The 69332-nt window shown below is 35.4% G+C and overlaps 3 protein-coding genes and 2 long non-coding RNA genes across 22 annotated transcripts in view; 1 reads left to right on the top strand and 4 right to left on the bottom strand.

Moving 5' to 3' along the window:
* Positions 1-4290, bottom strand: part of LOC145165576 (uncharacterized) — a 5896-nt gene extending 1606 nt beyond the window's left edge. Inside the window, exons 1-11 of one of the 15 annotated variants that reach the window (XR_013740133.1) lie at positions 3692-4289; positions 3543-3613; positions 3334-3416; positions 2794-3033; positions 2558-2679; positions 2169-2487; positions 1697-1776; positions 720-1566; positions 570-625; positions 219-376; positions 27-119 (exon numbers count right to left, since the gene is read on the bottom strand). This is a non-coding gene — a long non-coding RNA (uncharacterized LOC145165576). Of the gene's footprint in view, positions 1-26; positions 120-218; positions 377-569; positions 1567-1696; positions 1777-2168; positions 2488-2557; positions 2680-2782; positions 3034-3333; positions 3417-3523; positions 3614-3691 lie in introns of all 15 variants that reach the window. The other 14 variants (XR_013740135.1, XR_013740132.1, XR_013740134.1 and 11 more) reach the window with 14 other exon arrangements.
* Positions 4291-15031: 10741 nt separating this feature from the next.
* LOC145165575 (MOB kinase activator-like 1A) lies at positions 15032-17155 on the top strand. The gene is made up of 7 exons (XM_079084320.1): positions 15032-15190; positions 15946-15994; positions 16079-16187; positions 16268-16361; positions 16445-16578; positions 16669-16832; positions 16920-17155. Exons 1-7 carry the CDS (start codon positions 15168-15170, stop codon positions 16989-16991), a joined length of 645 nt encoding a protein of 214 aa, XP_078940446.1. The 5' UTR covers positions 15032-15167; the 3' UTR covers positions 16992-17155.
* A 3188-nt stretch (positions 17156-20343) lies between these two features.
* Positions 20344-22781, bottom strand: LOC145165574 (plant viral-response family protein). Of its 4 annotated transcripts, none has more exons than XM_079084317.1 (3): positions 22543-22781; positions 21436-22029; positions 20344-21062 (listed from the first exon to the last, which is right to left on the bottom strand). In XM_079084317.1, exons 2-3 carry the CDS (start codon positions 21780-21782, stop codon positions 20567-20569), a joined length of 843 nt encoding a protein of 280 aa, XP_078940443.1. In that variant the 5' UTR covers positions 21783-22029; positions 22543-22781; the 3' UTR covers positions 20344-20566. The 4 variants fall into 4 exon arrangements, with proteins under 4 accessions (XP_078940443.1, XP_078940442.1, XP_078940445.1 ...); XM_079084316.1 differs by having other exon boundaries at positions 22610-22781; XM_079084319.1 differs by lacking the exon at positions 22543-22781 and adding an exon at positions 22349-22499.
* Positions 22782-27853: 5072 nt separating this feature from the next.
* Positions 27854-29820, bottom strand: LOC145165572 (UDP-glucosyltransferase 29-like). The gene has a single exon (XM_079084315.1). The coding sequence runs from the start codon at positions 29632-29634 to the stop codon at positions 27991-27993; it is 1644 nt and encodes a 547-aa protein (XP_078940441.1). The 5' UTR covers positions 29635-29820; the 3' UTR covers positions 27854-27990.
* A 1842-nt stretch (positions 29821-31662) lies between these two features.
* LOC145165573 (uncharacterized) lies at positions 31663-33474 on the bottom strand. The gene is made up of 3 exons (XR_013740122.1): positions 33279-33474; positions 32140-32465; positions 31663-31930 (listed from the first exon to the last, which is right to left on the bottom strand). It is a non-coding gene; the product is annotated as an uncharacterized LOC145165573 (long non-coding RNA).
* Positions 33475-69332: the final 35858 nt, after the last annotated feature.

Here is a 69332-nt window from a genome sequence, read left to right as displayed (position 1 = left end):
AGATGGAAAATGAAAAACACATCTACCATAGCTATCCTGTAGTAACTTATGTAGTTCATACCAATCATCAAATCCCTAAATTATGATTTCAGCAAACAGAAGCCAAATTGCATACAAACCTTCAGAAAATAAAAGGATCATAAGTCTTTTTTTTTTTAAAAAAAAAACAACTAATATAAGATTTTCCATATTATATTTTACAAAGTAATCTATAATACCTTTCAAAAATATAGTTTGTACAATCAAAATCTTTGTTGAAATCTACTGTAATCTGTGGAGATTGGATCATGTGCAATTCCAGATTGAAAGTACACCCACAAGCTTCCCTAATACTCATTACTCATTTATTTCTCTATTCCGTTTTCTTCTTTGTTGCCTATCAAACAAACGACACAAACACCCCTATGAATCGGTTAAGAAGCACAATCCCAAACATTTCAAATTCTGTCAACAACAACCCTATCAAATTCTGTCACAAACAAATCCAAACAATCCATTTTGTTCCATTTCTGTTTAAATAAATAAAAAAACAACAAAAAGAAAAAGAAGAAGAGGATCAGGGGAGCTACCGGAGCAGAACCCATTGACGCACCTGCCCAACCTCTCTCTTTTTCCTCCATCGTGCCTGTCGATTTGAACAACAATCGAAACACCTCTGTGAACTCAAAGAAACTTTTTGTTTGGAACCAACGAAGTGGAGAAGAAGAAGGACCGATGACCTAACCGATTGTGGCGAGCCTCCATCCGACCCTTACAGTTGCTGATTTTGTTTTCTTTTTCTTCGATTGAACATCACAGAACCACCACGGGACCACCAATTTTTCCCTCCTCCCCTTCGCGATCCGCTACCGGAGCAGCCCCTTTCATCCATCACAGTTGAGGCGGAGGCAGGGCAGTGGTGCTTTTCTGGAAGAAGCAAACGCGAAATAGTAACGATGGAGAACCGGGGGAGACGATGAAGAAAGAGAAGTGTATGATTTGGAGCAGAGACTGAACCACGTCCGGCTCCACTGCGCCGAAAGACGACATACAAAACGCAGGGCATCCATGGAGAAGTCGAGATAATGACGGAGAGAGAGAGAGAGAGAGAGAGAGAGAGAGAGAGAGAGAGCCGATACTGGATGTAGAAGGTCCTGGAAGGTAGAAAGAGGCGGTGGAATGTGGATCGATGGGAATGTGGGATATAAGGGTTACAGGGCAAATTGTATTTTAACAAAAGAAGTGGTCTAGATCTGCCTTTAATATATATAAATTAACAAAGTGACACACAAACAAAAATAGAGGGACCGGAAATGTAATTTAAGGGACCAAAAGTAGCCAAAATGTATCAGGTTAACTGTTCCTTTTCTTCGTAACTTTAATATATACTAGTAAGGTTGCCCATGGTTCGCATGGGTCGGAAGGGTTATTGTTAGAGATGCAAAATATTATAAGTTTCACAATCATTTTCATGAAACTTATTCAGCTTTATAGACCATTTTTTGACGACAAAAGTACATTGCTATCTCACAAATGTAGCATAAACTATGTCTATTTCTTGATGCATCCCATTATACCAAATTGCCCCTACAATAAAACAATACAATGTCGTAATAGAAAGTAATGAAAGTAGGGTGACATAGAACACAAATAAATATAAGTATGTTATTATTTTTTGCATTAATGTAATTTCAGAGCCAATATATATGTGTGTAACCTGTACTGATGCATGATTTCCCTTCGACTGTATGCTTCAATGGTTGTTCGTTTCGACAAACTCATAATAGTTAAGACCAACTGCTAACCCAAAAAGAAACAATACATTTAAACCATTTAACCAATTCTATGAATATGAAATTATTTAATGATAAGTGCATTCATTCCATATATGATCATCAACTCTTTCGACTTTAAAAAACATTTTCCTAATTATACCATTGTATTTTTAACTTTATACTTGGAGATTGATTGTAGAAATAACAGCTTACTTCCAGTTACATGTTCATTATAACAACTTACTTTCACGTCATTTCTTATCATGGCATTGTACTAAAAAAAAGTACCCAATTAGAACATTATACTCACATTTCTTTCTTATAAAGAGACTGTTAGTCAATGAATATACCTAATTATAGTAGTGATACCAACAACCATTACACAACTTTATATGTAAAAAAAGTAAGAAATACCGCTAGGCCATGTTTGATTCTTCATTCTTCACTGGTGTCAATATCTCTTCAACCTCAACTAATATTTCCTCATTTTTCTGACCCTTCACAACTTCCATAGCAGCTGCAACATTATCCTGCCCATTATCAAAAAAATAAAACAATCAGAAACCAATTATTACCTACAATTTTACCCCATAAATCCTAAAATCATATCAAGCCTGTTGAACAGATTTCATCCCCACAAAATATGTTCATTACACAAACTGTATTTCATGGATAATTTCGATATATCCTTTCCCTTCTTTTTACAAAAATCAGCAGCTTTACGACATGCATCCTGAAATCAAATCCAAAAAGATTCAAAAACAAATAGAACCCAATTTGATTCATATTAATATATGATATACCTTGAGTTCAGATGAAGCTGGAGGGCTGTTTTCGGTAATAAGTCCCATTGATAAAGGGGAAGCACTGATAACACCAACGATCATGGCTTTTAGATACGGAAGTAGATCGTCCAATGTTGTGTCTTTGATTCCATAATGACAATATGGAAGGATTATAAACAAATGAAAAAATTAGTAGAAAATATAAACAAACAAAAGAAATAATGGGAAAAAATGAAAACTTACATTAAACTCACCATATGTGAAGTTGCTGCATGAAACGCATACCCTTTCTCTCCTTTATATTTTATAGTGACCAAGCTAGAATTTCTTTAAGCTTCGACTCCATTTCTTTAAGTTTCCAGTTACGGTAACTGCTTGTAGCCTGTTCCTGTGATCCCCACGTGCCAGCATTTATGCCACCATTGTATGCTGATGGCTCCTCCATTAGTTTGTCCATTGTGTCCATTTGCTGAACTGTTGTTGTTGTGGGGAATCTGTCCCATAAAGAAATTAAAGCAATAAGTCTAATAAAAAGCAACTTATGCTGATTTTCAGTATGCAATTTTGATATATAATTGGAGCTAGCTTATACTTTTTGTAGTAGTATCTAAACACGCGTTGATGTATTTCTCATCATAGAACAAAATAGGTATGGTCACCGTATATTATATAACTTCAAACAGGAATATGTAAACAACTATACATTAGAAATAGAATCAGAAGTTGAAGAAAAAAGTTGGAAATTTTGATTCTTGATTTGTTCTTTCATCTCATATGTCAAGAATTGAACTTACCCATATCAGAAATGGAAGAAAAATGTTACAAAGATTGATTCTTGTTTTTTTCTTGATGTTACTTTTCAAATCTTCTGTTGGACCTGTAAGAGACATTTCAACAAACATATGATGGGCATACCATAAAGCTAATAAAAAAATCATGGATTTGTAAAGGTCGTTATCTCAAGTCATAATCTGAAACTCCAACCTGAAACCGGAGTTAGTACCTTTTTGAAACTTCATCTATTATGTCTTTGGAACCCGTTCACAAAGCCTTGTAATGAATACAAACCATGAGCTGATAAATATCAAAATCCTTTCAAATGACTTATAAACAAATGACACAAAATGAAGATGGTATTGTTAAATAGCTTACCTGCTTGAAACAAAGGTGGGAGGAAGTTTAGTTGGTTTAAAAACTAATCGGTGACTTTCTCGCCATGTATCCGTTGGAATCGAACCGTTGCAGTGGCTTCTGTGTGCGATGTTTTCTCTCCTGTTGTAGCGTGTTGTATCCCACTTTCATTTGTGACATTTGAAAAGACACAAAAGAGACGACGACGTCTCCACCGCTACCCCTTGTCTTAGTGAATGGGGCTCCGTAGCAGCATGCAGGCGAAACGGACTCTGTTTGGCCTGCTATTAGCAAAGCCATAAGAAGGAGAAAGAAACGACAACCATGGCGATGAGGTGGTTCCCCTCTGTCACTGTCGGCAGCCCAAGGGACGACCTTTGATAAATCGACTTCTAGTGAGAAGTGGAGATCGATCCTAATGGAAATCGGAGTAGAAGTAGAAGAAGCAGTCGATAGGTGGAATAGCGAGGAAATATAGAGTGAGCGGTGGTGGTGGTGAAAGCTTTTTCGGGTGTAACTGAGAAGAAGAATCTGGAGGCGGTGGAATAAAAGAGAAGAAGAAATAGAAAGAAAGAAACGAAGTGGCACATAAAGAAAAATACAGGGACCTAAAGAGAATCTAAGTTGAAGGACGAAAATAGACAAATGTTTGGTACATTTATTGTTCCTTTCATTCAGAACTTTAATATATATATATATATAATATAATAATAAAATACTAATATATATTTGAGTAGTAATAAGAGAGGTGGGGGTGGGCAAGGCCCGAGTTACAAGGCTAAAAAACAAAAAACCGCCGTTACCAAATGTGATGGTGGTAATGGAAAATAACGCGAAAGCCTTTAACATGTAATAACGGGAAGGTGGGGCGGTGTTCATTGGCGTTATCACGTATTATGAGGCACAATAACGGTTGCCCACTCCGAGTAGTCTAAGGCTCTTTTCCATATGTTCACCTCTATCGAAGACCTTTCACGACGATTGGTATATTGATAAGAATTAAGCCCAATTGAGCCTAATGCAAATAAAAGCCCAATTGAAACAAAAGCCTTCCTGATACGTTGATCCTTGTTATAAAAGAAAGTACGTGTTTTTGCGAGAGAAAGAAGATAAATCAATATCTTTAAGAATTAAGAGAGATATAATTATAGAGAGGAATCTATAAAGAATTTTTGGTCGGAGAAATTTTAATTGAAATTAGAGTTTATATGAAAAAGAAAATTTCCACGAAGTCTCAAATTTTTTATTCAATTTATGTTTTAGTTATAAGTTATTTTTTTTTTACGAAAAAGTCTTAAAAACCGGCAAAATTTTACGATTCGACTCTTTTTGACTGGTTAGATACGGTAATAAATTAATTTGAGACTATTTCGTAAACTGACCTAAAATATTGACACTTTTCTGCAAAAAAATTATTAGGACTTTTCTGCAAATAAAACCTTATTATTATTATTATTATCACTTTTAGGATGACAGAACTAAGGGCAACACCAACGTCAAACAATGTCTCCGTAAGGTTGCTGATGTGCATTTTACAGCAGCAGTGAAAGTGTTGTGTTCCTCGGGTGTTGCTTCACATTATCAAAACTTTAGAGGCTAAGCATCCATACAAGCCACCTCCATCCATGCCGAGCACCATTTATTTTGAGCCTCCCCTTATACTAGATATTGACAATGTCTTTGGTTGTATTAAATCGTTTCCTAAAGGAACTTCGTGTGAGAGAGACGGCTTGAGAGCTCAACACATTTTGGATGCTCTATGTGGAGAGGGGTCTGCTATAGCTACAGATCTCTTACATTTCCGCAGTGGTTAATTTGTGGCTAGGGGAAGATGTATGTCATGTCTGGCAGAATTTGTAGCGTCTGCACCTCTTACTCCGCTCCTAAAACCTGACAATGGAATCTATCCTATTGGTGTAGGCAATATATGGAGGCGTTTGGTCACAAAGGTTTCTATGAAAGGAGTTGGTAAAGAAATGGCACAATAACTTAATGACTTTCAATTTGGAGTAGGTGTGTCGGGTGGCGCTGAAGCTGTACTTCATAGTGTCAATAGGGTGTTGAGTGCACATCATGATGATGGATCTCTTGCAATGCTTACTGTGGATTTCTCGAATGCCTTCAATTTAGTGGTTAGATCTGCCTTACTTCACAAGGTCAGGATGAGGTGCCATTCCATTTCCTTATGGTTCGAATTCTTATATGGACATGCAACAAGGTTGTATTTGGGAGATAAACATATTTGGTCTACTACTTGGGTCCAACAAGGCGACCCTTTGGGACCACTTCTTTTTGCTCTTGTGTTGCACCCACTTATACATCAAATTAGAGACAATTGCAAGCTTCTTCTTCATGCTTAGTACCTCGATGATGGGACCGTCATTGGAGATTCAGAGGAGGTGGCCAGAGTATTAGACATCATTAGGGTGGCAGGCCCAGGATTGGGGCTTGAGCTGAATATCAAGAAAACTAAGCTATTTTGGTCTTCATGCGATGGTAGGAAGCTTCGTGCATGTTTATTCCCTGGTGACATTGGGCGACCGTCAGTGGGGGTAAAGCTTCTTGGGGGAGCTGCTAGTAAAGATGCGGGTTTTATTAGTGGGTTAGCCATGCAGAGGGTTGCCAAGGCTGTTGTTGATGCGCCTTCTACCACATTTACATGACCCCCAGAGTGAACTCATTTTGCTTCGATCTTGCATGGGCATCGCCAAACTTTTCTTTGGTCTGAGAACGTGCCAACCCGTTCACATGGAAGAGGCTGCTTTGTGTTTTGATAAAGGGTTACGTGGTTCGATTGAGGACATTGTGGTTTGCGGGGGTCCGTTCTTTGGGGACCTTCAATGGCGATTGGCTTCGTTACCAATTAGGCTCGGTGGTTTGGGGTTGTACTCAGCAGTAGAGGCTTCCTCTTATGCTTTTGTGGTCGTACGAGCTCAATCATGGGTGTTACAAGACCACATCTTACGAAATAGCGACATATGTGGTATGGATTCAGATTATGTTGGTGCTTTGGCCTGTCTTCGTGATACGATTCCAGGCTTTGATTTCAACAGTTTCACTAATAAGGACACCGCCCCTCCAAAAGCCCAACATTCATTGGCGAGTGCCATTTTTTGTAAAATTGTCCACGACATGGAAGTTCACTTCGACATGACGATTAGGAAGAAAGCAATTTTTGAGTGTCTAAGGGCCCAACATGCTCAGGATTTTCTTATGACTATTCCTATTGACGGTCTGGGCCAGCATATGTCGCCAGTGGAGTATCGTGTCATCCTCAAGTATCGCCTTATGATCCCTTTATTTCCGACTGACGAGACTTGCCCTGTTTGTCGCAAGGCATGCTTGGACTCCTTTGGGGAGCATGCAGTTCATTGTAAAGTGCTCCCGGGTTTCAAGTACCGACACGATCTGGTTAGGGATGTTCTTTTCGACATATTTAGACGCGTTGGGGTTTCTGCCAAGAAAGAGGCACCTGTGAATTTTCTGACTGACCCATAGGAAGGAAGATAAACACTTAGACCAGCTGATGTTTTAGTATTTGGATGGGCTGGAGGGAAACATGCATGCATGAATCTAATAGGGGTTTCCCCTCTTGTGGGCTTGGGGAGTGGGGTTTTCACTGTGGGCAAGCTGTTTTAAAAGCTGCATCAAGCAAAGTGGCAAAACATGAGAAAGCGTGCATGGAAAATCAACACATGTTTATACCCTTTGCATTTGATACTTTCGGTTTCCTTACGCCAGAAGTTGTGGAGCTACTCAATAGGGTCCAACGGTTCTTGCATAGTAATGTTATGACTCCAAGATCTATAGATGTTGTTTTTAAAATAATTAGTTTTGCCATCTAAAAAGGGGGTCGCGGCACAATTTTTTGCTCGTTTACCCGCTACGTCTATGTAAAAGTTTCTTCTTTATTTAATTTATCAATCCCCTAATAATACATATAAATACGTTTAAATGAAAAAATAATATTAAAGACATTTTTAAGGGTGAAGGTGGAAGGGATGGTGATGCTTTATTCTCACTTTGTATATGGTCATTTCATATTTGTTATTATTGTTTTTAATTCAGAATATTAACACTTAGTAATTTAAAAGAAGTTGCCTATTTTTAAAATTGTTTATAAATAGTGATTTTACGTCATGTACTATCAATATTATCATTAAATTCTTAGTTTTTTTGCTTATCATTCTCAACTTGTAAGCAAACATTTTTTATATATATTTTCTTGAATCGAGTTTGGGTTCGCAACTGGGATCAGATCAAGATTATGATTGGATCTGCTACCACATGTATTAGTGTATGAGCGTGTGATATGTGTGTAAGTATTTGAATTACAAAATGTGTGTTGCTCTTTTTCATTATCTTATTCTTGTGGATTTTTGGAAACATAACAGATGTACTGTGATAAAGCAAAACATGTCATATTATTTTTTATTAAACAAAATATTGTAATTAATACTTTTGAATTTTGATATGTGTTACCTATATAGATGTTTGTAGTGGATCTGTTGGATTTGAAAAAAAATTCTACCTTAAACAATTTTATATACAAAGTGAGAAATCATTCTACCTAAAACTATGTATAAACAATTTTACAAATATACTGATTCTTTTAAATTATTAAGTGTTAATATTCTGAATTGAAAATAATAATACATGTGAAATGACCATATACAAAGTGAGAATATATAAGCAATCATTCATGATTTTAATGCTTAAAGCATGACCATCCTCTCCACCTTCACACTTACAAAATGTTTTTAATATTTTTTTTTCATTTAAACGTGTGTGTATGTGTGTGTGTGTGTGTATATATATATATATATATATATATATATATATATTATCAACAATATTAATAATAAAGAATTTAAAAAATAGTATACTTATTTATATTTTTAATAAAATAATAATGATAAAAACAATAATAAGGTTTTTATTTGCAGAAAAGTCATAATATTTTTGTTTGCAGAAAAGTCCAAATATTTTAGTTCAGTTTACGAAATAATCCCAAATTAATTTATTACCGGCTCCAACCGTTCAAAAAAGGGTCAACATGCAAACTTTTGTCGGATTTTATGACTTTTCGTTAAAAAAATAATAATAATTTAGGAGTAAAACGTAAACTGAGCCAAAATTTTCAGATTTTATTGAAGATTTCCCTAAAAGAAAGTACATGTTTTTGCGAGAGAAAGAAGATAAATCAATATCTTTAAGAATTAAGAGATATATAAGAGAAATCTATAAAGAATTTTGGGTCTTAGAAATTTTAATTGAACTTAGATTTTACATGAAAAATAAAATTTCCATCACATTAAATTGTTAGAAGTAACCACTATAAAGATGGCATAGTGGTGATCTCCATTATTAATAAAAACCTCTCCTACATGCCACGCGTCTCACTTATAGACCTCATTGTTTCCACGTGTCACTTTTACAGGTATCGTATCACTTTTTTCCCGCCTATTCTTTCACCGAGATCCATCCCTCAAATTTGAAATTGATTCTACCTATCTGTGATTGTAGCATGATTATGTGACTTCTTCCCCTCTTTCCTTACTAATCTCCTGAATTTTGGGATTCAATATTTTCAGTTCAAATTCTCCTTCGCCTTTTTTGAAATCTCGCTGAATGATTTATCTCTCATATTGATTCTCATATACCTATACCTATATGCAAGGGTTCCATGTGTTTGGCCTCTCGATGGTCTGCCTCCAATGATGGTGCATATTTATCTCCATTGCTTGGGTGCCCTTCTACGAGGTTTGATAAAGCCCAAACGATGCATCATTGTTCATCAATTTGGCCAACGCTTGAATTTTAATTTCCCAGGTTTGATTTTTAGGTCCATGTTCATCATTTTTTCCATGGTTTTTTGTATTTTAATCTTCCATATCTAAACGGAGATGTTGAAGCTGAAGCGTGAACCGATGATCCCGTCACCTACATAAGGGTTCTTTATGGTGGAACTATGCTCAGACGTTATTTTTGATTTTACTTATTGTTGGAAGACATCGATAACACACAATAAGGACATCCCCATTATATTCAAATTTTTTTTATCTTGATTTTGTTTTCTTTGATTATAAGGCATGTTATAATTATGACTAGAAATCTACAAGTAGCCAAGGTAAGATGCATTTTTGCAACGGTTAAGAGATGAAAAATGTATCAATACAAGTTATTTCGCTTATACATTCTCTTGTCATCTCAGTTTAATCGTTTTCGTTGATTTCTTATTCTAGGGTTTTTATTTTTAAATTGTATGTTCTTTATTTATAAAATTGCGAAAAGCCTAAATGTTTAATTGTTTCGTTGTTAAGACTCTCAATTCTCAGAAATTCTAAATCATTTGGATTTAAAGAACATCCAAACACTGGTTTAATATATTTCTTTATCAAGATTTCGAATTCTTTTTTGTGCAAAAAATGAGATATCCAGCAAAATATAAAGAATTTTTGTTGTTTGTTTGTGTTTCTGTTTTGGTGTTTTTTTTTAAACTTTTGCTTACTTTTTAAATTTTCAATTGAATAGATTATGAGAAAACATAACTTTTGCATCATGAAATACAAGAGATGAAGTATAGTGGAGGTCTTGAACACAGACAAAATTACTTCCCATTCATGGCGTTATGCAAGTTTAATGGAGGTTGAATAAGGTTGTCACTATGCCCACCAGGTGCTCGATTAAATGCCAAGGTGAGTTTTATTTTAATATTTTTTTTATTGTTTATACAATAATCTCAAAATTATATTCATACTATTTAGGTTTGGATTTTCTTGGTTTATTCACCTGATGAGATGAGATGTTTTAAATATTTACAACCACGACCTTACATTGTTTCAAAGAATGGTCTAATTCCATTTACAACATGTTAATCAAGAAACTTTAATGACTTAATTCATATATCTTAACATTTTACTCTAATTGACCATATGTATAAGCACATTTCCAGATTAAGTGTATTTTTAAATTATAAAATTCATATAGATTGGAGTTGGCAGATATTGAGGTCGTAATCAAGGAGAAACATATATGAGGCAATAGAGAAACAAAGATGAACATGGGGTGCAAGACGTTTTTATTTTTTATGGCTTTTAGTTTTTTTTATTTCTTTTTTATGACTTTTAGTTTTTTTTAATCTAAAAAGTAAAATCAGTGAAAAATGAAGGATGGAAGTGGAAATTCATCCCATGTAATACACAAAAAAAATGCCCTAGAATAAACGAAATAACTTTCAAAAAAGAAAAAAAAGAGCAAAAACGATAATAGTCTTTTTGCAATCAACATTGTATTTGAAAATAATACCATTATCACAATATGATAATCAATATATGGGTAATTTTTTTAAAGTACATTGTCTTAATAAGAAAAAAAAATTGAAAGTATGATGTATTTAATGAGTAAAAATAATAGCAAATTATCATGGCATGAATTCGACCAAAAAGGCTAAGATGGTCATTTTCACTAAAAAACTTCAAAATTTTGTTTTGACTTTTATATTAAATGGTGCTATGTTTCTTATATGAGATACATCAAACTTCTGTTATGCTTTAATATATTGCAATTTTCCATTTACTAATTTAACTTTTTGAAGGTTTTGACGGGGCAAGAAAGGTGTCTGGATTAAACTGTCAATCTATCTTTCTAAATATTATTAAAACTACAATAAAGGTAGCCTTCTCATACATATATTATGAATATGCTTCGCTGGGCTTTTTTTTGCTTCTATACATATGTTTTTAATTGGTTATTGGAAAGATCAGGTAGATCAAGAATGTTAAATTCACTCTGCAGTGGATTAAAAAGTGTAGAACGACATCAGGGAAATATTATCATAGCCTCTATTAAACGGTGAAAAATCAATTTATTTCATTTAACCATTGCCCATAATTTTTTTTGATAGTTTTTTTGGTTTAAGTTGGCAATTTTATAAGGCATTCATGGGTGTGATTTTTAGACTTTGGAGCTTTGATGGTGGTTGTAGCTTTGAATCTCGATGGGGTTTTATTTCACAGTCAATCAAGGAACGAGGTAAGATGTCCCTTTTAATTTTAGGTTGCTTATGATATGTAGTTCAAATCTGAAGTTGATTGGGTTTCAAATTGGTTTTTGTGGTTAGTTAATTGTTAACCTAAAGTTGTTAACGATTGGATGAAACATATTTCCTTTGAAGGTTATAACTGCTTCTATACAAGGAAGATACAAAAACTATTCAAAATGGATGTTGTCTATAGTTAATTTTAGTAACTTAATTGTTATTCGTTATATATGTAATTTTCACTAAAATGTTATAATAAGGATGTTGTTTCTTGAATTTTACACTTTTTATATGGACCTATTTGAGGTCAAGGTGGATATCATCCGGGAGATGGTGGGCCTGCATCCAAGTGGTTTACAAGGTGTGTATGTGTGTGTAGTAGATCCGGAAACAAATTTTACCTTGGTCATCTTCAGATAATCTGTTTTGGTAAATTTTTGTTATTTATTTGAGATAATCTGTTTCTAATGTTTGGTTTTCAATTATCATATTTCTTTTTTCTCCTTTTTTTTCTTAAAATTTTCTAAAAATTAATGTAAGCCTCATCCATATTAAGGTAAATTGAACACTTCTGGCAAAAATTGTGTTTTAAGTGATTTGTTGAGTTCTAATGGCTTTTAATTATGTTTGTTTGACAAGATTTGATTTACCCTATTGATTTATGAAATTTGTATATATGTCTCAGTTATATCTCCATCATAAGATTTTAGGTACGCATTAGTTTTTATCTTTAATACTGATGAACAATCTTGTGAAATTTGAATCTAAAACTCCCGTTTTCCACACTCAAAGGGTTAATCTTGAAAATCTCTCGAGGGGTGCATTTAATATTAGGTAAGTTATCTTTATCTCCTTCCACTAATCATCATTTGGGTATTTGGTTTAGTGTTAGATGCAATAAAAACCAATGTACTATCATTGATTTGTTTATTATAGCATCCTACTATTATTTTTTTCTATTATATCATTGTACTTTGCAATGTCATCCAAATATATCACAATTTTCGCTTCTATAAGTGAGAAATTTTTAATTACAGTGATATACGTTAGTAGATTTTTCGAAGTACAACTGTTATTTTAGGGTTATGACCCTAAATATGACATTTTTATGAGCTTTACAAACTATTTTTTTTTTCAAAAAATGGTAACAATAACTATTTATTAACTACCTGTCAATTATAGATATGTAATTTCGATGTATACTTTGTTATTTTAGTGTTATGTTATACTTTGTTATTTTAGGATTATGTTCTGAAATATATCATTAATTAAGTTCATCAACCTATAAAAAAATAGTAACAGGAACCACTCCTATCATTTATACCAACATACTTTAAAGTACATTTTTATTTTTTTTATTTTATGTTATCAACCCGTGTATTATATGAGTTTTAACCTATAGATCTTAAATTTATATTATTATGTTCCATAAATCATACTTATAATAAATGTCTTCACATACATAACGTATATCAGATATTCAAATAAAAAAATATATATTAATTTTACATAATCAATATAAAAGTATGTTTATACTTATATCTTATTAGTTTAATAAAATTTTATAAGTCTTTTACCCGTGGTTTCCACGGGTTATAACCTAGTTACTTGATATTAAACTACTTCAAAATAAAGTGATTTTAGCTTTGAATCTCACAAAGTTTCAATCTTGGATATGGTTTGCGGTTCAACTTTTTTAAATAGAAATTGTTAAGTTTGTTCATATTTTCAGTAAAGTGATTCTTACATTTTGAAGCGTAAATATCATTCCCTCTACCACCTTTCGAAACAATGAAAGTGATTTTATACTTAAACCTAACGACCTCACTTATTAATTCTCATCTTCTTATATACCAATTCTCCCGCTAGAGAAAGTGTGATATAAATTTATACTTAATTGGATGTGTTGGTATCTAGTATCGAATATATATGGTCAATGTATTAGAGTTAATAAGCAATTACAAAAAAAAAAGATTCCACGATGATTTTCTTCATTTAGCGGGAGTGTTTATTTGCATTACTCGTTTGATTTTCTTCATTTAGTGGGAGTGTTTATTTGCATTACTCGTTTGTTGTTAGTTATGAACCCATTTATTTATGTCAGATTTGTGTGGATATGTGGAGATCATTTAAAATAAATAAGGAGTCAATGTTAAGGGGTGTTTGTAGGTCTGGTAAGAGAGACTGAGTCTGACTTTTGGTTAAATTCAGATTGTTTGATATTATATTTTTTGCCTGTGATTCGGTTTTATATCCTCTTACTTGGTTTGGGACATAACGAATGTTGACTCATTCAGATATGATTTGGTCAAGATTATCAAATAGCCCATATATTGTATTTTGGAACTATGAATTCATAATTAGAAATCTTAAGGTGAGTTGCATATGCATTCTTAGAAACAAACACCAACCAATGCTCGTCCAAACCCTAATCCAAACAAGTTTTATGATATTATTATAGACCCTAATCATATAAAAAAATATGACATTATTATTTTTTCTTAATCCAATATGTGCTTTGATTGAACGTTAGTTTTAGTTCAACTGAAGTAAATTTTATATTGGACCCTTACTTTCGTTTTAGCAGTCTACCATAAACCTTTATGTACATATAAACTAGATAAATTTGCTAGAATGAATATGTTCAATGTCATACAAAACCCACTAATCATTCCAAATTCCCCATCTCTTTTTGCAAATAACAAATTTAGGTTTTGTTAGTTCTTGATATATATTAAAATGAGTGTTGAATCAACCGTGGATGCCTAATAAGCTCACAATACAAACATACAAACAATAATAATAATACAAACTAGTTGGGGAATTTTGCATGGTAATTTTCTTGTATAGAGATTTTAATGACATTAAGAGCATCAATATTTAATGGTTTAATGAATATGTTGATGTTCAACTATATCCATAGAAGATACAAAATTGACATGTTTAATGATCATTTAACACTTAAAAAAAAAAAAAAAAAAAAAAAACTCTTTGGATTTTCTTTAAACATGTTCTATTCATGATCCATGCCCCTTTAGGTTCTATAAATTTTGTGGGTGGGGTAGCTACCAAAATCAAAACTTTGTAAATTTCGTTGCATCATAGAAAATAGCAAAGTTGTCTACAAAATAAAATGTTGACTGTTATAATTCATTAAATTTTATAGACCTGAATAATAAAAATCATATGAACATTTAATTGTTATAATTATTTTTAAATACGTAATAAGATTATATGGTTTAATTAATTAAATTAGGGGAATAATTTCCTGAGATCGATGATTATTAGATCTGAAAAATAATATTGAAACACTTGTCAATTCATGAAGCTGGCAGAGAAGTGGGTATTGGGTGCGATCAGAGTGCGTGACAACCCTTCTCAACGTTTCCACTAAACTCCCCCATTTTCTGCCCTCAAAATCCATCAAAGATTCTTCTCTGTGCGCTCTCCCTAGTCATGAGCCTTTTCGGTCTCGGCAGGCAAGACAAATTTCTTCAATTCTCAATCTTGTTTTTCAATCAGATTCCTTTTTATCTGTTTTGTATGTGTCGAGATTTAGGATGCATTGTTTTGACATTAATTGATCTGGGTATCTCTAAATCATCGTGATTATGGTTAATTTTTCGTGTTTAGATTGAATTGATTCTCAGTTAGCTTCTTTTACCTTCCCTTTGTTCTAAACAAGAATGAAATCAGCTTGACTTTTATTGTACTCTGATCTCATTTCAACTTGCGAAATTACTTATGAATACTAAATCTTCGATTAATTAATGACTACATTAAACTTTATATCATCGACTAAAGTAAACGACTGGTATTAATTGGGAAGTCAGTCACAGGTCATGCTTTGATTCTTTTCGAAATTGGGGAGTTTGTTTTTGGTAAATATTAGTATTAGGGATCACAGAGTGCTGAAGCTCATTGAGATATCTTGATTTGGGTATTTGTTAATTCGTGGACAATGATTTGGCTTGATCAAAGTTGGGGGCAAATCCATGGTAAAAAAAAAATGTCCATAAATGGATTATGCAATTGATTGTCTGAAAAATGTTTTCTATTATTGGGGCTTTTTATAGAAGTGAAATGTTTCTTTAGGGCAATATGTTACTGATTATATCATAATATAAGCTACTGGGTTTAGCATCAAATGCTACAATTTTTGTAAAAAAGATTATTCCATCAAGTACCTGTGTTATTATGTCTCTTGAACATAGTGTAAAATGCCTAATTTCAGGAACCAGAGGACATTTCGTCCAAAGAAGAGTGCACCTTCTGGGAGTAAGGTTAATCATTTTATTTACATTTCATTTTCAATTTCCTAAAACTCAAGGAAAAAACTTTAAAAATAAAATTCTTTTTATTTACAGGGTGCACAACTAAGGCAACACATTGATGCTACTTTGGGTAGTGGAAACCTGAGGGAAGCTGTGAGACTTCCTCCTGGGGAGGATATCAATGAATGGCTTGCTGTCAACAGTTAATAAATATCCTTCAATTCATACTTTGAATCTAATTTTGACTTTTGAGTTTTGACTTGTGATATTCTTGATTTTCAGCTGTGGATTTCTTCAACCAGGTGAATCTTCTCTATGGCACCCTAACTGAGTTCTGTACACCAGAGATTTGTCCAACTATGACTGCGGGTCCCAAGTATGTATTAAATATTGATTTTTTTATTGTTTACACAACCGACATTATCTTTATTTAAACAAAAAATAAAATAAAAAAATCAGGTATGAATATCGATGGGCAGATGGTGTGCAGATCAAGAAGCCTATTGAAGTCTCGGCTCCAAAATATGTCGAGTTCTTGATGGATTGGATTGAATCACAGTTAGATGATGAATCCATATTTCCTCAAAGGCTTGGTATCCCATTCACCACAATTTGCCTCATTTTGATTGGATTTTGTTTATAAATTTTATTTTAAATGATAATTTATGAATTATATTTTTCAGGAGCACCATTCCCAGCCAATTTCAGGGATGTTGTGAAAACAATATTTAAACGGTTGTTTCGTGTATATGCTCATATCTACCATACACATTTTCAGAAGATTGTGAGTCTTAAAGAGGAAGCCCATCTAAACACATGTTTCAAGCATTTTATACTATTTACATGTGTAAGTTTTCTCCAAACTCATTCTGTTCCATAAGTGGGTTCTTGGGTTTTGTGGGAAAATGAAAATCTTTTGACTTTTGATGTGCAGGAGTTTTCATTGATTGACAAGAAGGAGCTAGCTCCACTTCATGAGCTTATAGAATCCATTGTTACTTATTGAAAGAAGTTGGTGTTTTCATTTCATATACTTACTTGACTTTGATTTTATTCGGGAGCTAAATAAGTTGCTGTGGTTACAAAAGTTGTGCTAACTAAGATTGTTGTTTACTGGCTTGTGTTGTATGCTTTTATTTTATAATGCATAAGGTTCACTTGATAATTGTATGGAATGTGTCACGTGTTCTGTTTCATTCTTGCTGATGATTGAAATCTAAATCAATATCTTCACAATTCACATGAAGAAACCTAATAACCTATTGATGGCATATATCAGACAACACCCAATGAATAAGGTACAATTAATTTAACTAGTACCATTTATGACAACGTACAAACACAACAAGTAGAAGACTGAACAAAAAGGCACACACAATGTTCATATATCAAAGCTGAATATATGAATGCCTTTTATTATCTATTTATTATTTTCAAAGCTGAATATATGAAATAATAAAAATTACACAATTGCTCTTTTTTTGTTTAATTTTACTTTATTTTATAACTTATACGTAAAGATATATTATATAGATTATAAAAATAGTAAATGATAATGGTGATGGGTGGTAGTAGAGGTGGTGGTGGCGGAGGCGGTAGATTATTATATATTAATAAAATTTGTTTTTAAGATATAATATTTATATATAGATCAAATGTATTTTATCGGATTATTAATTTCTTTTAATTTTTGTTAATTTTTTAATTGTTTTCTTATTATTTTAAATAAAAAAGCCAAAAAAAATATCTCACCCACCATTCCTAATTTATTTTAACTATTTGGAAGATAACACATTTTGGACAACAGTCATAACACCACCACCATCACTCGGTCACCATCACCACCGTCAGACCGCCTCCCTCTTATAATGTTTAAATGTAAGAACACCACGACCAATCAACATTCCTTGTATCTTTCCCTGTTCTTTGTTTTGTCGGAGCTCAAAAACCACCACATGTGTCCTCCGTTCCAAGCCTCTACATAACCTTATATCATCGAAGCTTCAAACATGCACCATTAGAAAAGATATGGCGACGTCTATGAGGTTTGAAAACCCTAAATCTAACATTGTCGTCATCGATGTCATGTGTTGGTAACAAATGGACGGTTGGACGCTATTTCTTTTCATGGATTTGTTGCACATTGTGTGGGTAGTCGACATGTGTAGTTTTCGTCAAGAATGACCGACTATAGGCGGCGATAGACGATTTCTGACGAGATGTGTGACAAGGCAAGGTGATAGAAGACAATAAATGGAGGAACTGATCAAGAGTGCTTGGACCGGACCTTTTGGTGGTGGTTGTAGAGGAAAAAACGAAAAACAATTAGCTTAGTGGCGAATATAGAGAATTACGAAGGACTATAAAGAGACTGACGCAGGTTGTTACCAGCAACGTTGGGTGGAACAGGTTGGTGATGTTTCTGTTGGACCTTTAATGAAGGTGATTAGCGGTGGTCCCGACGATTTTCGATGGTGGGAAGCAGCGTTTTTGCATATTCCCTAGACTTTCTGATGGAACTAATAAAATTAAAAAATAAATTAATATTATATATCATAAATAAATTAATCAAAACAATAAAAAATATTTATTAATATAAAGAAATTAATAAAATAATATTTATTAGAAGGGGTGGGGTCGGTGGGATATATTTGGGTTTTTTTAGACAAAATTGCAAGAATGGTCCCTGTGGTATGTCAAAACTAGCAACTTTGGTCCAAAATGGGTTTGGCTCGCAAGGATGGTCAAATAGTTTCGTTTTGTTGCGAATTTAGTCCAATTTCCTATGAACTTTTTTATAATGACGGATTTGCCCCTTATTATTTTATTTTCCATTTTTCTTTTATTACAACAATTAAAAAACAATTAAAAATAAAACAAAAATAAAATCTCTCTCTCTCTCTCTCTCTCTCTCTCTCTCTCTCTCTCTCTCTCTCTCTCTTCATTGCCGCCCCCACATCTTCATTGTCTTCCTCCTCTTAATGATATGTTGAAAAAAGAAACCTTAATTGTAATCTCCATTGCCGCCCCCATTAATCTGTATCTAAGTGTGAGAGGGGAGAACCCTAATTGTTGCTCCAGCTATGAAACGAGGGTTTGAAAAAGGGGGTTTCGGATCCGCCGCCTCCTGAGAATCGACGAGCTTCGTCTTTACAGACCAAAACACAACGATGACGACCAAACCACCGGAAACCCCTGTCATCGCCTTGGTCTGTTACTGCCTCTCGACGCCATTACAGACCATAACGAGGCCACTGCAGCAGAGGAAAGGCCATTGGAAATACCGACTGCCACCCCTCTTCACCACCGTTTGTAACTGTCCACACCGTCTCTCGAACCTCCTGGCTCCGTCAAATGACCCTCAGGTGAGCTTCAATCGAGTTTGAAGAATTACCCTATGGTTTTCACAGGTTACCGCCATTCTCGTTTCCTGAAATCTTAGGGTTTTCAGAGGCCGCCGCCGCTAGAAACCTTAGTTCGATCTATACGCCGCTGAAACTTTTAGGGCTAGGGTTTCACTGCCAAAGCTTCGATCTGGTGTCGTTTATCTTTTTTCGACGATGGTGTTTAGGATTCCCATTAGGGGTGAAGGTTGGGGGAGGGAGTGAGGGTGGTGACGTTCTCTAAACTGGAGGGGGAGAGAGAGAGAGAGAGAGAGAGAGAGAGAGAGAGAGAGAGAGAGAGAGAGAGATATTTTCTTTTTATCTTTTTCTTTTTTTGATTTCTGTAATAAAAAAATTAAAAAAGGGAAAAACTAAGGGCAAATCCGTCATTATAAAAAGTTTTAAAGTTTTTGGACTAAACTCGCAACAAAACGAAACTATTGGACCATCCTTGCGAGCCAAACCCATTTTGGACCAAAGTTGCTAGTTTTGACATACCACAGGGACCATTCTTGCAATTTTATCTTTTTTTTATTTAAAATAATAAGAAAACAATTAAAAGAATATAAAGAAAATTAAAAGAAATTAATAATACAATAAAACAATATTCACTAATATATAAATATTAAATATTAAAAATAATATTTATTAATATATAATAATCCAATCAAATTAAAAAGATGGTATGCAGATATGATCTTTTGTAGTTTGATAAAAAGACAACCATAGAAATAGTCCCTGAGGGTAAAATTGTCATATTGAAAAAAATTAACAGCGTAGCTATTAGAACTAATGAGATTGGGACCAAAACCACAACCACACCACCAAAAAGGGACCATTTTTGTGGGTCGAAATATTTTTGGACCTTAGCCACAGAAATTTGCAAACCACAAGGACCATTTCTGCAGTTTTGTCTAACATTATCAAAGGGAGCTAACTGCTTCAGAGTTTAAACCAGCAAAAGGAACGATGCACTAATGCAAGTACCAATTAATTAGCCAAAACATCCAAATGATGAATAATGAAATGTGTGCATGCATACGTATAGTTATTTCAATTCCAGCTCTACCTCCATCTAACCAAACACCATATCAATTCAATTCAATCGAATTTAAAATACAGAAAGAAAGTACAAAATTAACTACTTTATGCCAAGTACTCTGCTACTTCAAAAAAAGACAAAACTCTAACACCTCCATTATAACTGCTCATGAAACCCCTCATCAGGTGTAATATGAAGCATCCTAAACTCAGGCTTCCCACATTTTTTATCTGCAAAAATATACGACCCCACCACACCAGAAAGAACCAAGAAAACAAGCCCAAACATCTGTAAATTAGCCAGCACCTGTCCACGAACCTCATGATCATGATGCAAACATGACACCTCATTTGCTTCCAGCTTACATCCAGCTGGCATCATGGGCCCATAGAGTGTGAATGCAGTCTGATAAAACCATAGCCCTTGAAGGGTCACAGCAATGCCACCACACAGATCAGCAGGAAAGCTTGTGGGCATTATGGCCCCTGCAACAATGGAGATTATGCAAAGGGCTACCAGTAGAACCAGGAGGAGATGGTAATGACCTTCTAGCCCTTTGTGTGTTGTTGAGTGGAAGAAGAATAAAAGGTACTCTGCACAGAATGCTGCTGCTGATATTAAGCACAGGGCGCCTTCTGGTAAAGGCAGGAAGCTGAAAATGACCAAAGAAGGTCAAAATTCAAGATTGAAGGAACAAAAATTGCTCAAAAAAGTAAAATGGATGGATAAAAAGAGATGGGTTCAGGTTGAAATCTCGGATACAAGCTGTGATAGATTCAGTTGTGTATCCATTTTTATAAACTTAAGGCTAACAAGTGATGAATATATGGAATATTAGGATGCTATGGTCATTTAGTCTCATTTAGACAGTTTATTTGGTCCATAAAATAAAGCAAAACACTTTATCCAGACATACATCATTACCCATACAGTACTTAAGGAGAATGAAACAGCCCATTCGTTCTTTATAAGTCGTAATAATTAATAATAAAATGTAAGAGCAACTATGAATGATGAAGACTGACCTGGTTTTTTCAGAGAGCAAAGCAACAATACTGAAGAGGAAGAACATGAGAAGCATGCCTCCATGTTCAAAGTCATTCATGTGATGTGGGTTCAAGACACCATTAACAAAGAACTTAAGGTGCGTTGAATATAAAAGCTCTATACACATATCAATAAAAGCTCCGACTGCTATAACATAGAGCTCCAAGTACTTCAATTTCCCATTAAAACCTGGAACAGGGTTCCACATTCTTACACGAAATGATTTTGGGTCTGCTGCATAACGAACCACTGTGCTCCATATATGCCATGCTCCAACCATAAGAAACAGTGTCCCTGGAACTGCATGTCCAGCAAAAGATCCCATTTTTTTCTATCTCTCCACAATAATTCTGTAACCAAAACTCTTGCCAAACTTGATTTTTCTTCAAGAACGGAATAAAGACCCAAGAATTTGAGACGGGTTTCTTTGAAAATCACAGATACAGATCGGAAAATGAAATTATTTCACTCTTTTGTTATTCAATTTGGGGAAATCTTGATGTACCAGGTACAAAGTAAAGAAACCTCCACCCTTGTTTCTTTCAAGTTCTTCAAACTAATTAGATCTGTTCCTGTTTCAACAAAAACAAATTCTTTAGTCAAAAAGAAATTCCCAATGTCATTATACTTAGGAAATTTCAGAAAAGTTTCTTCTAGATCATCATTACAATATATTATAAAAGTCAAATCAGTATCACGGTCAAAAATGGAAGCTTGAAATCACGAAAAAAAAACAGATCGTATAAATGAAAACCCTATTGCTGCCGATTAGTAGAGCTACGGTGAATCATTCACGTATTGTTATTGCTGCCGACTAGTAGAGCTACGGTGAATCATTCACGTATTGTTATTGCTGCAGAATCGATTAAAGTTTAGAACAGCTTCTTGTACCTCATAGTAATATCCAACGGTCAAAAGTCAAACCATAAGCAAAATAGAGAACGGAAGCTTGAAACTAAGAAACGAATAGATCATATAAATCAAATACCCATTAATCTAAATGCTAGTACAACTATGGTAAATCAACGAAAGGTGACTATACGAACGAGCATGAAATTTAGAAAAAGAAGATATGAACTTATTACACATGAGTAATATCGAAAGTGTGATTGATACTTGTTTCATGATTACGATATGATCCAAAAAGCTTACTCAAATCAAGATTGAGGAGATGGTTATGATTATGGAGGAAGAAGGTGGGATCGGAATCGGATAGCGTTGCCGTCTGTGAAAAAGGAAAAGCGACAAAAAGAAATAAAAATGGTAGCTTTTGACGGCAAAATTTCTTATCGTAGGAAAAAGCTTTAAAAAGTTTGCAATTATGAATCATGATGATGGGTATTGGTTTAAATGCATAATTTGGGATTGACTAATCGATTTCTACCATTTGGTATTTTGGGTCCCACGGCTTTTGGTTAAACCCGAAAACATCTGCGTGTTGTTTCATTTTTACTCGTTACAACCGACATTTAAGATTTGGGAAATAGATCGAAATGGAAAATTGGCATGACTGTGAAAATTTTGTTTTTTATTTGTATTTTCTAATGAAAAATTAGAATGCATATTTAAATTGTTCTAGTTATGTTATTTAAAACAAATAGAATTTACGACAAGATATGCGTACTCATTACATTTTAGGTAGCCCTTTCTATAACATGAAAAGGGAATAACCAAAAAATCATTAAATAATTCCAACGAGTTCACAATGAATAATAGACTCTCACCAAAAAGGTATCAAAACTATCTAAACTTCTCATACAAATTCCAAAATATCATAATAAACTATCAGATCTTGACGATATATTCATACCATCTCAATCGTTATTCTCTTAATACTTTGATTATTTGGGCCACTCTTACAAGTTCCTTATACCTGAATTCAAAATCATATCCCACAAAGTTATGACACAAGTCTACCTCAACATCTTCATTTTTAAATTCCAAAACTTCTATCTTTTTTTTTTCATGTTCCTTCTTAGTCGACCAACATTCAAATTTGTATATCACGACGGACCTAACAACTACCTTGTACTATTTGTACTATTTTAAAACTATTTTGTACTATTTTAAAATGATATACAAAAAACATTCAAATTTATATATAGGTGTGAAAATGATATACAAAAAACACTATTTGTACTATTTTAAAACTATTTTGATATAGAAAAATGGAGTTGTGTTGGAAATGGTTAGGAAGACTTTTAGAATTGATAGAGTGGATGGTATCATTGCTGGAGGCGAGGGGATGAGTTTTGGACAGAGAATGAGAGAAATAGGGAGGTGTTGGGAATGGTTTGCCCAATAAGGAAGGAAACAAAGAAGAAAAAAATGAAGAGAATTAAGAAGCAAAGAAGTAAAAAAAAGGAAGAGAAGTAAGAAGCAAATAAGAAAAAGAAGGTAGGAGAAGGAAGATCGGGAAGTAAGGAGGCAAGAATACCACCCAGTTCGGTACCGGTTGCAGGAAGAGCATGAGACGGGAGGATTGGCATTTATAAAGTGGGTTGGTTGGGTTCTTAGTTTCTAAAATTTTGCTTCCGTTCTCTCTTATACTGAAATTAGAGCTTCGTCCCCTGATGATTTTCATTCGAAATGAAAACATTACATGGAGAACCGGACTATGAGAAGAAAATATGTAATTGTGTTTGAAGCCATATTATTGCTTTCAACTGCTGCCTTTGTTCATAGGTGGTCTATAGATTTTCCCATTTACAGCTATAGGTGCAAACGAATCAAACTACTTGAGATTGACTCGTTAAAAGCTCGATTCGAGTCCAATTTTAAAAGAGCCCAAGCCGAGCTCGATCTTAATATTAGGTTTGTTAATTAAATGAGCTTGAGTTCGAACATGTGTTACTTAGCTCGATTAGATTTGCGAGCCTAAACGAACATACATATATAATAATAAAAAATATATTTTTTAATTTTATGTACTAAATAACAAAGTATTTAATAAATATCATTTTAGAATGACAAAATTACATAAATGGTCCTCGTGGTTGACAAAATCGACCGATTATGGTCCTTATGACGAATTCTTTACATAGATGGTCCTTGTGGTTTCAAAATCTTGCAGAGACGGTCCTTTGAGCTAATAGTGTTAGCTTTTTCAATTAAGTTCTATGTGAAATGACATATTTGCCCTTCCTACATAGGGACCATTTATGAAATTTGTTCCCGTCACAAGGACTATTTATGTAATGTTCTCTATTATTTATTATTGTTTTTACTTCATTTATTTATATATTTTAGGATTTAGATGTTTTTAAGGTATTGTTTGAATATATTGTTTAATGTTTTTCTTTAATATTCTTTCGCTAATATTTTGTAACGTTTTGTTGAAATATTTATTTTTTTATTTTTTTGACGTTTTTTCAAATACATTTATTGACGTTTTTTGATGTTTTATTGGAATAATGTTTTCTAATTCTTTTACGTTTCGTTCTAATATATTTTTTAATGTTTTTATTAGGTTTTGTATTTTTTATATTTTTTGAAGAATTTATTGTCACCGTAATCATAATTCGTAATTTAATTCACTAAAAATCATGTTTTTCTTTCTTTCTTTTTATTTTAATATAGATAATGTTATATAATTATTATTTTTTAATTCATATATTTAACTATATAAAACATACAATGTTGTATGAGGGATCCTGCTCCTTGGAGATCCTACTCCTAGCCCGCGCTAGGGGGCGTGTCATCACATATGATAATCAGAATTCTAAACGGATGTCAGGTTATACATAGACTAATCGAAATCTGTGTAACTTAAAAAATCACAAAATATCTAAAAACAAAAAAATAACTTGAAAACATTACATTTAAATCCAATGTGAAATGACCTGGCCGTTCTCGGTAAGGCTGTGAGGCGGTCTCAGCTTAGCCTATGTCTGCCTAATCTATATTAATCATATTCACGTTTAACAAATTTTTTACACTTTTATTTTATAAAAAATGTTTATAAAAAAGTTTACAAAAATAACAATTATACAACCTTATATATGTTATATAGTTAAATATTTAAATTAAAAAAAATAATAATTATATAACCTGATAAAAGAAAAAAAATGAAAACATGATTGAAAGTGTATTAAGCTACGAATTATCATTACAGTAGTCATACATCCCTTTAAAAAATATAAACATACTAAATGTTAAAAAAAACGTATTTGAACATAACGTCAAAAAATAAAAAAAAATAGAAAAATTATTCCAACAAAACGTCATAAAAACATTAATAAATGTGCTTGAAGACGACGTCAAAAAAATGTTAGCGATATATATATATATATATATATATATATATATATATATATATATATATATATATATATATATATATATATATATATTAAACAATATGTTTAAACAAATCTTTAAAAAAAATCTAAATTCTTAAATATATAAATAAATTAAATAAAAACAATAATAAATAATAGAGAAAATTGCATAAATGGTCCCTATGACAAGAAGGGCAAATCTGTCATTTCACATAGGACTTAACTGAAAAAGTTAACACCGTTAGTAAAAAGGACCGTTTTTGCAAGATTTTGAAACCACAGGGACTCTCTATGTAAAGAATTCCTCATAAGGACCATAATTGGTCGATTTTGTCAATCACGAAGACCATTTATGTAATTTTGTCTTTTAGAATTATGATGATCCAAGTCCAAACCAAACTCAATCCCGTACAATTATTAACAAGCCCAATAAGCTTCGCACACATAAGGCTTGATATGAGCTGAACTTAACCAAAAAAATTTAAACAAGTCGAATCCGGATCCTTGTCAGACTAGGCTCGGGGAGGCTAGTTTGCAACCTTATTTACAACTATGGAAACCTAAAATTTCCAAACCTAGAGCGATGTGCAATTTTCACTAATGACATTGCATTTCTCATAATTTATCTATTCTATTTTATTAAGCATATTGTTCATTTCTTGAAATTTAAGAAGTACAAAAAATAAAACATTAAGTACAATCGTTTAATGCTAATCTCCCCAATACAACTAATAATTAATCCTTGTAAAAAATAAAAAAAATCCAACATGGAAAGAAAACCAGAAATTGATTTGGAATCCTGTATTCCCTCGGTGATGGTTAATTTCATATTTCAAATTAACCACATATATCCCCCTCCGTTACTCAGATTCTCTTCTATAAATAATATACTCATCTCTTTCTGCATAGTCACCTCCACCTCCAGAATTGCGCAAATATTTGCAAATCCTTTTGAGGCGTACTTTCAAAAGTCACAAAAATTATCTCATTTGGTCATTGTTAGTAATTGAATAAAGTTAAGTCGACACAATGCCTAAGCTTGAACGTTACTCCACATTAGATTATCATCATTTACAATACCTATTTTCGAAACTAGAACCCTTCTCAAATTTAAATTTAGCGAACATAATATTTTCAATGTGAATTAGTGAACCCAATATTTTCGATGTCAATTAGCCATGCGCTAATTTAATTTTGGTGAACCAAATGCTAATTTGTGATTGCAAATTTAGATCTAAATTGATGTGAATTTAGTGAGCTTAATAGCAATGTATATTCTCATTTGTTATATATGTGTATATATTTTCATAATAACAATATAATTAAGTTGTTTGTAATAAGGTGTCATTGGTTGTTTGGTAATTATCTAACTACACTTGATTGAAACTAGGACTGCAATAATTTGGTATATTTCATGACTAATATGTTTTTAGTAAGACCGGAGGGTGTGGGTGGGAAACTCCCATTACTTTTTGTGGGCCACAACACTCTTTTCCTCATTTTCCTTTTCTTTCACATAAACCCAATAAATAGGAGAAAAACTCTCTCACTATTAATTTTTTTAAATATATTTCCTACAAATATTACTCATTTTGTAGGAAATTAAAAATCATGAGTTTTGATATATTTTTTATAATATTTAGTAGGTATATAATTTAACAAGTATTAAAAAAGATAAAAAAAAAGTTGGCCAATAGGAATAGGAGAAAGAGTGCGGCAATGAACTCCCTCACCATCTTTCCCTCAGTCAAGGAGCAGTGTTCAGGTAAAAGGGGGAAAACTTCCCGCAACCTTTCCCTCACCCATACCGTCCGGCCTAAGGAAAAAATGAAAAATACAATATCCTATAAAATGTTAGTGATGTTTTATTAAACTAATAGATAAATAACATTGCTATTTTTTGTAACTAGAAAAAATGAAGTTGTTTATGTATATGTCTTGTGTAGTTACGTCTAACAAATGCATAAACGACCAATAATAATGTGTACCTGCCACATATTCTTCGAAATGTCAATATTCTTCGAAATATGACATGTTTTTTAAAGAACAATATTCACCGAATGAAATGGGTAGGCAACTAGTATAATTGTTATTAGTATTTGTATCGAGGACTTGGTAGATCAAATTCAAAGCCTTCATCTTCTTATGTTTACAGACTACATACATAATACATTCTGATCTGCCATAAAAATCGCAGATGATTTATATCTACATAAGAAAAAAGCTTACATAAATTACATTAACAAAACCAAATCAGGTTGCTTTTTGGCGAACAAACTCCACAAAAGCACCCAATGCTTTCACTGAACTCGCCGGAAAACCACCCTCGAATTCTTTGCTAAGTTCCTTCACCTGTTTATGCACCTTTTCATCACTCATCAGTTTCTCGATTCCTGCTGCTATATCATCCTTTTTAAACTTTCCTGGCCTTACATCGTCACTATCACCACGTGACATCACGAACCCTATCTTAAGATGGTAGGCCACCAGCTTCGCATTATCAAACTGATCGCCACGAATCGGCCATCCCAAGATCGGGACCCCTCGCCCTATTGCCTCCACCGTCGAGTTCCACCCGCAATGAGATAAGAAGCCGCCGGTAGATGGGTGGCTCAGAATCAAGAGCTGTGGTGCCCATCCAGTGATGATTAAACCCCTGTTACCAACTGCCACGTCTAAGCCCTCTGGATAATACCCTTCCTCTTCTTCGCTGTCGTCTGTGATCGCCGCCGCCCCTAAGAAAGAACGGGGGATGCCGGATTTACCTGAACCAGGTTGGATCACCCAGATGAAAGACTGCTCGGATTCTTCCAACGCTTTCGCTAGTTCTTTGTACTCTTCAATTGAGGGTCCAACTTCACTCCCAAACGAGATGTAGATTACGGATCCATGTGGTTTTAATTCCAACCACTGGACCACCTCATCTTCTGTGTAATTGGATTTGTGGTTCGATCTCATCTCATGATCATGGAGGAGTTCACCAGCTGATTTCCAGAACTGTTCAGGTAGCAGCGGCCCAACGCCCCAGACTGGAAGCTTGGTTTGTTCGGCCATGTATTCGATGAATACATGCTCTAGATTTTCACAAGTGTTGATAAGCAACGCCACCGAGCCCTTCACCTCGTCCACCCAACGTGGCTTCTGACCCGGTCCAGCCGAACCACCACCACCACCTCCACCTCTTGGTCCATGGGGCCTCATCCTATTTGGTGGTCCGGTGTGTCCATCTGGTTTCGCGTGATCACCGGGTGGCCGGCTCCGTCTTTGAGGCCTTACTCTCTGACCTCTGCTAAGATCCGAAAAAGCCACAGACATTTCTTTAGGCAACCCGGGGATCTCTCGGATCTCACCGGGCTTCATGTTTTCTACCTCGGCCTTCCACATTCCGTAGCCCATGGCGGATGCGGTTGCGCCGGAAGTTGAGAAAGACACCACCGGAATTTCATGATCTACGAAAATCTCTTTGCACCAGCTCATCATGTTGTCAATCACGACACACGTGGGTCGTACTCCGGATCTTGTGGATAGAAACGACTTGATTCCCTTACCCATCTGCAGATTCTGCTCTTGAAGCGGGTTTCCCCTACGACCAGATGACTGAACCTCTTTTTCAGATCCGGGTTCGTCGGCGGTCTCCGGTGGTGGCGAAGCGGTGACGGAGATGTCAGTAACATGAATTAAGGGGGAGTGGTTAGAAAACGTGGAGGGAATGGATGAAGAAAGATGAGAAGGGATGATGAGGGTAACATTGAAATTATGAGCAGAGATGTTCTTGCAGAGCTCCATAGCTGGAAAGAGATGACCTTGACCAAAGAATGGAACTACAAAAATCTCACCGGTTACTTCCATTGTTGTAATTTGAAGCTTTCTCTTCTTGATTTGGGTTTCGTTCTCCATGGATAAGTTGGTGTGTATTTATAGAAACCTGAGTTGCATATAAAGCAGTGGGGCTGGAGTCGTGGAGTTGACTTCGAGGGAAAGGAAGGGAACTGCAACAAGGTTTTATCTTTCTTCTCCTTCTTCTTCATTCTTTTAGGCGTTATTAGAAAAAGAAAAAAAAAAAAAAGTGTTATAACGTGTTATGGTGGTAACGGGAAGGAACGTGCAGGCTAATAACGCCTGATAACGGGTAAGGAGGGCGGTGTTCACATGTTATAACACCCAATAACGCTCCTTGTGGCGTTGCCCATACCCATCTCTCTTAAAAAATTTCATTTATCTAAAAATCATATTTCCTTTTGAATTGATTGACATAACCTATCATTTAAATCCGTAACAAATAGGGGTCTTCCAAGTTCACCCGGACCACCCGAGTTAATGAGGTTGTTTTTATGGAAAAAGTGAGTCGCTATTTTGGGTGTGGACAGAGCTATAAAAATCTGCCGTGGTCGACATGTAAAATCATATTGATCGACAATGAATATATTAGTAATCGTTTGAATTGCCTTTATAATAAGTTTGATGATGAAGTATTTATAATGATAACAATAACCATATATGAGTACCTACTTTCATATAAAATCAAATTTGTTGAAATTTATGTCTCATACATATCGATAATAACAATAATCTACTAATAATATTAATGGAAACAAACACAAAACTTGATATTTTTTTTTTAGCAAAAGCTCCATTGGAGCAGGTATCAAGAGAGTGTTTGGCTGAGCTTATGATTTTTCATAAACATTTTTTAACTTATAGGTTATAACTTATAAGCTAATAAGTTAGGGGGAGTTACTTACAGATTTTGACTTATTTCCGGTATGACACCTTGATAAGTTATTTCTATCAAAACACTCATTTTAACTTATACCGGTGTGGAACTGGTAATAAGTTAAAAAAAAAAAACTTAAATAAGCTTAACCAAACACACTCGAGGTAGAAACTAAAAAAAAAAAAATAGTTCTCATACAATTGAATTGCAACGGTTGTTCCAAACTATAGTATCGAGATCATTACTAAGAATATCTTCAACTCCATTATATTTTTGTCATTACTTCTATTGATAAATTGTAAAATAAAATAAAGACTTTAACTCAACTTTATTTTACACTATATAAATATATGTAAATGAATAAGGGATAATGACTTAAAAGGGTAATATATTTTTTGATTTGTATACATTTGATCACCGAGTTTTTTTTTTTCGTCCACACTTACCCTTTTAACTTGTTAAAATGTAAACATTCAGTCTTTATGACCAGTTATTCCAAGTTAGACGGTAAAAATAACTTAATAGGGTAATATATTTCTCACTTTATACACATTTAGTCCTTAATATTTTTGTACACATTTAGCCATTTATATATTTTTTTATTGCAAAAGAACTCATTTTCATTAATGAGGTGTTTGGGGTTTTTAATGTTTATGTTCATCGCGATCTCGACTACTTTGTTGCTTAGGTCATGAGTTCTGAACGTCATAACTTCATCATACGATCTCGGATTTTAACGATCTTTATATCCATGCGTTCGTATTTTAGTCTACTACAACTTTCATTTAGATTACTCCCGTTAAAAAGTAATATAGTTTTTACTTACGATCTTTATATCCATACCACTACAAATAAAATTACATTTAGTGGCACAGAAAAAGTGCTACAAAAAACCGAAAAAGTGCCACTAAAAGCCCTTTGGACAATCAACGACACAAAAAAAAGTGTCACTAAAAACGTTGCCACTAAAGACCTTTAATGGCACTTTCTGGTTGTGTCGCTGCAACCTTATTAGGTTTTAGTGGCACTTTTTTATTATGCCACTAAAGCACTTATAGGTTTTAGTGGCACTATTTTATGACACTATATAACTTATAAAATAAATATTATTTTCATAGTTTTAGTGGCACTTTTTAACACAAAAAAATATGTTAATAAATTAGGCCTTATTTCATAATAGAAAATAATAATAATTCAATTAAGACAAGAAATGGAAACACAATATTATTACTTAAAATAAAATTTTATTTGTCTAACAAGAGTCGCTCCCTATATCATTTATAATAAGGTTAATATAAATGTACTCAACCATATTCCATTACATTCTACTGTGTTACAAGACCCATATACTCTATTCATATACACCCAAGTGTGGTCACCCTATAAAGCCTTCATCATGTCCAAGGCGATACTGAATTTGGCAGACACCATGTTATTCAACCTAGATTGTGCGAATCTTTTCCATTTCTCTGTGTGAGGCTACAAGAAAGAGAATAAAAGAAAGTCAGAATTGTAAAAACATGGAATTTTACCAATACTAAAAAAAAATAGTTTTTCAACTTGAAATAATAGATTTTCAGTATGAAAAATAGATTTCAAGCTATATAATAACCAGACTTATGGAAATAATAAAATACAAATATTTAGTAAAAACATAATTTCAGTAAAAAAATAGATAAAAAACTTACCAATTCTAGGGCTAATTTTGGAATTGAAAGATTTACTCATTAGAGATGATAATGATGGAAGTGATTGTCTTGATGCAGAAGTAGCTCTAGCAAAAGTTGTGGGTTGGAATGATCTTTTTGCAACATGTTGAGCCACTAGAGAACGAATGTAGTTTGGTAATTTCTAAAGTGCACCTGAAGCAAAACTTGCAACATGCAAAGGTGATACATTTAAAGTAGTAGATGAACCACCAGCTTTTCTTCTTTTTGGGCCAATATCACATTCCATGATTATATTTAAACAAAATCAATCAATTTCTAGTAGGGTCTCCTCACTTGGTTTATATCTGCAACAAATACAATCAAACAAAATTACAATTTAAGTAAAGAAGTTTAGAAACACAAATGACATCCTATAATGAATGTAATGATTCTTAACATACATAAATAAGTTGTTATAAGAAAGGACAGCTACTACCATAGGGATGTCACAAATGAGAACGTGAATCAAGGCGTAAAATCTAACTAGTGTGACTGACATTTGATAAGCACGATTGTTAAACATATTAAGTTCAGTCAACTAAAATCATTATTAGAAAAATACAGACTATAAATTTATATTAATGTTAACCATCACATTATGAAGCTCCAAACCGTGGTGACAGATCTATTTTGTGTTTATTTATTTATGATGATAATTGGTGTAAAGATGAACAAACAAAAAGCCAATGCGGCTATCAAGAAAAAAAAAACATTTCGTTGCTGGAGTCTAACACTAGAATACGAATTAACTGGGATTTAAGAGGCTCGTCATGCCTTTCATCTTGGAATTCCAATTATACATCTCAAGAAATTATATGCATCCTCCAGTATCCAGAATCTCCCTTGTCCTCCTTAGTTCTCGGTACTAGGATGTAGGTTCCATAAATCGGAAGCAATGATGTTTTCAAGTAGCATTGATGATGAATTGATGATTTTGGGGGCGTGATTCCTTAAGTCGTGAAGAACAAAGAACACCATAAATCGCCTAACGCTCTCACTTAATCAAGAATCAGGGTTTGTTATGGTTTCTTGTTGACTCCTCGTGAATACGAGTCGAAGAACGATATGATACGTATATTTTAATGCCTGATTTCTAAAAGGAAAAAAGGATTTCGTACCTGAGTCAGAGATATGTGGTCAGAGTGCATAACAAGCAGTATCAGGGGCAACGACGACGAGGTTGCGAACATATTCATGAGCGATTTGGAGTCTGGAGTCTGGTTTATGTGATTGGAGATGAAAATAAGGGTTTATGAAATCTGCGGGAGACAATGAGACTTAGAGAGTGGGACGTAACCAGAAGGGTAAGGGCAATTAGGGATTTTAAAAGCTAAAGAATGGGGAAAATTTTTAATAGGAGGGAATTAAAGTGTAGGCAGGGTTTTGTAATTTTCGGGGAAAAACATTTTCCCGCTGCAACAAAATAGAAGGGATTTTCAATTTTTTGAGGAAACCTATAGTGGCACAAAGAAAAATGTCACTAAAAGTATGTTATAGTGGCACAAAAGCAAAGTGCCATTGAAACTGTCACTAAATGTAATTTTATTTGTAGTGTACGTTTTTTATGAATGCATGTATGGATGTTTTTTTTTATTATAAAACCGTAAGTAAAAAATATGTTACTTTTTAACGGGAGTAATCTTAAATGAAGTTGTGGTAAACTCAAAAAACGAACATATGGATATAAAGATCGTTAAAATCTGATATCGTATAAAGAAGTTACGACGTTCAAAATATAAGACCTAAGCCAAACCACAAGATCTACGCAACCAAGCAGTCGAGATCGTGATGGACATAAACATCAACAACCCCAAACACCTCATCAATGATTGTCCCATGTAAGATATCGTGACTGGTCATAAGGACTGAATGTGTACAGTTTAACAACTTGAAGGGGTAAATGTGGACGAATAAAAAACTGAGTGACCAAATGTGTACAAATCGAAAAATATATTACCCTTTTAAGTCATTATCTCAATGAATAACCACACTCTAAATCTCTATCACACTATGAAATGTTAAAAGTAACACTATATAAATATATAAATGAATAAATACACTCTAAATCTCTAACACTCTATAAAATTACACCCATCTCTCGCACATTCTATAAAATTACACCCAACTCTGAAATGTTAAAACTTAAAAGTAACAATATATGAATTCTATGAAATGTTAAAAGTAACATTAAGAGTGTCTAAAAAGTTAGCTAGGCGAGTGTGTTTAACTTTATATGTGAGTAAGAGAGTATATATAGTAACACCCAAAGATAATTAACAATAAAAATGTTAAAAGTAACACTATATTAAAAATTATATTGTACCCTCAAAAGAAAAAAAATGAATGATATTTTATCTAGTATCATGGCGTGAAATTAAACAGTTAAACAAATAATTTTTCAGAAAAATTAATTTATCATAACAACTAAAAATAACTTTAAGCCAGATATTATATTTAATTTATTTACGAGTAAATTGCGGGTAAAGACCATTGAGACGACTGAGATTATATGGTTTTTATATAAATCTAATTTATCATATGAAAATAAATAATGTTTTATATCAATTTAATATAAAAATTATTATTTTAAAATTAATAATGACATTTCTAATTTTAACAAAATATATTTATAAATATATTGATTATTTTTTTAATAAAATTTTATAAAACATTAGAAAAAAGTTTTACATAGACGCAGTGGGTAAACGAGCAACAAACTGTGGCGCAACCCCTTTTTGGATGACAAAACTAATTCTTTTAAAAACAACATCTATGTTTTTTTAAAAACAACATTTATTGATTATATAATTGTATTTTATGCAATGTACATTCATCTTAAATATATAAATAAAAACAACCATTATCACTATTTTAACCTCAAAACGTTACAATAGAAAACATTTCACACAATAAAATAAGGAAACAAAGTCTAAGTCTGGAATTATTTATGTTATGAGAAAAAGGTGTCATCGTTTGAGTGTAGAATGCGTGTCCTGGTCGGCATATTCATTAATTGGAACATCAATTGTTGCACCTTGCCACTTCCCAAAGCCATGGACACGTTCACGCGACTACCATCGTATTGTTTAACATGCTTGTAATTAAAATTTAATTAATTTTCATCTTTTAAGGGATTTAATAACTTAATATCTACGTATTTTCATATATACCAAAAATTATATCTTTTGTTTTATCTTTTATGAAATCGAATCATGAATTTTATCAACTTAAGATTCAATATGAAAACCTTTAAAAAAAAATCAACGGAAATTTTATATATATAAAAAAAGGCCTAAAGATAAATGAGAATTGAGAAAAGAAACTACAAAGAGCAAACTAGCATTGAAGAAATTACAGTATGACACCATTGATGCTAGTCGAGGCTATAAATCTTAGTTATATACGTGACCCATCACTCCATCAGCGTTGATTATATATAGCTTTGGGAATTTATCTTTTAAAGTGAAATTCCCCATCCAATTTCTTTCCAAAATCTGGTTATAGAGTATAGACACATCTTCCACCTGCCTTCTAATCAAATGGGGTCGTCTTCAATCTTTACAATGTCAAGCTCCAAGAGGTCGTCTTCAATCTTTACAATATTGTACCATGTCTAAAGTTGGATTTTCTTGCAAGAGAAATATTTTTTAAATCCCGAATATCTATGAATTGATCGAATTAACCAAGAGCAAAGTGACATCTCATCAATTTTAACCCGCCATCAAGGCAACCAACTCCAAGTCATCCCAACTCTTTAAATTTGGCACCAAAATAAATTAATCATTTAATCTACACTTCCAAGCACTAAGCTTATCTTTGAAATTGTTCAACAATTAGAGTCTAATGTTTAGTAAGCATCATCTTACACCATTTTTGGCAAACCAAGATAAATACATGGGAGAGAGGAAGTTTCACAGTTTAAAAAGTTTGTCAATCTTGAGACTTATTCCAAAAACTTTACTTTTATTAAATATCAACTTCAAAACGGAAGCTAGATAAAAACATTAAATTTTTTGTTTAAGATTAAGGAAATTTGTTGGTGACCATTCTCCTAGAAACATAACGTCATCGGCGTACATGAGGTGGGATAAAACCGGACCTTGTTAGGGAGGGAGAAACTTTGAAAAAGTATTTGGTCACAAGTCGACTTCATAAGAATGTGCAAACCCTACACGGCAATGACAAATAAAAACAATGATAACGGATCACCTTGCAATTCACCTCCTCTATTACCTCCCAAAACCCATGTGATCCATAACTGAATATTACGAAATTCCCAACAAATGGAATCAAATGCTTTGTCGAGATCTAGTTTCAAATAACATTGCTTTCACCTTTTTTTTTTGTCTAATTATTAAATTCGTTAATTATAAAAGGACCGTGGAAGAATGCTGCTCAATGTGGGCCGACTGCTCGCCAATAACATCATAGGCAAATACTTTTAAGGTGTTTTGCAAGGAGTTTAGAGATGATTTTCACAAAACAATCAATAAGGCTAATGGGCCTATAGTCTTTTAAGATTAGGCGATCTCTAACTTTAGAGCTTAAAGATATTTACAGCCCCTACTAATATATCCAGCTTCTCCATTGGGATATAACCTCACCACTCAAAAAAATTTATATTTCAATGCTATAATAAAAACTGAGACAATTTGTAAATCATGGAACATATTGGACAAAATTGGATAATATAGCTCCTACTATTTCCACCATGCCAATATATATAGACTTTTAAAATCCATAAACCATAATACTTAGAAGCTTTATAAAATATATTGCAGTATAGTTTCCTAATTTGTTATTATTTGTGTTAATAAATTATAAAGTTGTCGAAGTTTATCCCCAATACAACCACGACCACCACCACCACGACCACGACCACCGGTTGATGATGTTTTTAACATAACTCTCACCTACGCTATCGTGCTATCGGCTTATATTCATTGTTAAAAGTTCTTCTCTGAAAAAATTTATAGTTGTGTTCAAAGTGGCGACACACGTAATAACTCTTTACGGAGTAATACGGGTTTGCCTTAGCCTCAGCCTCATTTCGTCCTTTTTATGTGAATATGTCTTCTGAGTGTGTAATGTCTCAACGTCAAACTTTATTGTTGTTCAAATATTTTGCCTTATATTTTGCAACACGTTTTTCTGGCACCACTCGACATTTTAACCATTTCATAATGCTTCCAAATATGACGTGCAGGGCCGGTCCTGAGGATTCAAATGTCCAGGACGAGCCGGGAAAAAAGGCCCGTAGGCCCTAACATGTAATGAATGAATGATCGGCTGTCACCAAGGGCGGAACATAACCATTAAAACTAAAGAGACCGAGATACCAAAGGAAGCGAATACATATTATTTTTCAAAAGCTAATTTATATTTTTATTTAGTATATAACTTTATTAGAAATGGAAAACAAAATCATATTTTACAACTATTCTATTTTATCCATATTAGCATTTTCAATCAATTCGTCTTTTGCAATTGAAATAACAAATGTTTAAATTACATTCATCCTCTAGTAAAACTAAAACAAAATTGACAATCTTAAAATTAATAAATGATCAATAATTCAAAAGGAACACATAGTCAAGTTATACCGGTTTATTGTTGTTTAAAAGGAAAAAAGGGTATCCAAGCAAAAAAAAAAAAAACATTTTAATTCCAATATACTAATAGAAGCTGAAAAGTAAAAGCTGACAAAAGAAAAAGCTTTTAGCTGTTTACCTTCTACGCTTTTAGCCTTCTACTCTACACTGACATAGCATTGAATATAACATTGAATAGGCGACAAGAGTTTTTCATATATCAATGACAAATAATAAAAACACATTCAAATAGAGAGGCAAGAGCAAAACGGGAGATTTTAGAGAGAGGAGAGTAATGCACATACAGTGAGAGCTCCAGGCAGCGAGATCTCTGAATCTGAGATGGGTGAGATGCGTATTCGATCAGAGCAACACACTGGGGCTACGGGGGAGAAGGTTTCCGGCATTGACCGGAGCCACCTTTAAGGCGGCGACAAGAACTAGAGTACCATGGTTAGGGTTTTTAGTTTTTACATTTTAGATTTGTTTTCTCTATTATTTGTGATTTTTGTAAAAGTTTAGATAATCTAAAATTTGTGGGCTTTCTGAATCCGATGAGTTTAAATGGTGATTATGATCTGTAAAGTTTTGATTTTTAGATTTCGATTACTAATTTTTTTTTTTATAGATTTTATCGGGTTAAAATACTCTTAAGTCTTAACAGTTTACTCTCAAAATCTGGAAGTGTATCTTATATTTTTTTTGGGCCCCTAAAAAAGTCGGGCCCTGTGCAAATGTCCCTTTTGCCCCCCTTTAAAACCGGGCCTGATGACGTGCTTGGTGTGAATGGCAATGTTTTGACGGGTATAGTCTTTATTCTTTTAGAATCGTATTTGAAAGTTGAAACAAGAAAAGACTAGTTTTCCGCGGTCCAAAACCCCGTTTTTTGAACTGTCATAAGCCGGTCACAAGGAATATATAGCGAACCCCCATGAACCAAACGGGCTGTGCTCAACTACACCGGTCCAGTGGTTCCTCTAAAACCGATCCTCCTTAGGCCCATTTCTAGCATGTTTTTGGTCGGGTTGGTAAATCCTATTCAGATGTACATCTCTTATCATAGCCTAGGTAATAGCCAATAGGCATTGTCCTTGATGTTGGACATAAAGTCGGGCTATCAAAACCCAATCTCGGTATCTTTTGTGATTATATATCCCACTGGGCTAGACAATTTTAATGCGACTGATTTTTTTTAAGCAAGTAACTAACATTAATTCCAATGGGTTTTTAGCCCCCAACGGTATCCGGTGTTGCTCTCCCTCCTTTAGGTTGAGAGTTCAAGTCTCGTCGTGGACATAGGTGGATTTAAGGTGTAGTTTAGGAGTAAGTTAGATTTGCCGTTTCAAAAAAAAAAAAAAACTAACATTAATTAATTTATGATTAATATTTTTAGCTAATGTTTTAACCAATTTTGAGCACAATACTTAAAATTTTATATTAATTAAACTACGTATCATGACGTATTAATACCCTAAAAATGTATGATATATATATATATATATATATATATATATATATATATATATATATATATATATATATATATATATATATATATATATATATATATATATATACTAGGTGTAAGACCCATGTATTACATTACATGAGTTCATTTTAAAGAAAAAAATATGAAATTCTAAACATTTGAGAAGTTTGAATTTACAAGAAAAAAATAGAAAAATATTGAATTATTAAAATTAAATTGTTTGGTTTTTTTTAAATTAAACAAATAATTTAGATAAATAAAGAAAGGAAACTAATGAAACTTTAATTTAGAAAATTTGAAATTAGAAGGAAGTCAATTAATGAAATTAATATGCATTTATTATTACATTTATTGTAATTATTACATTTAAATATTATGTGGCAATTAATAAAATGAAAAAAACAACAAAATTCCATGTGGAAAAAAAAATTAATTGAAAATAACCATAAAATGACATGTAGCCAAATCAATGAGAATGTGACATGTGGCAAAAAGTTTTTTATTTATTAGGGAGTATATATATATATATATATATATATATATATATATATATATATATATATATATATATGTAAAAACTTTAAAAATGAATTTAATATACAAATAGGGCATTTGTCATTGACCTTTGCCTATAAAATGCATTAGTCAATATTTGTATTAGTCGATTCTTGTTAAGGTTTTTCAATTATTGTAATTCATTATTCCTTTTATAATGTCACATCCCATCTTGTATCAATAACAATTAATAATTATGGCATCGAGAGCATTAAAACACAAAGTTTTAACTAGATGCTCTCGATGGTGGAACAAGTTTTGCACATTGTTGGAAACAAGAAATGTAGATTTATAAGTAAAATAGTTTGTGCATATGTTAACCGTTCTAAAAAAAATTAAAATTCGTTTCGTTCAATTCAATTTAATGTTTTTTTTTTGTGTTGTTTTAGTCCGAAAAACTTTTCTAAACTAATAGAAATGTGTAGAAGTTGTAATACAATCCATATTTTGTTGACAGGAAATAGAATTTGATTCTTTCCATATTTTGTTTAGTTTACCATGATAAATGAATTTGATTTCAATAACATAAAATGACATAATTTTTTTTAGTTACAGCTACTTTGATAACTTAAATGTGAAGGCATATTATAAATAAACTTAATAAAGTATATAAATAGAAAATCTTCATTTTATTGATTTTATTGATTGAGCATTCATGTAAATATATTACAAAAATCATGCTAATAAACATTTTATTGATTTTATTGATTGAGCATTCATGTAAATATATTACAAAAATCATGCTAATAAACATCATAACCTAAAATCATTGCAATACACATTACAATAACAATACCAAAAAAGCATAAAAAAACTTTCAATACAACCTAGGATTAGTTTGGATTTTTATAAAACTGTATTATATTATATTATATAGACAAAATTACATAAATGGTTATTGTGGTTACTAAATGTAACAACTTTAGTCTCTTAATGGTATATGCGGTTAGTCCATATATAACACTACATGATAATACCAAGAAGGCTTAACAAACACGGTAAGCCCATATTAACCATGCATGTATTATCTGGCAGTCTGGGCCAACTACGCGTTTGACAAGACAACATCTTATATCAATAAATTATTCATGCAAGTACTTACACGACATCCCATGAAACATTTGAAAAACACCAATATTATATTAAAGGGTACTATCCTTGCAACCTCAGGATAACACCATCACCTCATTAATGATAATGTATGTATTTATGTCTAAATTTTCTAAATACTTCCCAAGTCCTAAATACTTACGATCTTCATAAACGTTTCCACTTATTTTGAACAACATTCATTTTATGCATCCTTACGAATCCATCATCAGAAAACTTTTTTAACCTCAATGTAATTTTTGTTAAGCTTCCAAGTATACATATGGTAAAATAACCTAGAAGGAAAAAATACAATAAGTAATCACTTGGCAATTTGCTTTATTCTCCACTTTCTTCAACTTAATTCTTCAATATTTGGAACTTTGAACCTTTCTTCATTCTTGATCTTCATACTTTGTAATAAACTTTTGCAACTTTTTTTTATTTTCTATTTATTTTTTCTATTTATTTTCTTTTTTCACCACTCATTTTTTTCCACTCAAAACTAAAAAATCTAAAAAGAAAAACATATACTTAAGCAAAAGAACTTAACTTCAACCATTATTGGTTAAAAGTATTAGTCTAAAATGCAGTAACTACATAAGCTCACCTGGATACATTTATGATACACGATGCTATACTTTTTATGTCCCTCAAACTACACGAGGTTGCGTTTTTGTCTCGTGATTTCACTAGGATTGGGAAGCCACAAATACACTATAACATATTGGCTCAACTAAATCTTAGAGTTCGCATCGAATCATCCCGCATAACACCAACAAACTAGCCCAAATGCAATAATATCACAATTTTAAAAATGACTATATTTATTAGACTATTTTTGCAAGTCTATATAATTAATTTTTAATTTTTTTAAAAACTTTCTAGCATTTTTTCTAATTACTTTTATGCTTCCTTTGTCGGCCCCTACCCTACACTTAGTTCATACAATGCTCTCATTGTATGCATAAAACAATTAAAAACAAACAAAAAGAAAATAAAAGGAAGAAAAAGGAACAGACTCCCATGGGTAGTAGTGGTGTGATCAAATCTGATTGTGTTGGGAAAGCTTGAACATCTCGAATAAATTGTTGGAACTGGACTCCTACTGCTGCTTGTGAATGTGCCAGATAAAATTAACCAAAGACTTTAACTTCGAAAAATGTGGTGCAAAAATCGTCAAGTATTAGATATGAACTTCATTAACGACGTAAAATAGTAAGTATTACATCGTGAGGTCGATTGTGAGAGCATGAAAATCTCGATTATCTGGTGCATCACGACGCCACATAACGGTAATCACGACATGAGAAAGTAAACTTTCAAAACTGGAATCACGATTAATAAACCGTCACGACGTGACAAATGAGGAGTCACGTCGTGAAAACTGAGTCTTCACATAATAGGTGTTGCCAGAATACTCTTGATGGTAAATCTTCAGTTTACTTTTTAATGGATTAAGTCCCATTTCAAAACCTCTTTTTCTTCTGTAAATTTGCTCTAACTCTCATCCTCACTCGAATGACACCCCACACTTATCAAAAGTTGTGGTCTTCAATTGCAAACTCTAAACTATCATTTCTTTTTTGACAATTAATTAAATTCAGCGGTCAACAAAAATCATAGGATGAAACAAGAAAACAAACATCATACATTCGATACAAGTTTAAGCTAAAACAAACTAAAAATAAATAAAACACACCAAAATACAAAAAAAAAATTAAAAAAAAATCAAACCAAAAATAAAACTAAAAAGGATAGTATTCATTCGTCATCCCCATCTCCATGTGCTCCGCTAGTCCCTGCTCCATAATTACTGGGCGCCCATAGTTCTTCCCAAGTAGGTATATAAGGCAACTGAGGTGGAATGTTGTGTTGGCGCTCTATTTGGAAATGCGAGTATATCCCATCCAAAGATTGTCTAATGTAGTTCACAACCCCGCGAAGATTATGTAATAAGTACCAACCCGATATTAAAACGGGTCGATTGGAACTTCATCTATAGGTACACCTTGGGGTTGTTGTTGTGCTCGCTCACCTATTGGCCTCACGTTCCTCCTTCCCTTTAGCCTTGGTTGCTCATCAACACCTTCTATTGGTTACCTCATCGTCCTCCAGTATTCCATAAATTCCTCCCATATTTAGTACCACCCTCATAGACTCTAAATAGTTCATGGAAAGATCATTGCCCTCAATGCATGTCAATGTTCGAACCATACCCGCGAAAAATACACTATATGACTTTTCCAATCGGGCCACGGAATGCCCACCCGCATTTGGGCTTCCTTCTCTTGAATTAACTGCTTTATTCCCCAAAATTTTAGCAAGAAAGTAGGGGATGTTTCCGAAAACGCCCGGTGCCAATCATACGTACTTATAAAGCTAGCATTTTTTCTTGAATCTCATGCATTTAAAACCCTCCTTTTTTAACTTCCTCAAACCACATTCATTTGAAAGCCCCTTTTTTAACTAATGCAACTCAAAAGTTTCTTAATTATGATTTAACACTCAAAAGTTTTATAACTTATATTATGTTTAATTAGCATTTAGTGAAAAGTTTACTATAAAAAGGCTAATCTTTTGGGAAGATATGCATACAAATCATATACAAGTTTCAGAAAGAAAACAAACTTAAAGGTTTTTGTGTTTGGTTGAGGTCTTATGACCACTTTTGGAGATATGCTATTATATTAGAGTTTTTAATTTGCAAGTTTGTTATACTAATTCATTTTTATATTTTCTTCGTTTTTGGATTATTGTAATACAGTCGTTGTATATATTGTGGTTTAATCGTTAATATATTGATCATATGTTATATAGGGTGATGTCGAAATATTTAATTAAATATTTTAAATATGTTTTTTTGTTTTGTAATTCTACCGTTTCAAAAAGATAATTAATTAAAACTCATACATATATTATACTTTCCATCTCTCTCTCTCTCTCTCTCTCTCTCTCTCTCTATATATATATATATATATATATATATATATATATATATAGTTTACTATAAAAATGTCAATCTTTTGAGAATACATGCATACAAATCATATACAAATTTCAGAAAGAAAACAAACTTAAATGTTTTTGTGTTTGGTTGAGGTCTTATAACCACTTTTGGAGATATGCTATTATATTAGAGCTTTTAATTTGTAAGTTTGTTATACTAATTCGTTTTTATATTTTCTTCGTGTTTTGATTATTGTAATACAGTCGTTGTATATTGTGGTTTAATCGTTAATATATTGATCATATCTTATATAGGGTGATGTCGAAAATATTTAATTAAATATTTTAAATATGTTTTTTTGTTTTGTAATTGTACCATTTCAAAAAGTTAATTAATTAAAACTCATACATATGTTATACTTTCCATCTCTCTCTCTCTCTTTATATATATATATATATATATATATATATATATATATATATATATATATATATATATATATATATATATATAGAGAGAGAGAGAGAGAGAGAGGTCAAAAAACTTCAACCAAAATTAATTTAAAATATAATATTTCAAATGCTTTTTAATAATGATTGTAAAAATTTCAACATGTGTTACTTAATTGATTGATTAATAAAAATATTAATGTTTTGAAACTCTTAACTTTTAAACTTATATTATTTAATTTGTTAGTTAACTAAAATATTTTTCCTACATAAAGATAACATTTTTATGTTTGGTTACTTATATTTGTTTATATAATTAGAAAAGAAGGTGTAAATAGAATGACTACTTCAATTTCACATAGGAATCGATGTCACTAGAGAGGTATGTTGTTTTTAACCGGTGGTAGGAGATCCAAATACCCTTTTTAATTATTTATATTAATGCTTAGTAATATCTATTTTATATTCATATTCACCTTAATTTTTTAGGTACAAATTAAGGAAAATGATTATCGGCGCACCAACATAAAGTCAAACGTACGCATTGCAAAATATGTAATTAAAATTAAATATCATATTTACTAATCGACTTATTTTAAAACTTTTGATGACATTTATATATAATGATATATTTTGTATGACTTCATTCTTAATTTTAATGTTTAATATTTGAAAGTTCATATATGAAACCTTGGATGTTTTGGTGTAATATAAATAGTTTAACACAAAGTTTATTAGTTCAATATTGTTTATTAATAGCTCATTCAAAACAACTTATTTCTTATTTTATCCAAAAAATATTATAGGACATAACAAAAGTAGATTATATTAATGTTATACAAAAACTTATAATATATATTGGATATTGTAAAAGTAAAAGTAAAGTTTATAAGGTATGGACTATATTAGATAGTATCAAATATAAGTTGATGGATTTTTATGTTATTTGATAATTCAGTTAATACCCAAAACATGACTAAAAACGTAAATTTCAACATATTTCTATTTTTTCCCATAATTATTTTAACCACTTAAATGCATTCTTGCGCAACGCGCGAGGTTACACCTAGTATGCTATAAAGATAAAACAAATTGAGGCTAGTAACCTTATCGCCATGCTTTTATGATTAATAGAAAACGTAACAAGGTGGTGGATAAGGCGGTAAATTGGAGACCGAATGTGACTCTCTTGAGAGACCCCCGAGTTGATGTTACCGTTTGCAATTGTAGATCAAAACCTAAAATTATTGACCCCCTCAGAATAATCTCTTGTCGCGGCTCATAAAAACATATCAAACCGAGGTAACAAGGCTACATGTTGTTCATATAGACCCATCCTCCATGCCTAGTCAACCAAGTTACACTCCCAATATTGACCTCCGAGTCGGAACACAAGCGCTCTTTCGTATTGAGGATCGACCATATTCTCCTCAAAAGACACTGTAGCAAAGAATTCACACATAACTCCTTATAGACCAGTTATTTGATGGAAAATAGGTTCCTAAAACCATTGCAAGTAAGTGAAATGCCATTCCCCTCATATAACTTTGAAAGGATTGGGTTGAGTCTTTCTAAAATTCCAATTTCATTCAACTTCGCCCAATCGATGGTTGGTGAAATAGAAAATACCCTATTGTGTAACAACCCCAATCGGCCAGTGTAATTGTTCAACACATCGCGTGAAATGTTGTTTGGAAATTGATAAAATAGGTGGAGGTTGGATAAGTCTCCTCGGGCTTGTTGTGTAGCTTTCCTTGGACCCATTAATTCTGCAAAACAGTGAACAAACAAAACCAAAACAAAATCCAGCAGTTAAGCAAAATAGAAAACAAACATGTTTTGTTGTCCCAGCTCTCACATCGTGAGCCCAAAGGCCTCACGTCATGAGTGTAGTTCGGCAGAAATCTGTGAAATCGGTCCATGTTTATGCCAAATCGATCCAAAATTATGCAAAGGGTTTTGTTCAATGGTAAATCTAAACTTAGTAGTCAAACATGCAAACCCATTTGCTCAAGAAAAATGCACGAATTTGACATGTACAACCCTAAAATCGAACCCTAACGCAGAATCAAACAATTTCAGCAAAATTAAGGGCATTAAACGTATAAATCATACCATTCAAGAGAATTAAAAATGAAATAAGGAAGGAGACAAGATATTGCAGCCGAAAATCAAAGCGGGGTACCGAAAAATGGAGTTTACGTCATAAGTGGTGGGTAGAAAGCGATTTTCAAGTGTTGTTGTTTAGAGTAATAAGGAAACAACCCTGTCACACCCCCAAACCAAGGATGGCGGAAACGTCCGGGGGTGGAGGACTTCATGTATAGTATCATAACAACAATTCTTAATAGTGATCAAAGTAAGCACAACCAACATAAATATAATTGAAAAAGTTACATCATAGTATATGTTTACATGTTTCCAAATCAATTACATTATGTTGACAAAAATTAAAAGTTTGACGCCTTAACGTCCCATCCTCAAAAGCGTTTGTTTACCTGTTTATTTATTCCCTGGGAATCCAAGTAGTTTGAAAGAGTGTCAACAATTAAGTTGGTGAGTTCATAAGCTTTTGAATGTAGTGATAAAACCCTTTTTCCTTTGTAAAAGTAAATGTTCGTTCCAGAAAAATCCAATATTTTCCTTAGAGTGTGAATTACAGCCTTAAATCCTAAGACCAAAATGTACAAGTGATTTCCATACTTATAGTAAAATAAAGCAAGTTTAAAGTGACATAAACTCGTTTGATTTAATGAAATTCGCGTAATTCCTATGAGTTGTTAATACTTTATGTGAGTTATTATAACCATACTATGACTTAGATGGCCTGAAACGACGTTCTTCAGGCGTCGGAACTGATATGACATGTGTCACCCGTACACCTCGAGGTCCTACTATAGCTAGCAGCAAGGTGTGGGGTGTCAATCCCAATATAGATCTATACACAACTATCACGCTCTCCCTCAAAGAGACTCTGGTTACAATACAAGACTTATAATGCATTACTTGAAAAGTAACATGAAGCGAATGTCTCATAATTTAGTCATTAACGGATTTACGTGAAGTGAATGAAAACCCTTTTTGTGTAAATGAAACCTTTAGTAATGAACTTGTTGTATAGTGCATCATAAACTATACCTATTATAGTTTATTAAATGATAGTAGTAGTAGTGAACATAAACTATGCTTACAATAGTCTATCAAAATGTTTGAGTACAATGGATATAAACTTTGTTTATTTTAAATAAATTACCATCTTTGGAGGTAACAATCCATTTTGTTTTCTGTTGTATGTCTATTTACTATGACAAAATGACATATAATATAACACATATATGCACATAGTGATACACACCTTGCTCAACAAGTTACAAGGTGTGAATGAATAGATAACATTTTTTTTTCTAGTGTTAACATTTCTATTCCTGTTCTTAGAAGATTTATAGAAAAATCATCAAAAGTCCAAATCAGAATCTGTAAAATCTAAGAGTTTGGAAAATGTGTCTAGTTTGTTCATAAATTTTATTTTGATTTTTAGTGACTTCTCACTTGTGTGAAAAAGCCCATATTCACAGACTGGTCCGGATTTGTTCTTGAAATGATAGGCAGTTTTGTAAAAATCACCATAAATTGTAGAAAAATCGTATGGTGATATGTAAATAGTCGTTTTAAAGGTATGAACCTGAAATATTTACACCTAATACAGTTTTGAAAACTAAAATGTTTAAGTTGACCAAAACAGTCTGTGAATGGAGTTAAACTTTTCTGATGAAAGCTGTTGGGTAAGTTTAGTTGTGTTGTTGGTGTTTTAACTTGTATTCCCCCCCCCCCCCCCTTAAAAGTTAAGAAAACATGAAATGATAGGGGTATGAACTCACCTTGTGTGATTTCAATGGGTGGATGTTGGAGAAACGTAGTGTTCAACTCAAGAACACTTAGAAGATTGCTTAGAGGTTTGAAGAACTAACACAATTATGATGAAGTTTGTGTGAGTAACCTATGATTTGAGTGGAAGGAGTGAAATAATCATATGGAGGATGATAATACTTACCAAGAGTAGAAGAAAAGTCGGGAGAATAGCCTTGAATCTCGAATTTTAGAGAGAGAAAGTGAGAGAGAAAGGAGTTTGTTCATTTGGTGGAGAATGAGAGAAATGAGAGTAATATGAGGAGAGATAAGAGTTTTCAGCCTTTGACCAAGAGTGTGGCTGGTCAAATGGTGGGGAAAGTACAATTGAATGACTAGGTATGGTGGAAGGACAAGGGTGGTTCATGGAGTGGGCATGGGGTGGTTGCTTGTGTCATACACTAAAGCAAAGTCAACACTCCACCTCTAAGCCTTACCCATTAGATTTTTATTCTTAAGTAAGGATTTTCCTAAAAACATAATTAAATATGAATATTTAGGGTTTGTTATGTTAAAATACAAGTTTGGGTGAAAATCCCGTGTTAAAATCTCGAAAAACGGGCTCAAAACGTTAAAAATGTTGAAAACCGGGTAAGAATTGTCAATTTCTGAAATTCAGGGCCGGAGGTTCGGTCCTAGTCCTTAGAACCGAAAGAAGAAGAAGAAACCGAGAGTAGGGTTCGGCTGCGCAGGGTCGCCTCTCGGACCGAAGGTGTAGTCTTCTCGGACCGAAAGTGCAGTCCTCTCGGACCGAAGGTGGAAAGGAGAGCCGAAGGTCAGGTCTCGGTTCATCATGATCAGGGGACCGAAATAGACCGAGCCCTCTGTCCATTTCGGCTGAGAGGGGGTTTCGGTTCTGATGCAAGGTTTCGGCTCCTAAGAAGGTTTCGGCTCCTAAGAAGGGTTCGGTTCCTAAGAAGGTTTCGGTTCCTAAGAAGGTTCGGCTCCTAAGAAGGGTTCGGCTCCTGAAGACTGTTTTTCGCGTAGACTTCCGTTTTCGAGCTGTTTTCGTCAAATTCGAGGGTCGGGATGCCTCGAGTGATTATAAGAAGTTGAGAGAGATTTTGAGAGAGATTTGGGAGAGATTTGACATACTTGGAGAGATTTGGCATACTTAGAGAGATTTGGGAGAGATTTGACATACTTGGAGAGATTTGGCATACTTAGAGAGATTTGGGAGAGATTTGACATACTTGGGGAGATTTGGCATACTTAGAGAGATTTGACATACTTGGAGAGGTTTGGCATACTTAGAGAGATTTGGGAGAGATTTGACATACTTGGAGAGATTTGGGAGAGATTTCTTTTGTGATCTTTTTGAGTGTTTGGCTTTGAAACGCAAGGTCCGCAAACCCCGTTTAGCCATGTTTAAGAGTCTTACACACCTCCGAAGGTATGTAATAGTGTTTTATCGCTTTGCTACCTCATTTACTCCGATTAGGGTTCAAGAAATCTAAAATACAAGTTTTCAACTGATGATTTCTTATTAAAATAGTGAGTTGTACAGTAATAACATAAAGTGAACCCTAGTATACAAGAGTTAGTAGAGTTGACCGGTTTGACTTGTTGACTTTATTTGACTTTGACTTGACCAGAATTTGACGGTTGTCACATCATCCCCCCGTTAGAAAGGAATTTCGTCCCGAAATTTAGCTTTTTGACTGGGACTTCAAGAATTTGGGAAGAGATGTGGATACTTTTGTTTCATCTGATCCTCGCGTTCCTAAGTGAATTCGGGTCCTCGTTTAGCGTTCCAGCGGACCTTCACAATGGGAATACGACTTTGCTTTGTTCTTTTGATCTCTCGATCCATGATTTCTACCGGTTCCTCCACAAAGTGGAGACTCTCGTTGATTTCAATTTCGTCGAGTGGTATCACGAGGGTCTCGTCGGATAGACATTTCTTTAAGTTCGATACGTAGAAGGTAGGATGTACGTTATTAAGTTCCTGTGGTAGGCGAAGCTTGTAAGCTACTGGATCAATCCTAGCGAGGATCTCGAATGGTCCGATGTATCTAGGGTTCAATTTTCCTCGTTTTCCGAAACGTATTAAACCCTTCCAGGGTGAGACCTTTAATAGCACGCGATTTCCAACCTGGAATTCCAAGGGCTTTCGTCTGTTATCTGCGTAACTTTTATGTCTGTCTCTAGAAGCTTTTAACCGTTCTCGGATTTGAACTATCTTCTCTGTAGTTTCCCTTATTATCTCCGGGCCAGTGAGGGTGCTATGAGGGACTTGTCCCTTAGCTAGTTGTGTGTCACCCACTTCAGCCCAGCACAGAGATGACCTGCACTTGCGGCCATAGAGGGCTTCAAATGGTGCAACCTTGATGCTAGTGTGATAACTGTTATTGTACGAGAATTCGACAAGTGGTAAATGGATATCCCAAGATTTACCAAAGTCTATATCACACACGCTCTAAGCATGTCTTCTAGCGTTTGAATGGTCCTCTCACTTTGCCCGTCGGTTTGTGGGTGATAGGTTGTACTCATGTCCAGCCTAGTTCCCAAGGACTTCTGAAGTGATTGCCAGAATCACGAGGTAAATCGACTATCCCTGTCTGAGATAATGGATTTTGGCACGCCATGCAGTCGTACAATCTCTTTGGTGTACGTCCTAGTCAGTTTCTCCATCTTGTCGGTTTCTTTTATCGGCAGGAAGTGCGCTGATTTGGTCAGTCTGTCTACGATTACCCATATGGTATCAAGCCCGCTCGTGGTCTTAGGTATCTTGGTTATGAAGTCCATGGTTATCCGTTCCCACTTCCACTCAGGTATATCAGGCTGTTGTAGTAGTCCTGAGGGTTTCTGATATTCTACTTTGACCTTGGCGCAAGTCAAACACTTGCCTACATAGGTAGTAATTTCCGCTTTCATGTTTGGCCACCAGTACAACTTCTTGAGATCCAGATACATCTTATCTGAACCTGGGTGGATGGAGTATCGAGTCTTGTGTGCTTCGTTCATGACGACGTCTCAGAAACCACCGAACTTCGGTGTCCAGATTCGGTTCATGAGATAACGAACTCCGTCGTCTTTGACCTCTAGGTTCTTATCCATTCCTCTTAATGCCTCACCTGTCACATTTTTCGGTTGCAAGGCCTCCAGCTGAGCCTCCTTGATTTGTGTGGACAGGTGTGAATGGATTGTCATCGTTAATGACTTTACTCGGGGTCCCGAGTATTCCTTTCGACTTAAGGCATCTGCTACTACGTTTGCCTTACCTGGGTGATAACGAATTTCACACTCGTAATCGTTCAGTAGTTCTACCCATCATCTTTGCCTCATGTTGAGCTCCTTTTGGTTGAGAATGTGCTGAAGGCTCTTGTGATCGGTAAAGATAGTACACTTTGTTCCGTAAAGGTAGTGCCTCCAGATCTTTAGGGCGAACACTACTGCTCCCAATTCAAGGTCATGCGTGGCGTAGTTGACCTCGTGCGTTTTCAATTGCCTCGATGCGTAGGCAATGACCTTTCCTCGCTGCATTAATACACACCCAAGCCCCTGTTTGATGCGTCGCAGTAGACTACAAAGTCTTCGGTTCCTTCTGGCAGAGACAGGATTGGTGCGCTGCACAGGGCTTGCTTTAACGTTCGGAAGGCAGCTTCTTGTTTATCTTCCCATTTAAACATCACACCTTTTTGAGTCAAGGTGATGAGCGGTTTAGCGATCTTGGAGAAGTTTTGGATGAATCTTCGGTAGTATCCAGCAAGCCCCAAGAATTGTCGGATTTCCGTTAGTGTTGTAGGTGCTGACCAGTTCTCGATTGCCTTGATTTTGGAGGGGTCCACATGTATCCCTCTCTCACTGACCACATGACCAAGGAAATCCACTTCTCAGATCCAGAATTCGCACTTAGAGAATTTAGCATAAAGCTTCTCAGCTCTCAACGTCTCTAGCACTTGTCGCAGGTGTTGGCGGTGCTCTTCCTTGCTTTGTGAGTAGACCAAAATGTCTTCGATGAACACGATCATGAACTTGTCTAAGTAGGGTCGACACACTCGATTCATCAGGTCCATGAATACCGCAGGTGCGTTTGTTAACCCGAAGGGCGTCACTACAAACTCGTAGTGCCCATAGCGAGTTCTGAAAGCTGTCTTGGGGATATCTTCTTCTTTAACTCGTAGTTGATGGTAACCCGACCTTAGATCGATTTTTGAAAAGTAGCTTGCTCCTTGAAGTTGGTCGAAGAGGTCGTCGATTCGGGGTAGAGGGTATCGGTTTTTGATGGTAAGCTTATTTAACTCCCGGTAGTCGATGCACATGCGAAAAGATCCGTCCTTCTTTTTCACAAACAGGACTGGTGCTCCCCAAGGTGAAAAGCTCGGCCTGATGAACCCTTTGATTAACAGCTCGTTCAATTGACTGGACAATTCTTGCATTTCTGCTGGCGCTAGGCGGTATGGAGCTTTGGCTACTGGGGTAGCTCCGGGGACCAAGTCGATTCGGAATTCGACTTGCCGTGCGAGGGGTACGCCTAGAAGGTCTTTTGGGAATACATCGGGAAAGTTGCACACCTCTGGAATGTCTTTGATATCCCTCATCTCTTGTTTCTTATCTACTACGTGGGCTAAGAAGGCGTGGTATTCCTTTCGGAGATACTTTTGAGCCTTGACGCAAGAGATGATTTGCCAATTTGCACTGGGTTTATCGCCGTAGACGAGAAGGGTTTTGCCACTTGGCAGATTGAGGCGTACGGCCCTTTCGTAACACAGAATGTCGGCACGATGAGAACTTAACCAATCCATACCGATGATTATGTCGAAACTTTTTATTGTTACCGACATTAGGTCGATTTTAAATGAACGGTTATCTAGAGTGAGGGTACACCCTGAGTATATATCGCTAGTGCGCTCTGCCTTTCCGTTTGCCATTTCTACGACGTATGTGTCTTTTAGTAATTGGGGATATTGTCTAAGTAGGTGTTTGAATTTATGGCTCACAAAACTCCTCTCCGTTCCACTATCGAAGAGTATGCATGCATATGAGTTATTGAGAAGAAACGTACCAGTAACCACCGTGGGGTCCTTGATTGCTTCTCCATGTCCTATAGCCAGGACTCTCCCCACGCCACCAGCATTAGGGGTTTGCGCCTTTGGGCAGTTTCTTTTGAAGTATCTTGCCTCCCCACATCCGTAACAGGATTGACTTGCCCCCGTATTGGCGACTTGAGTGATTGGTTAGGCTGGCGTCCTACAGAAGCGAGCGGTATGCCCTTTCTTGTTGCAATTTTTGCAGTGCATTTCCCGACAAGCACCGGTGTGGTGGAAATTACACTTGTTGCACTTGGGAAGGTTTCCAGCATATTGTCTTGGTGGTGTTGGAGTGGCAGGAGTAGTGGCAGCACGGACAGCAACTGTCTGTTGCTTTTTGGAGGAGTCTGGCATCGACTGCTTCTTTTTGTTGTTCCAGAATTTTCTTTTATTGCTCCCCCCTTAGCTTGATCATGGGTGGTAGTAACAGTACCGTGGCTGGCTCTATGATCGATAAGTTGTTGTGCCAATTCCTTGGCACTGTCAAAAGTAGTGGGTTTCGAGGCCAGCACACTATCTTGAATCTGGGATGATAGCCCCCAGAGGTATCGTTCCACCTTCTTCTCTTCTGGAGTGACCATTGCTGGGCAGAGGAGTGCGAGGTCATTGAATCGGGTAGTATAAGTTTCGAGGTCTGTGCCCGACATCTTGAGGTTCCAGAGCTCTTCTTCAAGTTTTTGCACTTCGCCCATCGGGCAATACTCCTTTAGCATCAACGCTTTCAAGTCCTCCCAGCTGATAGAGTTAGCCACTGCAGGAGTAAGTGACTTAACTCAGCCATTCCACCAAGTGATAGCTTTACCGGTGAAAGTGAATGCCGCATACTTGACTTTGCTTGATTCGGGGCAAGCACATATTTCGAAGACTGCTTCAGTCCTCTCGAACCATTGCATTAGTGTGACCACTCCCCCGCTTCCATTAAAAAAATCAGGTTTGCCATTCGTGAAGTCTTTGTAAGAACACTCTTTTGTACGCCCTGTACTGTCCCCGTGGTTAGAGTGCGTAGCACCCGATCCAGAACCACCAGCACCGTTTGTTCCTATCTGCGACATTGCGGCCGCCACGGCTGCTGTTACTGCAGCCTGGAACATCACGGAATCAAACTGTGGAGGTGGCGGGGGAGGAGGTGGTGCTGTGCTGCCTGAAGGTCTGGGTCTTTTCCTTGGCGGCATAGTTCTGTCAAAAGTTATAAAGACGAAAAATCGGTAAGTCTTCAATTGTAAGTCGGAGTTTATTGAATTTGATTTTATTGTTATATGTCCCGACTTAAAACATTCAGAAATGATTTATGAAGAAAGTTCTTGCGCTCGAACTCCCCGAATTTAGTAGTGACCCAAATGTAATTCTGTAATCTTTGGTCATGCCTGGTCCCTTCCTATGATCACTCGATGCACACCAGTTATTTGCGATTATGGTCCAATAGGTCGTTGAACTTAATGAGTCTATCCTAGGCCCACAACCAAACAAGGAACATGACTTAAGGCGGACTCACCATTTCTAAGTCGATCGTCTCACAATTACAACTAACCAGGAGGTGTACATTAAGAATCTCAAAAACACCGAAAGCAAATTGTTTGCACTGCCATGCTATGAGATTTATCATAAACTCGCAATGAAATAAAATACATGCCAATTTCATTGATATAATTTGATACATATTGTTTAGGAGAATTTTGACCTATAAGCAGGTCTACATCAATGTAACGGAAAATTTTGGCATAACATAGCCCCCTGAGTAGTGTAAGCACTTAATCGCAGGGTTAGCTTACATGCAAAAAGAGTAGCACCAACGCATACTCATAAACCTACTCTACAAGGACGTGCGAGTAGCATGAGATCTACTCACGATGATCAGCCCCTGGTGGTGCTTGGGACGAGGTCGATGCGCCCTGGAGTTCGGCCAATCGTCGCTCGGCTGCAATCACTCTTTCCTCTTGTGCCAAGTATTTTTCTTGATACTCCCTTGCTTCTGCTCGAGCGGCGAGGAAGTCCTTGATGAGTTGGTCCCTGAAGTAGGAGTCTCTCTCTAGGTCTCTGGTGCGGGTAGTAGTAGCTTCTATATTGGCACCCAGCTCCGGAATTCGGTCCGTCGTCGCTCTACTGCGATCATCGATGTTAGTTATCTGTTGAGTCATGACTGGAAGCGCTCTGTCAGCCGGTCCCCCGTGGCTGAGGTCGTTGTAACCTCGTTGATCGCCAAATGGTGATCGTTGTCGTTGCTGACGGCTCCATCGCTCGATCACTGTTGCCCAACGGGGTTTGGGCCCGTTGTAGCCAAAACGGTTCGCAGGCACCTTGGCGATGTAAGGAGGGTTGATGACTTCCTCCTCTGGCTCTTCTTCTTCTTCTTCTTCTTCGTCCCCCATTTCCTCTTCCTCCTCGGGTTCCTCTTCTTCCTCAACCTCTTCGGGGTCTTCCTCAGGATCCTCCTCGATCATTTCCTCGGGTTCTGCCTCGAGCCATCCAACGTTTCCCTCATTAGGGAAGTAAGGGTCTCCAGGTAGATGGAATCCTGCCATGTTGTCTGTACGAGAATAGGGGTGTAAGAGATATGAAATGAATCTAAAATGTCGAGTTATAAATTTACAAAATACTCCTATAGTATTTTTAAATGTTATGCTTGGTTCTTAGTGTATTCATTATAGTGTGATGTTAGGTTGTCAGATTTGTTGTCCACTACGACTATCCCCCAATATATGTAAGTCACTTCTCGGACATATATAGTTGATCAGGCTATATCCATCCCAGACTTGACCACATATCCCAAGGCATACTTGTAACGTACAACTCCTCCTCTTTTCCCTTATGTTTTTCCTAGTTATGACACTATGCGAGCATGTATGCATGTATTTATACTTTTAACAAGAAACCGTTTACTTTCTAAAAGTATAGTCATTTGAAAATGTTCAATCAGAGACTTTAAGTCCCAACTGTGTTTATAGTTTGTATATCTTATGTGGTTCGATATACTTAGTTCACTATAAACATTGCTCTGATACCAATCTGTCACACCCCCAAACCAAGGATGGCGGAAACGTTCGGGGGTGGAGGACTTCATGTATAGTATCATAACAACAATTCTTAATAGTGATCAAAGTAAGCACAACCAACATAAATATAATTGAAAATTTTACATCATAGTATATGTTTACATGTTTCCAAATCAATTACATTATGTTGACAAAAATTAAAAGTTTGACGCCTTAACGTCCCATCCTCAAAAGCGCTTGTTTACCTGTTTATTTATTCCCTGGGAATCCAAGTAGTTTGAAAGAGTGTCAACAATTAAGTTGGTGAGTTCATAAGCTTTTGAATGTAGTGATAAAACCCTTTTTCCTTTGTAAAAGTAAATGTTCGTTCCAGAAAAATCCAATATTTTCCTTAGAGTGTGAATTACAGCCTTAAATCCCAAGACCAAAATGTACAAGTGATTTCCATACTTATAGTAAAATAAAGCAAGTTTAAAGTGACATAAACTCGTTTGATTTAATGAAATTCGCGTAATTCCTATGAGTTGTTAATACTTTATGTGAGTTATTATAACCATACTATGACTTAGATGGCCTGAAACGACGTTCTTCAGGCGTCGGAACTGATATGACATGTGTCACCCGCACACCTCGAGGTCCTACTGTAGCTAGCAGCAAGGTGTGGGGTGTCAATCCCAATATAGATCTATACACAACTATCATGCTCTCCCTCAAAGAGACTCTGGTTACAATACAAGACTTATAGTGCATTACTTGAGAAGTAACATGAAGCGAATGTCTCACAATTTAGTCATTAACGGATTTACGTGAAGTGAATGAAAACCCTTTTTGTGTAAATGAAACCTTTAGTAATGAACTTGTTGTGTAGTGCATCATAAACTATACCTATTATAGTTTATTAAATGATAGTAGTAGTAGTGAACATAAACTATGCTTACAATAGTCGATCAAAATGTTTGAGTACAATGGATATAAACTTTGTTTATTTTAAATAAATTACCATCTTTGGAGGTAACAATCCATTTTGTTTTCTGTTGTATGTCTATTTACTAAGACAAAATGACATATAATATAACACATATATGCACATAGTGATACACACCTTTCTCAACAAGTTACAAGGTGTGAATGAATAGATAACATTTTTTTTCTAGTGTTAACATTTCTATTCCTGTTCTTAGAAGATTTATAGAAAAATCATCAAAAGTCCAAATCAGAATCTGTAAAATCTGAGAGTTTGGAAAATGTATCTAGTTTGTTCATAAATTTTATTTTGATTTTTAGTGACTTCCCACTTGTGTGAAAAAGCCCATATTCACAGACTGGTCCGGATTTGTTCTTGAAATGATAGGCAATTTTGTAAAAATCACCATAAATTGTAGAAAAATCGTATGGTGATGTGTAAATAGTCGTTTTAAAGGTATGAACCTGAAATATTTACACCTAATATAGTTTTGAAAACTAAAATGTTTAAGTTGACCAAAACAGTCTGTGAATGGAGTTAAACTTTTCTGATGAAAGCTCTTGGGTAAGTTTAGTTGTGTTCTTGGTGTTTTAACTTGTATCCCCCCCCCCCCCTTAAAACTTTAGAAAACTTGAAAAGATAGGGGTATGAACTCACCTTGTGTGATTTCAGTGGGTGGATGTTGGAGAAAAGTAGTGTTCAACTCAAGAACACTTAGAAGATTGCTTGGAGGTTTGAAGAACTAACATAATTATGATGAAGTTTGTGTGAGTAACCTATGATTTGAGTAAAAGGAGTGAAATAATCATATGGAGGATGATAATACTTACCAAGAGTAGAAGAAAAGTCTGGAGAATAGCCTTGAATCTCGAATTTTAGAGAGAGAAAGTGAGAGAGAAAGGAGTTTGTTCATTTGGTGGAGAATGAGAGAAATGAGAGTAATATGAGGAGAGATAAGAGTTTTCAGCCTTTGACCAAGAGTGTGGCTGGTCAAATGGTGGGGAAAGTACAATTGAATGACTAGGTATGGTGGAAGGACAAGGGTGGTTCATGGAGTGGGCATGGGGTGGTTGCTTATGTCATACACTAAAGCAAAGTCAACACTCCACCTCTAAGCCTTACCCATTAGATTTTTATTCTTAAGTAAGGATTTTCCTAAAAACATAATTAAATATGAATATTTAGGGTTTATTATGGTAAAATACAAGTTTGGGTGAAAATCCCGTGTTAAAATCTCGAAAAACGGGCTCAAAACGTTAAAAATGTTGAAAACCGGGTAAGAATTGTCAATTTCCGAAATTCAGGGCCGGAGGTTCGGTCCTAGTCCTTAGAACCGAAAGTAGAAGAAGAAACCGAGAGTAGGGTTCGGCTGCGTAGGGTCGCCTCTCGGACCGATGGTGTAGTCTTCTCGGACCGAAAGTGCAGTCCTCTCGGACCGAAGGTGGAAAGGAGAGCCGAAGGTCAGGTCTCGGTTCAGCATGATCAGGGGACCGAAATAGACCAAGCGCTCTGTCCATTTCGGCTGAGAGGGGGTTTCGGTTCTGATGCAAGGTTTCGGCTCCTTACAAGGTTTCGGCTCCTGAGAAGGGTTCGGTTCCTAAGAAGGTTCGGCTCCTAAGAAGGGTTCGGCTCCTTAAGACTGTTTTTCGCGTAGACTTCCGTTTTCGAGCTGTTTTCGTCAAATTCGAGGGTCGGGATGCCTCGAGTGATTATAAGAAGTTGAGAGAGATTTTGAGAGAGATTTGGGAGAGATTTGACATACTTGGAGAGATTTGGCATACTTAGAGAGATTTGGGAGAGATTTGACATACTTGGAGAGATTTGGCATACTTAGAGAGATTTGACATACTTGGAGAGGTTTGGCATACTTAGAGAGATTTGGGAGAGATTTGACATACTTTGAGAGGTTTGGCATACTTAGAGAGATTTGGGAGAGATTTGACATACTTGGAGAGATTTGGGAGAGATTTCTTTTGTGATCTTTTTGAGTGTTTGGCTTTGAAACGCAAGGTCCGCAAACCCCGTTTAGCCATGTTTAAGAGTCTTACACACCTCCGAAGGGTATGTAATAGTGTTTTATCGCTTTGCTACCTCATTTACTCTGATTAAGGTTCAAGAAATCTAAAATACAAGTTTTCAAGTGATGATTTCTTATTAAAATAGTGAGTTGTACAGTAATTACATAAAGTGAACCCTAGTATACAAGAGTTAGTAGAGTTGACCGGTTTGACTTGTTGACTTTGACTTGACCAGAATTTGACGGTTGTCACAAACCCCCACCCCCTTTTCTCATGTCGTGAACACAAGGGTGTCACGTCGCGAGGTTTAAAAATCGGTATCGGGTTTTCCTTGATTCCATGCGTCATTACCATAAAGGACCACGCTGTGGGTACTGTTTAAGACCAAATTTTTTCTTCTTTTTCAAAAATTTCCCCACTCACTCATTGGATCTCACACTAGATTTAAAATATAAGATGATCGAATGACTAATCATAAAAGTAAAAACGAAAACAAAACAATAAAACTAAAAAGAAAAGGGAAGAAAAATGCAAACCAAACTTAGGTTGCCTCCCGAGAAGCGTTTCTTTTGATGGAGTCATGATCCGGACTCCTTCCCGGTCTACGTTGTGCCGGTTGGGAGCAGAATCTCCTTATTCTCCTTCATCTCATGGCGTTTCCTCTTGTAAGCTGCAACCCATCTTCTATAAGCTTTCTTCGAATTCTCCTTTTTCCCACTGTTTTGAAAACCGGACCGGACCGGCCGGTTCGACCGGTTCAACCGGGAACCGGCCAGGTTACCGGTTTTTTAGACACCAAAAACCGCTACCGGACCAAACCGTTTAAAACCGGCGGTTTTCTGTGAACCGAGGTCAAACCGTTCTGGTCTAACCGGACTGAAAACCGGTTCTATAACTTTTAACTCTGGGCTAGCCCATTTAACAGCAACCAAAACGGTTGGATAACGCTTCCATATTTGATATATCATTATATAGAGCATTAAGGTGGCAAAAGTTTCTTGTCCCAGCCGATGTGGGATTCCTCCAAGCTTAGATTTGAAAGGATATTAGCATAACCTTCCTTTTTGTAGAAGATGAAATTCATACAAGTTTTATCATGCCAACGATGTGGGATAGTAAGAATTGCTGGCAAAATAATATAGTACTTGTCAAAGACAAGTTTCGAACTTTGAATAATGGAAATAAAATGCGAAGCAACTTAACCATCTTTACATGAAGCTGCTTGAGATACATCACGCATATATTTATTTATGATAACTTAATATAAGAATCAACAATATATCCCCATCAGTATTTTATTGTTTACACTATTAGTTCTTTTTTATGTTATATATATATATATATATATATATATATATATATATATATATATATATATATATATATATATATATATATATATATGGCCGGTTCTACCGGTTTTTAGAGCTGGTTCGACCGGTCGAACCACTTGAACCATCGAACCGGTAAGACGGCCGGTTCGGAGTCCGGTCCGGTTTTCAAAACATTGCTTTTTCCTCGGGTTATCATTTCGATCTTGCTTACGTTTTACTCCTTGAGGTTTTTCAGCCACCTTGTTCTTCTCTTTCTCCTTAGCGAGTTCCTTCATGTCCACCTCCATGTTGTCAAGTGTGGTTCCTCCTTCTTGGTGTTCTTATTCCTCATCACTAAGCTCTTATTCTTCACTATCCTAATCGATTTGAGCTTGCGGTGTGGTAAAGGAAAAAACTTCAAAGACCATTGGAGTGGAGGGTCTAGGATTTGTAAGCTTGACTTCTTCTTGCTCTTGAGGCTTCTCCCATACTTGTAACTCTTCTAACATTAATTTTTTCACTTCTTCTAGCTCAATATCTTCTTCATTTACATCGTCCATAAATATACTTCGTTATTCGCAGTTGAATTTTATTCAACTCCAAATGTGATCTCTTCCTTTCATACTCGTAGTGTGAGCCTAGACTCTAGAATGTCAACGAGGGCTCTTGCGGTATTTAGTAGTGGGCGACCAAGAATAATAGGCACCTCATCATCCTCTTTCATATCTAAGACAACAAAATAAACTGAAAAAACAAACTTTCCAATTTTTACCAATAAATCTTCAACTATGCCATGAGAATGAGTAACCTAATGATTTGCCATATGGATTGTCATTCTCGTGTTCTTGAATTCTGGTAAGCTGAGCTTTTGGTAGAAAGAATATGGAATTAGGTTGATGCTAGCTCCAGAAATAGCTAAAGCATACGTCTTTGTGGCATTCCCAAACTCACATGGCAAAGTGAGGCATCCTGGATCTCCCATATTTGTTGGTATTTATAACGCCCGCATTTCCAGCTAGATTAGTCCTAGTCTGTAATCACTTTAGTCAACTATTATAACCTTTATATGAATGAATAAGAAATGATTGTTCATATATTTATGTGCGTATGTGTTTTATACGATATTATGTGTAAATTGTATAAGTAATAAATAATAAGATAAATAAGAGTAAAAATATGCGTCGAAAATAAAAGATTATTTAGGACAAATAATCATAACCTAGTTACAGTATACATAATAAGTATTTTGGAGATATAAATAATGTTCGGTTTCGAATTAGAACGAAGAAGTTATGGTACGTTGAATTTTCGTGTTAAATCTGATTCGGCTATGAATGTTGTGAAATAGTGAATCAGAGATAGATCGCTTATTCGCCTAAGGGATTTAAATGAAAGTCGAAGTGGTTGTTAAACCTAGAGCATGCATATAGAGAACGTCCAAATCTGACTTCAAATGAGGAAGTTATGATTTTTCGAAGTTTCAACACAATAATATACAACTCAGAAACCGAAATTGAATTTGGTCGATTGTTAGGCAAAACAATCTATATGAGAGTTGAAGATCTCGTCCACACCTATCTGTCGGTATAAAGACAGTCGAGAACGGATATTGTATGAGAGAGTTATGATTTTTACACAGACTTTAACAGTCTAAGCCTACAAAAACATAATTTTAAAAATAAATCAAAAATAGCCGATGGAGTCTAAATGAAAGTTGTAGATCTCATCGATAGCTACGCGTGGATATAAAACCCGTCATAAACGGAGCTCGTATGAATTAGATATGAATTTTCTAAGAAATCCGAACTTTTCGAGCGTAGCCGCGCACACAGGCAAGATGCGCGACACACATCTGACACCCCACCTAAATTGTGACATGTGTCACCACTCAGGAATCGCCACGTCACCCGTTCTGACCAAATACATGGCGCGCACTTTGGATGCGCGGCGTGAAAATAAAATTGTTTCCCTATAAATAGCCTTCCGTATATGCTCCTTAGATCTCACCCCTACAACCTGTAACTTCTGTTTCCTGGTACACATTTAATCATAATTTTTTTACTTTTGTAGAGCTACTCGACGAGTTGGGAGCCCTAGAATCGTTGAGTAGAAACGATATTGGACGCGGGGTTTTAAGCAATCTACTCGACGAGTTGAGAGCCCTCAACTCGGCGAGTAGGTCTGCCAGAGTGAAACCCTAATTTCGGGGTTTTGCATCCTATTTAAGCATCTTAATCCCCACCTCATGGCCTCATTCCAGCCTCCAAGTCCTAAACCCTAATCCATGAAACCCTAGAGCATTTTGTGAGTGTGTGATCCATTCTTGAGTAATTTTTGTGTGTTCTTGAAGCTTGAAGAAGAAGAAGAAGAAGGAGCTAGAAGGTTCAAGGAGAAGATGTAGATCCAGAGACTTCCTTTCATCCTCATCATTTTCTGGTAATCAAGTCTCTAACTTGGCTATTAGTTCATTAGATCTCCTTAGTTCCATTCTATGTGGGTTTTGGTTCAAGAATCTTGATATTTGGGACATGGACGTCCTAAGTAGCTTACCTTTCAGATATGGGATCTAGAAGGGGTTTCATGGCATAAAGGTGCAAACTGTATGACCATGGAAGCCCCATGCAAGCTTATAGACGTTATTATGGCCTTTTAAGCCCCAAAAGGCCATGCATGGAAGTAAAGTCTGAGACTTTACGTGTTCATTTGGTGTCTAGGACCTAGATCTCAGTTTTCATGCTTTAGGTTGGAGTAATAAGGCTTTTGGACAAAGATCTATGTCCTAATGAACTAGGGTTTTAGCTAAACCCACTAAGTAGGATTATTAGCGGGTAAAGTTGGAAGCTTTACCCTTAAAAGGGCATTTCCAGTGTGTCGATAAAGTATGGACTTTGGATCTGGAGAGTAGAGGCTTAATCTGTTAAGATGGCCCAAACAGACAGAGGAACTCGTCAAGTCCATAGAGGAACTCGACGAGTTGAGTCGTGTTGTCCCGTTTCAGCTTAAGGTAGAACTCGACGAGTCTATGATGGGACTCGACGAGTTGATTCGCCAAATCGCGACTACCAGTAGCCATGGAACTCGGCGAGTCAGGGGGTGACTCGAAGAGTTAGATTGTGATTTCAGGGTTCGAGGACTCGACGAGTTGATGGAGCAACTCGGCGAGTTGGGTCAACCCAGAATGTTGACTCTGACCAGAATGTTGACTTTGAAAAGGGGTAAAATGGTCATTTTACCCTTAGAAGGATTCTCAATTTTTGACTAAGTGATTATTGTGATAATGATAGTCGGGGTGTCGTTGGAGCAGCCATCAGAGATTTCCTCGCTCGAGATTTCAGCAGCCAACTTGAGAGGTGAGTTTTCCTCCAGTAGGAACGGGTCTAAGGCACCAATGCCGGCCCGTTTATGTATGTTAGCGTATGCCAGACTTAGGTCCGATGTCGGGGCTAGCCCGATGTAGATTATATGATTTGGACTTCGATCCGATGCCGGGGCAAGCCCGAGGAACGTTTGTATGCTTTATGTCTTCGTGATTCTTGCATGTGTTTGTTTATATGTTCCGGACTTTGGTCCGATGCCGAGGCAAGCCCGAGGAATGTTTAGTTATATGCTATGTATTATATGTTCCGGACTTCGGTCTGATGTCGGGGAAAGCCCGAGGAAGGATTTAGCTTATATGTTGATGTTATGTGTTTATGTTATATGCTTGTTCATATGTTATATGTATACCGGACCTCGGTCCGATGCCGGGCGGGGCCCGATGCCGGACTTCGGTCCGATGTCGGGCGGGGCCCGATTCCGGATTCATCCGATGCCAGGCTGGGCCCGATGTAGCGGGCAAGGCCCAATGTATGGTAGTATGTGGATATGTGTATGGTATGTGGTAGTTTGGGGAGACTCACTAAGCTTCGTGCTTATAATTTTCAGTTTTGGTTTCAGGTACTTTCGCTAGCAAGGGGAAGAGCTCGGGATGACTGCATGGCAATGTGACATCCCCATTTTCACGGCCAGAAAAGACCGATTTTGTTTATGCTTTATAAAAATCAGAGTTCTTCTTTCAATAAAAATGTTGCGGAATTTGTTCCCAGTAAAATATGATAAATACGTTATCAAAGCATTTCTAAATAAATGTATTTTTATTCACTTTTAAAACATTTGGGATGTCATCGTCAATACAGAAACATATGCATAAACAGAACTTACATTCATTTACACTAGTGATCTACATCTTTTTTATATCTCTCAGTGTAATGTAACTTCATATCGACACCTGTGATACAAATAAACTGAGTGGGTCAGGTTGGGAAAACTGGTGAGTACATAGGGTTTTCAACCCACAATAATATAATTATTATGTTTAATCATCAAACAATTAACCCAATTACCCATCCCCATTATCTTATTTACTCTTAAGGATCTACCCTAAGAATCAGCTATTTCTTGTTCATTCATTCCTAAGGATCATCCTAAGGAATAGGCACGAAATCCATCGTTGTCAGGGTGCACTCACCTGATAAGGTGATGACTCGGTACTCGGACAGCACTTCGTTACTGTTAAAACAATTTCCCTCGGACAAACCCTAGTATCATTACCACTAGAGTTTAGTCTAACGTTAACCACGACTAATTAATAGTCTAGCTATTATTACTATTATATAAGCGTTAAGCAACACTTTTATATAACTCATAATAATAGCCCAAATACTCATTATAAGTTCCTAATAACGTTACTATATTAAAACATAAGTTATACTAAAGATAGGGTAGGCATAGCTCACTTACAGCGGGTTTTTCGCAAAATCGGGTTTCGCTGGAGCAGCGTTTCCGAGCCGAAAGACCCTTTTTCTGCGGACTCCGGGAGCCTCAGGGCTTCCTTCGGGTGCTAGCGGGTTTACCTAGACTTTAGGGGGCTTAAGGGGAGCTAGAGAGAGGTTCTAGAGAGAGAAAGAAGGCTTGAGAGGTGTGGAGAAATGGCAATGCCCGACACCTCTATTTATAGGCTGAATTCTTGATGGACTCGCCGATTCAGTTCACGGACTCGCCGAGTCGGTGCCACGTGTCATCACCTGATGGCTTTTCTTGGGGAGAAAGCCTTGGCCCATATTCATCCACGTCACCCCTTTTGCAGCAGCACCCTGCCGACTTCTAAACCCCGTAACTTTCGCATACGACCTCCGTTTTCAACGTTCTTTTTTTCCACGCGTAGGTAAAAACAAGATCTACAACTTTCATTTTGACTCCGTCGGCTAATTCTCGACCGATCTTAAATTTAACAGTAGGAGGAGATTAGACTGTTAAATGACCGCGAAGAATTCGTAACTCCTTCATACGGACTCCGTTTTCGTCTGTCTTTTTATCGTTGAGTTCCTATTAATGAGATGTTCAAGTCTCATTTAGGTCGCGTAGGCCAAAAACCGCTCAAACTAAAATTCGAGTTTTGGGCCGTGCACTGCTATGCTAAATCTTAGAAAATTCATAACTTCCTCATACGAAGTCAGATTTGGGCGTTCTTTTTATGGATGTTCTCGGTTTAACATATTCTACAACTTTCATTCAGATCGCTAATTCTAAAAACCACTCTATCGTAAATTCACTATTTATGTCTCCCGGTGTCGTGCCGGTTTTGCCGTAAAACTTCGACGGGCCATAACTTCTTCGTTATAACTCGGATTTCGGCGTTCTTTATATGTACGGAACCTTTGAGACATATTCTACAACTTAGTTAAGATTATTTATTCTAAATAATATTTTGTCGAAAAGTCATTTTCGACCCCTATTATCTCTAAATTGACTAGCCCGGATCTACGGGCGTTACAATTATCTCCCCCTTAGGATGATTACGTCCCGGAATCATCAACGAAACAGGACAGTATAATGACTCCATACGTTATCTCTTCATCCTAGGTAATAATCGTAACTTCCTCGTTTCTTCGAATGAGTATCTAACTCTTGGACTCCTTGACTGCAGGCGGTGCTCGATCTTGCACTTGCTCCCTATCTCACGTTAGACTCCAAATTATGACCTTCAAGTCACAATCTCGATCCTCACTGGATACGAACTTAAGATAAGTTCTTTTATTACTACAATGGAACGATGTGTCATATTCTAATGACATATCATCGTATGTTGCTACGCTTAGACTCAGGTCTCTTAGAGTCTTACAGAACAGACTATACTTTCCTTCATGTTCTAATCTCATCTTAAAATGTAGCATTTCTAGCTACAAACAACCGTCGTGATACCTCTACTAATCGCTTTGGTTAATTCTCCCGGCTTAAGTCAGGTGCTACATCGAACTTGGTTCTCGGAACCACGTAACATACTCGTCGTAGTCGGACTCAATTCGATATGACCACTAGGGTCGGAATAACAATCATATTCTTAGTCATTACCGAAACGATGGTAATGACATATTTGAATAAAACGGTGTCAAATACTAGCTTTTTGGTAACCTTGTGACTTTCCCTGATCCAAGCGTGAGTCCTGTGCTTCCGGTAGTATAGGCCTCTACTACCATTCACACCTACTCATACTCGTCCCAAGTATTGTCTCACAGCTTTCCAAGTTACTATCACAAAAACAATTTTAACACATAAAAATGTGTCCAATCAATCATAAAATTTTCCCTAGACTCTACTATGATTTCTTCCATGTGTATCTTCAATAATCAATTCTGCTGCAACTCGGTGGTGAAAATGTCATAGGGTAGGATAGCTTCAGGAATTACGCCAATCGTTTCATCATCCTGCCAATCGAAGGTGTACTTCGGACGTACCATACTCCTCTAAACGTACTGTTATTTTTCCTGGCGTACTCTAAAGGCAAGATACCACTCTTACGATATCTTCCGATAGGTATCATTCACTATCGTAAGCCTTCTCATTTCCTTCATTTACTCAATTCACTACGAGTCTTCACCATGACATTCTATACACCAAAGCAGGCGTCCGGTGTATCGAGACGAGAATATAGATAGAGGAGGGTTTAGACGTGTAATCCTCCTTATTACTCCGAAAAGTTACATGCCAGTTCTAATACTATAATTAAACGTTTAGAAATCTGAACACATAAAGTTTCCAGATCCGGTTGGCAATAGACCATAGATCCGATCATACATTTAGCATCATAAAGCATCATAAATCATTTAGCACATAAAAGCATGTTAGGAATTTTCCCTAAATAAGCTAGTGCTTGTATCTATTCAGGTGTATTACCTAAATATACTAGACACACTTCTCACGATCATCGCTTAACATTCTAAGTTTAAGTCTAGAAATAAATCCATATTCCTAGTTCGCTTAAACTAATGCTCTGATACCAACTGTGACATCCCCATTTTCACGGCCAGAAAAGACCGATTTTGTTTATGCTATATAAAAATCAGAGTTCTTCTTTCAATAAAAATGTTGCTGAATTTGTTCCCAGTAAAATATGATAAATACGTTATCAAAGCATTTCTAAAGAAATGTATTTTTATTCACTTTTAAAACATTTGGGATGTCATCGTCAATATAGAAACATAAGCATAAACAGGACTTACATTCATTTACACTAGTGATCTACATCTCTTTTAAATCTCTCAGTGTAATGTAACTTCATATCGACACCTGTGATACAAATAAACTGAGTGGGTCAGGTTGGGAAACCTGGTGAGTATATAGGCTTTTCAACCCACAATAATATAATTATTATGTTTAATCATCAAACAATTAACCCAATTACCCATCCCCATTATCTTATTTACTCTTAAGGATCTACCCTAAGAATCAGCTATTTCTTGTTCATTCATTCCTAAGGATCATCCTAAGGAATAGGCACGAAATCCATCGTTGTCAGGGTTTACTCAACGCGCACTAAATCCATAGTTGCCAGGGTTTACTCAGCAGGCACTAAATCCATAGCTGCCAGGGCTATTTCGTTTATCAACAGTATCGTTTCCGAGAATCCACTCGCAATACATGTCAATGGGTTTTTAGAGTACACCGGTGAACACATCGTTCACAACACCTACAGGTTGCGAGCCTGCTAGTGTTCCATTGGACTGTCTAGAATAGTCCGTGGTTGTCATCTGTGACATCCCCATTTTCACGGCCAGAAAAGACCGATTTTGTTTATGCTTTGTTTGAAAATCAGAGTAACATTTTAAATAAAAATGTTGTGGAATTTGTTCCCAGAAAAACATGATAAATGCGTTATCAAAGCATTTTCGAAGAAATGTATTTTTATTCATTTTAAAACATTGGGATGTCATCGTCAATACAGGAACATAAGCATAAATAGAACTTACATTTATTTACACTAGTGATCTACATCTCTTTTAAATCTCTCAGTGCAAAGTAGCTTCGTATCGACACCTGTGATACAAATAAGCTGGAGTGGGTCAGGTTGGGAAACCTGGTGAGTACATAGGGATTTCAATCCCACAATGTTATATCATATATAATTTAGAACACAAAATATACAATTTCCCCATATATATATAATCAACTCTTACCCCACCCCGTTAATCCTCACAACGAGACTATCCATACTCTCGGACCTTAAATTTTACCTCTTACCTAATCCATACTCTCGGATCTAATCCATGCTCTCGGATAAATAATTGTGCCCATTCCATACTCTCGGGTTAGGGACAATTGGTCTATGTCTAAATCCATACTCCCGAATTAATGACGGATTATGTGTCCTGCCCATACTCCCGGACTGAGGACAACTGACTATGTCTTAATCCATACTCCCGGACTAAGGACAACTGACTATGTCTTAATCCATACTCTCGGATTAATGACAGTTGACTATGTCCAATCCATACTCTCAGACTAGGGAC

Source organism: Lactuca virosa, chromosome 3 (genome assembly GCF_052849685.1).
Source record: "Lactuca virosa cultivar CGN04683 chromosome 3, Lactuca_virosa_CGN04683_v6, whole genome shotgun sequence".
Classification (NCBI taxonomy): domain Eukaryota; kingdom Viridiplantae; phylum Streptophyta; class Magnoliopsida; order Asterales; family Asteraceae; genus Lactuca; species Lactuca virosa.
This window is presented reverse-complemented; position numbering and strand designations above follow the sequence as displayed.

Bases quoted from the DNA above. Each gene is read 5' to 3' on its own strand.
- LOC145165572 (XM_079084315.1), bottom strand. From the start codon at position 29,634: ATGGAGAACGAAACCCAAATCAAGAAGAGAAAGCTTCAAATTACAACA.
- LOC145165574 (XM_079084317.1), bottom strand. From the start codon at position 21,782: ATGGGATCTTTTGCTGGACATGCAGTTCCAGGGACACTGTTTCTTATG. The intron at 21,063-21,435 runs GTCAGTCTTCAT...GGTCATTTTCAG, and splicing joins TTGCTCTCTGAAAAAACCAG to CTTCCTGCCTTTACCAGAAG.
- LOC145165575 (XM_079084320.1), top strand. From the start codon at position 15,168: ATGAGCCTTTTCGGTCTCGGCAG. The intron at 15,191-15,945 runs GCAAGACAAATT...GCCTAATTTCAG, and splicing joins AGCCTTTTCGGTCTCGGCAG to GAACCAGAGGACATTTCGTC. The intron at 16,833-16,919 runs GTAAGTTTTCTC...TTTGATGTGCAG, and splicing joins ATTTTATACTATTTACATGT to GAGTTTTCATTGATTGACAA.